Source organism: Microtus pennsylvanicus, chromosome 14, assembly GCF_037038515.1.
Source record: "Microtus pennsylvanicus isolate mMicPen1 chromosome 14, mMicPen1.hap1, whole genome shotgun sequence".
Lineage (NCBI taxonomy): Eukaryota > Metazoa > Chordata > Mammalia > Rodentia > Cricetidae > Microtus > Microtus pennsylvanicus.
The window spans coordinates 40,642,264-40,714,352 of NC_134592.1; the positions used below are offsets into that span (position 1 = coordinate 40,642,264).

General features: G+C 37.4%; 1 pseudogene; it reads left to right on the plus strand.

Annotated features, from left to right (window-relative positions):
• The first annotated feature begins 17,773 nt into the window (after nucleotides 1-17,773).
• Nucleotides 17,774-19,929, plus strand: LOC142834718 (uncharacterized; annotated as a pseudogene).
• Nucleotides 19,930-72,089: the final 52,160 nt, after the last annotated feature.

The window sequence follows — 72,089 nt, forward strand, 5'->3', positions numbered from 1 at the left end:
AGCCAAACATATACAAATTGTGCTTCTGAATAGCTTTGGAGAAGAAGGATAACTTCATTTCTTTGTGGTTCATTTCTTCCTCTTTACCAAAATTCCTATGTCAGACTCCACCCCTTAGTTGATACATTTTCATTGCCCGAGAGAGCTGAAGGATTTTAAGATGAGCAGAGTAGAAATAATTCAACCAGGGAAGGACATATATATTGACATAGATTATGTCATTTCATTTTCTACTTCCCTTCATAAATGTTAGAGTAAGGACAAATGGGCTCTCATGAAGTAAATAAGTAGCTTTCATTTAAAATAATAGTGGCATCCTAGCTGCAGGAGCTGTGTAGCTCCTAGCGGAATGTTTTGCATATGACATTAAGATGCTCTTCTTTTGAGAAATAATTCTCCCTAAAAACGTTCATCCTTATCCTCACTCTAATTGCTTACATGCAGACCTGAGATTTTCCTAAACTAAAATGTGCTTGACCAGTGTTATTTTTTCATCTGCCTACCAAGGGATGTTGGTTATTGCAATCTGAATCTCCAAAACATCATCAGATGATTACTGGTCGTTTTCTTTCTTGGACCTGTCTACTGTCCTGGGACCCATTACAGCTTATGCAAGAGCTCCAATCAGCTATGTAAACTATTCTGATGGAAGCTGCATTTTACCAAGGGCAAACAAACTGGATCTACCCAGTTTAGGGCTTGGTTTTTAAAACTTCGCATGTTAGCTGGTGTAAAATATAAACTTATCAAAATGTCTTTATTGAAATTCAATATGAACATTAATTTCAGGTGGACCTGGAAAACCAAGACAGTTGGGGCAAAGTCAGGTACTTGATACAGGCTATAAATTTTGAATACATATCATTTGCACTAGGAAGTAAGTTTTCTCCAAAGTCTTATATGAAAAAGGAAATTGGTATATTAACTGGGTAAATTTCATGTGGGTCATGTTATCCAGTCATGCAACTAGTCAACTAGTAAGTAGCTCTATACAATTTGTATTACAAGAACATGTAACAAAAATCTAGGTTGGGGAACATTCAACAATGTATCATATCTAACCAATTGTCTTCATTCATATGGCCAATATTTATTGTGATTCACTTAACAATTGGATTCCAGGGTGGAGACTGGACTCACATTCCTCTGCAATCTGTATTTTGAAGAGAGAAACAGGCATGTAGGGATGGGATGGCACATTTGCATAACTAGATAGAAACATTTATGGGGAGAAGCTTGATAATTGCATGTTCCCTTCCATCACATACTTCTCCCTGCTTAACACACCCACAACTATCAAGTCAACAACTTCAACTCTCAGTTGATAGAATGAAGGAGTTGAAAGATGTGCTGTAGTCATATATGGTTGAAAGGAGTAAGTAAAAGCCATTGGGTAGGGAAGGTTGTTTACTAATCAGGGCATGACTTGGCTGGATACTTTTGACTGCGTACCTCCTCTTTCCTGGTGCTTGGAATTAGACAAGATGGTCAGAGCAGGTAGCATCTTGTAATGGTTTGTTAACCATCAAATTGAGGTTCCAATGCTAAGGATTTCGTAACAGAATAAAAGAAGGAGCCTGATTTCTTCATAGATATAGTGCTATAATATACACTTCTGTCTGCTTACTTGGAGCTTCATTTATAAAAGGGAAGAATAAGCTTATGACATGAGTAGAGATCCAGTGGTTTTGTTGTTGTTGTTAATATTTGTTTTGTTTTCCTTAGATGTGGCCTAATATGAACTCGATATTGAAACAAGTGATCTTAGAATCTAACCTGAAGTTGAGGATGGCGCTAGAGCAGACACCCAGCATATTTTCTCTGGGGAGTTGAGACTTGAATTGAGCTCTCATTTAGATAGTGTTGGTGAGGGCAAAAAATGGGAAAAGGTGGAAAGGAAACGCATAAAATGGAAGAAACCTTTGGAGCAGGAAATAATCAGAACTCGGCTTGGTAGAAGGAAAAAACATTAGTGTGCCTGCAAACACAAAGTCGAACTGAGATTGACCCATGCTGCTATTTAAGATTTCAGCATGCTGTTGAACTTCCTTGGCAGTTACGCATCTTGAGAAACTAAATTTTACACTTCATGGACAGATGGTTTGAAATACAATACGGTGGACTTAAATTTTTATTAAGAAACTGTGGCATATGTTAAATACATCAACATTATGGAATAAATAAATAAGATTTAAACACAGGTGATGTATTTAAATTTCCAGATGTATGAGCTTTTGCAGTTATGCATAGTTAGAACTCTATATGTCTTGTGGGAAACACAATTGAAAAGTGTACGCATAAATAACAGGAAGCCAGTTAAAAGTCACAGCAACATACCAGGGAAGAGAGGTTGGGATACAGTGCCCTTACCTTTGATGTTCCCCCTAATGCTTATTATAATGGCAGTAAACAAAATTTAGAACTCTGCTTGAAGTTTGTGTGTGTGTGCATGTGTGTGTTATAATGTAAATATATTAGCTGTAAAGCAGGATGGATTTTCAACACTTAATGTAAGTATAAAGACAAAGTGTAAAACAGAATTTTCTTTTCTCTACTTCCAATCACCACAGTTTCCTGCCCAAAGTATCCATTATCCTGACCTACAACAACAGGTAAATTTGGCCATTTTTTTCTGATATGAATGGATGCAAGTAGTGTGAGTTCCTTTCATGCCTGGTTTATTTTCTTCTTCAGCATTATACTTAACACATATAAAAGATGTGTGTGTGTGTTGTTGTTGTTGTTGTTGTTACATAACATTGTTGATCAGGCATTCTTCATACTATATTCTGATCTATTGTAAAAATACACAGAGTAGAATTTTAAGAATAAAATATCTTAAGCATAGATTCACAAAGTTAAGAATTGAGAGAAAAATAAGGCAATGATTATTTAAAGCTGTAAAGTAAGTATAGGACTTATAACTGAATAGAAAGACTAAAAGGTTTTTGAACCTCAGTGTTTGTGAAAAAACAAAAAAAAATGTAAGGCATTTTATGCAACACAATTTCTTGGGATTGGGATTGTTCAATGTGGTAGTTACTTTCAATTGTCAACTTTGCATAATATAGAATGATCCAGAAAGAATCTCCATGAAGGATTATCATTATTAGCTTGGCCTATGGACCTTGTCACGGGATCTTGTCTTGGTTATGTTGAGGTGGGAAGTCCTGCACAGTGTGGTGACAATATTTCCTAGGTAGGGGACACTGGGCTGTACAAGTATGAAAAGCATTCAGGGCACAAGCAAGTATGCATGACCTTATTCCCTCTCTGCTCTCAAGTGTGGCTGTGACAGGACTAGATTTGTCAAGTACCTGCCACCTCTACTTCCCTGAAATGATGGGCTGTAAGCAAGAATTGTGATCTAAAATACATCCTTTCTACCCTAAGATATTTTTGGCAGGGTATTTCATCACAACCATAGGAAATGAAAGTAGGACACTCATATTTCTGAAATTCTGTGTGTTAAATAAGGAGCTAACCAGAAAGAACTTGTTGCTAGTCTGTGAGGGAAAAAAATACAGTTAAAAGCAGAGCACACTGCATAGAAGCATTGGCCAGGCATCGGTTCCTGTGCCTCGGTAAATGGGTAGAAATCCAATCAAATGACTGCCATGCGGAACCAGAGACTCTGGACTTAGGTATGAAAACTGCTGCTGTGATTTGGAACACTGAATTAGCATCCCTACAATACTCCTATGGTTACATCCTACTCTGAGAATATGGATGGATGACTCACTGATGGGAATGTCAGACAATGAGAAAGAAAGAAACAGCTTAGAGATATTGCCAGTTTGTTTCATCCTTCAGAGAAGTCAAGGAGAGAACAAGTCCTTAGCAATCAACACGTGAGTGTCAGCCATCTGCTCTTTAGAAAAATCGCTAGATATTTATAGAAAAGATTCTAATATGAGAAATAAAGGCAAAAAACAACATGCGAAAAAAAATTGGAGGTAAAAACCATGAGTAAAGTGTTTCAAACCACTAAAATCAGGACCCATGAAACAAGAACCAAAATCTATAAGTTCATTGAAGAATACCTAAAATTAATATTATGACTAACAATACACAGAAAATAAATTTAAAACTATTTTCAGAAAGAAGAAGTGAAAAACAAAAGGTTTGAACTTCAGCCTGATGTACCTAATATCCCAAATAAGAATTTGAGAAAACAAAAGAAATGCCAAGTCATGGAAAACTATCTTAGTAAATTTAGGAAAACTGTGATTTTTAAAAAAAAATGTAACAGAGAATGATGTCAACAAGATGGTTAACTAGGGATCCTGAAAGACTGTCTAAAGTCTGCCTCTCCCACAATGTTTTTGCTGGGTACAGCCAGGGAATGGTCAAAACACTTTGCGTCACAGAAACTTATGGAATGGGACACATAATTGGCTTCTGATAAAATAAGTTACTTGAGCGATGTTTTCACAACTCCCAGGCATTAAAGATCTAACTCAGCTGTGTGCTCCATGAACTATAATACCAACTGCCAGACAAGATGGGCCCATTGGTGTAATGATGGCATGACTGTTATGGGAGTAACCAATTTGTCCTTAATTGGATTTAGAGTGGTAAACCCAGTATTGGTAGACCGTGGGAAAACCTAAGATGACTATTTAGTTTAACTGTCATGGCATAAAGCCTCCTCTTAACTATCTGCATTTGTATCCACAGACAAAGGCTACTCAGAGCCTTAAACAGAGATGCCTTTCATGGCAGTGAACAGAGATAAAGGCAAAGATCCATGACTGCACAAGAGGTGAAGAATAAACGATGGTTGAAAACTCGGTCTTAGACAAAACATTTACCTCACCCCTTAATGCTCAGGGAAAATTACAGAAGAGAAAGTGAAAAGATGCAGAGGCTGTGAGAGAGAAGAAGGAAGGAAATACCGTCTTCTAAGCAGGACATAGCCATACAGACCACAACTGTGCATATTGGCTCTGAGTGATGGAAGTCAGACCCTTATAACTGCCAGCTGTTGAGGAGGAAGGGGACTTCAGGGCCCTACCACCTACTGATGCTCTGCCAACAACTACCAGGTTCCAGGAAAGGGGAAGATGTAGTATCAGGTTGTATGCCCACTGTTAATCTCGCCAGGCTCTGATAGTTAATATCAAACTCAGGGTCACACAGATGTCTCTGATTAAACCTCATGGGATCCTAAAAAGCAACCAAGCTAGTGAACAGGGGAAACTTTTATAGGGAAGGGATGGGGGATAGAAAGTGAGGGCCAAGTAAGATATGATGGAGGAACCAAAATGCATAGTGTACATTATGAAGTTGTGAAAGATCAATTTTGGCTAATAAAAATAAATAAATGTAGTTTCTATTAGATGTAACATTTTCACAGCACTGTAAAGACGAAAATTTTAAGCTGGGGCCTTTGAATTAACATAACAAAATAAAATTTTACTATAAAGCTACTAAGAGATTTTCTAAAAGGTCAGTTGATTAAAAGGATATGACATCTTTTACATATGCATGCGACACGTTTGGAGTGCCCTATGACCAAGCAAAAGACTAAAATGTTAGCAGCAAGGAACTTCATTACTCTGCTTTTAGCAATGCATTGAGCAATCAGATGGAAAATTATCAGCTTAACAGTTTCACCATGGAAGGAAAGATCCTCAGAAAATACAACTAGTTATGACCAACTGAATTCACAATTTCTTTACTCAGTAAGTGATCTTCACATATTTCCCCAGCCCTTGGGACTATCAACTTTGAGGCTCTGTTCAGAAGCCAGAAGATAGGATTGCCCAAACCTGGATTCTCAGCTTCTAAAAATGTAAGCCTATAAACTACCTTTCTAACTACACACCCTCGGGTATCTTGTTATAGCAATAGAAGATAGACTAATGTAATCAACATCGATTAAAATAACATACTTGAACATCACCTATATATCTTTTTAATCAAACTTTAGGAAATTAGAGAATAATACTCATACCTATGATTCCCTGCACATTCATGGAAGTTTTAAACTTATTTTTATGAAGAAGTGACTATTTTGATATTTCACATGATATCATTGTTTAATAGGTAAATTGAATATATGCACAAATATGGTGCTAAATTTGAGTTTACAGCTGATTTTCTACTTCGGATCTTAGAATTTCAATAGTGCCCAATAATTACCTATTGCTTAAGTAACATTTAAGCAATTTAAAAATCTATAAAACAATCACAAAATTCCATATAATGTCTAAACATGGAGAACTTGCATTAAAATAATAAAAATATAATTATTCTCTTCAAGAAAAGGTCTTAAGACAATGGTTCCAAAATCCCAATTTAGACTAACCACACATTATATGTGAACAAACCTCTCTTTATTCCTTAAATAAAACTTTAAAATAAACCAATGAAAAACAAATTTGATATTCAAAGACCTTTTTGTACTGTATCCTTTGCCTTCTATAAACCTGTCCCTTTCCTTTCTACAATCAAATATTGTCCAAAATATTAAGTAGTGATCCCTACAAAGTAGTAAATCATAAGTATTGACATGGAGTTTGAGTTGTGTGACAGAATACCAGATCATTCCATCCAGGATATAAGTTAATCATTTTGGGCACAGTCTCCATGTTGTATATGCTACCTTCCCTATTCATTTTATTGGCTCCCTCAGCCATCATTGCAAGTATCATACATAGTATTGTGTGGATTTGTTACCATCTATTGTTCCAACAACCACGAGGGATCTTGGAAAATCCCTGTTGATAAAGAGGAATTACCATGTTAATGTAAATTGTGTTTTAAAATTACAGATATTTCATTGAAGTCTCCAAGTACAAGACATTTTATTATTTTTATACATCTTATGCATTTCTTAGAAATATTTCATTGTGTTGTGTTATGATCTTAAATAACTTACTTCTACATAGAGGGATATTGCTGAGAAGATATTTTTAGTCTAATTTTTTCTTAAGAGAAAGAATGTCCAAAAGCTGCATTTGAACTCAATTTATTTCTCCTCTTCTATTGACAGTATAAACTTCAGTTCTCCTTTCTTCCCTTGTTCTGCTGTTTATGACAATGTTACACTATGATACTTCCAAAATGGGCAAAATACTTGTAAGGAATTGGGAACTGGTGTCATATGTTCCCCCCACTTTATGTCTGTATTATAAATTCTCTGTTTTACTTTACTTTATGTGATTTCATCTTTCATCCATTTAGAGTTTATTTTTGTACAGGATGAGAGAGAAGGATTTAGTTCCAGTTTTCTATGTGTAAACGTCTGGTTTTCCCAACTCTTGAGGAAGATGCTCACTTTCCTCCAGCATGTACTTCTGGCATCATTGCTAAAAATCAGGCTGCATTGATTGTGTATGTCTTCCATTCTGTAAATCTGCATATCCATTTCTGTGAGAGAATGACACTGTTTAGTATTCCTCTAACTCGTGGTATAAATTGAAATCAAGTATGGTAATACCTCAAAAATTGTTCTTTTATCCCAGGATCTGACTGCCTAGGATCTTTTGTGTTTCCTTGTTGCTGTGTTTCTAATTTTGTAAATACTGGCTTAGGGATTTTGATTGGAATTGTATTGAATCCATAAATTGCTTTTGGCAAGATAGCGATTCTCAGAATATTATTCCTTCTAACCCATTATTGTGTGAGAAACCTACTAAATAGGTTGCTCAGTTGCTCAGGAAATAAGAACAATTGACAAAGGGGACATCCTGAGACTAAGAAGCCTCTGTACAACAACGGAAATGGTCAAGTGAGTGAAGGGAGTCTTATAGAATGGAAGAAAATTGCTGTCAGCTGTGTATCTGACAATGCATTAATATCTAAGAGATCCAAAGAACTGAAAATCAAAACATCAAGAAAACCAATCAGTAAAAATGGGTTGTTGAACTACACAGAATTGTCAGAAGAATAAATACAAATAGCTGATAAACATTTTTAAGTGTTCAACATCATTAGCCATCAGGGAAAGGCAAATTTAAACTCTTAGTTTCCATCTCACCCTAGTCAAAATGTCTGTCATCAAGAATTTAACTGTCTCCAAATTCTAGTAAGAATAATGGCAAAAGAGGAACCCTTCTTCACTGTTGTTGGGGTTTTAAACTGGTGCATCCACTAAGATAATCAAAAAGCCAGAAATACAATGACCACCACTGGGTATATACCCCAAGGACTCTACATCCTAGTCCAGAGATATTGCTCATCAGTGTTTCTCACTTCTCTAGTCACCATACCTAGAAAATGAAGACAGCCTAGATGTCTATCAATCAACTGATAAATGGATAATGCAGATATGGCATTTATACACAATGGAATGTGTATAAATCCATAAAGAAAGGCTGCTGATAATAATAAAGGTATTAATAGATTTATTCTTCTGTGAATCCTATAAAATCAATGCCAACTTCCCAGGAAAGTTGTGCCTCCACTAGAAATAGTGGCACAACTCTTATTCAGGAAACAAACTGACCTCTGAAGTTTTGAGGCTTATTCTATGGGAGGAAATTCATACCTGATGCTATAAATCAAGTCCAAAACCCATAGCTTGAGATCTTTTAGGTCCTAAAAGGAAAATGAGTATTGTTTAGTTAAGCTGACATGGGATCAAACTATCTTCTAAACATTTGTTTACATCCATTGACAAATGTGACTCTCAGCCTTGGCCAGAGAACCTTCTCTCTGCAATTATTGCGGTTAATACAAAAGCCCATGGCTTCACGGGATGCTAAGAATAGGAACAATTAAGTGTCCAGTATTAAACTTTTATATCATTCCTGCTAAAGCTCAGGGAATACCATGAAGGAGTGGTGGGAAAAAAATGGAAAAGGGATTGTGAAACACTGTTTTTTGATGGACATGATATAGCTGCTGAGGTCACAAAAAATACAACAGCTGTGGTTGTCTGCTCTGGGCATGTAGAAATCAGACCTGTCAATTGCCAGTTGTGGATAGGGGTTCATAGGGCCCTACCACACTGAACTATTGGCCACTGATGGATTATTGAGGAGTCACTGTCTTCAGTTGTGTGACCACAGCTAATCCTACCAGGCTCCATGGAAAGTTGCAAATCCTTAGTCACACAGTCAACCCTGGTTAAACTTAGTGGGTCACAAGACACAATGAAGACATGAGGGTGGAAAAGGGACTTCAAAACAGATGTATGGTTGGCAGGAGTAGGAGGAAGATGGGAAGGGATGGGATATGACTAATTAGAATATATTATATACATGCATGCATAAAATTATGAAAGATCAAATTTAATTTTTTTAAAAAAAAGATCAAAACCTTCCAGAACCCAAAGGTTAAGATTTATTGAAGAAACATGTTCTAAACCTCAGTGAGGCCAACATCTCTGTAAATTCAGTGTCATTTTTTAGGCACAGCATCTCATTCTGTTCCCTTGTGGATATTTTCCACAACTTTCTTGAGTAGCTTTCTGTCATGTTGATGACATTCTATTTCTGATCTTGGGTTATTGGTACCTGTAAACACTATTAGAAAATAATAGCTGTTCTATCAACAGAGGAATTTACCTTTCTGTGTCTGGGTAATATTTCCTTGTGGGGGCATTTTGCCTATAATGACTATCTGGAAAGACTGGTTGTGAATAATGTCTTGGGTAGTCACAACAGATAACTTCTCCACCTTTTATCCACCTCTTTCCTTAGATAGGCAATGGATGTATGGTGGGTATATGAAAATCATTTTGTCTCTGACTGGATAGGCTTACTTTTAGTTAACATACTCTTATATTTTCAACCATTTTGTTTAGATGGAGACTGCTTATTCATTTCCCGGCCACCCATACTCAAACACATAGGCATCCTCATAAATATTAACCTTCATCAGGCGATGAAAGGAGACAGAGACAGAGGAGCACGGGACAGAAATCTCAAGGTCCAAATCAGGAGCAGAAGGAGACGGAGCACGAGCAAGGAACTCAGGACCGCGAGGGGTGCTCCCACACACTGAGACAATGGGGATGTTCTATCGGGAACTCACCAAGGCCAGCTGGCCTGGGTCTGAAAAAGCATGGGATAAATCCGGACTGGCTGAATATAGAGGACAATGAGGAATACTGAGAACTCAAGAACAATCGCAGAGGGTTTTTGATCCTACTGCACGTACTGGCTTTGGGGGAGCCTAGGCAGTTTGGATGCTCACCTTAGGAGACCTGGATAGAGGTGGGCAGTCCTTGGGCTTCCCACAGGTCAGGGAACCCTGATTGCTCTTCGAGCAGATTAGGGAGGGTGACTTGATCGGGGGAGGGGGAGGGAAATGGGAGGCGGTTGCAGGGAGGAGGCAGAAATCCTTAATAAATAAATAAATAAAAATAAAAATAAAAATAAATAATAATAATCACACAGAAACTGTATTATTACAATACTGCTTGGCTTATTAGCTCGTGCTTCTTATTTGGATAGCTCTTATATCTTAAAATAACCCATTTCTATTAATATGTATATTGCCATGTGTTTGTGGCTTACTGGTAAGGTTCCGTCCGGCATCCAGCATCTGTCTTTTCTGGTGGCTATATGGCTTCTCCCTGACTCTGTCTACTCTCTCGGTATATCTCTTCCAGTCTGATGATTTCTGCACTGCTATAGGCCAAAGCACATTCTTTTATCAACCAATAGATGTAAAACGTATTCACAGCATACAGAGGGGAATCATATATCAACTCTGGATGGTTCTGTGACTGATATTTAAGTCATTACCCAATAGATGTAAATCTACTAGATGTTGCTAGTAGGTTTATGATAGAAGATCTTCTGTCTACCTTTGAGCCAATTGATACAACTTCCCATTAAACATCACTATTATCTTTAATAGTTACACATGGATGGTCTCCCAGTAGGGCAGATGACACTCGATGGTAGCAAGCTTAGAGCTTTATCTCCTAAAAATTCCTATCTACAAAAGATTTCTAAATCTTTGAAGTCACAGTACTTGAAAATTTAACAAGAACAGGAAGTGGAGCACAAGGCTATAGATACTGTGGGACACTTCATTTCATAAGAGCTCCCGAGTTCTAACTTCCTTTTAATTACATCTCTCTACTGCAACATTTACGGAAATTCATGTGGCATTTAACACTACTGTGGCAGATTTGGGGCATATATTTTGAAAATTCTTGAAAATGATATTCCCCTCAGTCTGTTTTTACAGAAAACATGTAAATGTTGGTTGGTAGGGGGAGGCCTCAGCTGTTCCTGGGCTATTTGTATCACAGTTGCAAGAAACCTTTTATGGAAACAGGGGTGTTGCTTTACAGACTTCACTTCAGGATGGGTGGGAAATAATAAATGATGGGCACTTCATAGTCATGGGAGACTTGTTGTACCAGCTACACTGAACAGAGAATCACCCGTTGAGGATGGAGAACCAGAGATGCCCTTGTGGTGAGTGCATCAGCTTTCACACACCAACTTGAGAGAATAATGAACTATGTTTCAGGTCCTATTTCTGGGATCTTGTTACTCTTTTCAAAGTAGTTTAGAGGACCAACTGGTTTCAAAACAAACAAACAAACAAAAGCAGATAATTGAACTGAAACTTGGGAACGATCTTAAGATGCAAATTTGCAAGTATCTATAGCTAGATTTTTTTGTACTCCCTTTCAAAGTAACAGATTTAACTGATGACTAAACAGATTTCCAGAAGTATTAGAAATTGAAAGTAAGATTGAAGAGGTTTTTTTTTTTTATATCCCAAACTATTTTCATAGGAAGTCTAAAGCAATGCCAACTGTTTCTGAGTTTTCCTCTGTACATTTAAGGTAGTCCCTTGTGGATTACTGGGCATTTTATCACCCTAGAGGACATCTCAGTCAGGAAAGTGGACAACACAAACTGAGATTCTCAAAGGGTAGAGCCAGTGCAGAGAAATGCTAGAGCCTCACTGTATCAGCTTAGAGCATTTGATGTTGAGAAGAAGACAGCAGAGGCTCCTCCACTTCTTACTTATTAATCCTCAATATAGCCATTTGCCTACTCATGAATTGGTATATTTACTGGGAAATGTGTAATATTTTTAAAAGGAATTTGTTTTAAAAATATCTTTGTGTGCTTATGAGTTTTATAACAATATTCCACAGAGTACACACAGATGGCAGAATGGTTATTTTAATAAAGCAAGTGAATTCATCTATCATGTCAGTTACATTTGACACAGAGCAGGTGTAATATACATAAAAATCCCCAATATAAGGCAATGTTATTAGCTATTCCCTTCATGTTCTATGATCTAGACATGCCTATCTTATGCATGAGCCGCCTTTTGTCTCTTAACCTTATTCCACGCCCTGTTTAAGGTGATAAGTTCTGTTCCCCACCTCTGTGTATTTGATTGTTTTGTCACATATAAATGGGATCATGGATCATACACAGTTATTTTCTTGCAGTCTCTGCTATTTTCACGTGGAATAATGTCTTCTAGGTTTGTATTCTGGCAAAAGTCAGTATCTTCCTTTATAGAGCCTCGATAATATTTCATTATAAACACATACATGCACCTATCCCCCACATTTTTTTTGTCTAATCATCTATCCATTTACTTGGGGGTCTTTCTATGCCATGACTGTTGTGAGGAATGGTGCAGTTGACATGGAAGTGTACATACCTTCATGGGCTGATAGTTTCACTCCAGGAAACTTTGGGCATCAATCTACTGCTGAATTGTTTGGAAGTTCTATATTTTATTTATTTTAATTATTTCAATTGCTTTTTCACACATCTTTTTAAAATGGTTCCTCTAACTTCCCTCTTCACCAGTAGTATTATAAAACATTATTTTCCCCACACTTTAGCTGACAGTTAACATTTTGATAACAGGTATCCTAATGATGAGGCTTGCTATTGTATGGTGGTTTTAATTTGTACCTGTCATTTTGTTGAAAAATTTATGCCTTCTTTGGTAACAAAATGTTTGCTGCTTTTTAAAAATAATATTATGTTTTCATCTTTTTATCAAACTACCTTCAAGAGGGAAATGCATTTAATTACTCCATTCTTTTAAATTTGTTACTTTTAATTCATGTGTGTGTTTGTGTGTATCTCTTTGTGAGTGTATGCTATGCATGCCTGCCAGAGATTAGAAGAATAAACTGGACCACTTAGATTTGGACTTGTAGGAAGTTGTAAAACACCAAATGTGGGTGCTGGGAACTGAATGCAGCCCTCTTGAAGAGCAGGAAGCACCCTTAGCCACTGGACCATCTCTTTAACCCTACGAAGAGGAATTAAATAAACAAGAGTATTATACCACAATGAAAAGAAAGTCTAACTATTCTTCAAAATAGTAATGAGTGTAAAAAAAACCAATACATTAGATTTATAAAACTCTTTAAAAAGCATAGCGGTGGTTACATTTGGTGGTGATTTTTCAGAACAGGTGAAGTGGTCCTTGCATTACATTCTACAGCTGGAGCTGGGGAACCCACACAAGTATTACCTTGTGGTAATTGAACAAGCCATGTGCTTACATTTTGCTCAGTTCTCTTTCCATGAATGAGTGTGCAGAATTCTAATCTCCTACCCCTTTGGTGATGAACTGGAATGTGCACTACTGTGTAGAAAAGGAGGCGCAATTAGGTTGTAGCAGCAAACCAGAACATAAGATTACCTAAAATGTTGAAGGAAAAAAAGGGAGGATAGAGGAAAGAAATGCGAAAAAAAGCAACGGGAGGGCGAAGGGGGGTGGGGCTACAGAAAGAAGATAATAAAAATAAATGATAGAAAAACATGGAGAGCAGGAAAGCAGATACTGATAGAGGAAGAAGTGGGAGGGGAAAGCATAGCATTAGCTAATCTTCCTCTGGCCGTGCTCAATATGGTGTCCTTCTATTCCACAAGCCAGCAGCGTGAGGAGTAATGAGGCAAAATGCATCCCTCCTGAGATTCACTTAGGCTAGGTGATGAGGTGGATTAAAGAGAAAACTTTAAGTAGCATATGAGATTAAAGTGTAAATTTGCTGGGCCAACAAGTTAAGCAATCTTCTCAAGATGTCCTTTAAAGGTCCTGCCTTTTGAGAAAAGCTAATCAGCCACGTGAAATGCAGTGCCGCTGCAGCAGAAAAAGGTTCTATCTCCATGCATGCTTGCAACCAAGCTGCAGCTGCTCAGTGAGAGACATCTTCTGCCTCCTTCAGCTGCAGAGGTGTTAGCCTTCTGACAGTCAGCATGGCATTGTTTGCACACTGGCCACAAGGGCAAGGGTAGACAGATTAACAAAATTAAGTTATCAGCCTGATAGGAACTACCCAGGTGTTGGGTATGACATTCTGTTCCCTTCTGGAGTCCCCAAAGCAGCCATCATCTCTCTGCTTGTTCATGCCCTTCTGTGGAGGATGGGAGATTTCATTGCATATTCAGATCTTTTGAAAAAAGAGACTCAAAGGAACTCACCCAAGCCTTATCCTTCCTTCCTTCCTTCCTTCCTTCCTTCCTTCCTTCCTTCCTTCCTTCCTTCCTTTCTTTTCTGATTTTTATTGGGCTCTATATATTTCTCTGCTTTCCTCCCTGCCTCTCCTCTCTCCCCTTTATCCCTCCCCCAAGGTCCCCATGCTCCCAATTTACTCAGGAGATAGTGTCTTCTTATACTTCCCATGTAGATTAGATCTATGTAAGTCTCTCTTAGTGTCCTCATTCTTTTGAAGACTTCTCACAGGCTTTGGGCCATCCTTGCGCTAAGGTGGTGCAGACATTAGTGAGACTGATTCTTACTAGAGTCCAGTGAGTCTGGTGAGACACAGTTCTCTACCACTTAATGCAGCTCATCACCAGAACTGTGCCACACGTGTGAAAGCCACCATCCGTGGAAATGCTTGCCTCTTCTCCCAGCACTCCCTGGATGAAAAGTGCGCTGCTAGTCTCGATGAATCTTTGTTTAGAGTGAATTCATATATTTTATTACAGGTGTTTGAAGGATCTAATCCTGAAAGTCTCCCTCTCCTGTAAGACAAACAGAAAGGCCAGCCTTAGCCTTTATGGAGGAATAGCCAAGGTTAGACATGTAAAAACACACCTGTCACTTTGCTAAATTATTACACGTTAGAGATGAGAAATTTTTCAAACCTTTCTAGTTCATACAGGGTTTCCCTGGTATATAAGAAGCCATAACAAGGACCAAGATAATACAAGCAGATGAATTTACAGGCTACATGCAAAACATACCAAAATTTATAAATATTACACTCTTATATTGTATAAACTCCCAAATTCTCCTTTCTTGGAAAAGCTCTTGTTTAAATTTGAGCAAAAAGAGTTAAGTAAGAATATCTTTATGTCTAATGCATAATCAATAGTTTTTCAATGTAATTAAGAGAGCCATATTTTTAAAAAAGAAATAGCAATGAATTATCTTTCAGGAAATAATTCCTCCCTTATAAGCTGATCATGTTTGAATAAGACTTACAAACATACTAAAATAAATTCACAGGTCACCATCCCAATCTCTTAGCATTCAAACTGTATAGACTTAATAAAAAATTATGAGCCCTAAAGCTTTCCTCAAAATTCTATTGATTTAAAGTTACAAGCAAAGAAATTGTTGTTTCAAAGAAATATATGTGTGTATATGTAGGTAAAGTATTGGGCACATTCTACATCTCTCAAGTTTTCCCTTTTTTTTAGTGGAAAATGGCTGTTAAATTTAGCAACAATTTTATGTGAATGAAATATCCCATCTACAAAGTACGGACTTGAAATTCAGTTTTGATCCGATAGCATTGTATTGCTGGAATAAATCTCTTGTGCCCATGTGGCTTCTTGTAATGCTATTGTACTTGTGCTCACCATTCTCTTCTAGCGAAGTGATGGATGGCAATGCGACTTAACCCAATTCTACATCAGGTCCTTGCTAACCTCACACAAGCCTTTCATAAATCTGAATAATTTGCTGCTGCTTTGCAGCCATTGTGTGTGCTTGAGAGTGGTGTTGCTCTAACATTATGTATTATTGCAACCTCCTCTGGAAACAAAAGGGCTTTGATTATTTCCATAAGTGAATTAGGTTTTCATATATTTTACACCGTTGTAATGAGCATTGCTTAGCAACAAGTCTCTAAGAGTGAGGAAGTAGAGCATGTCTTCTTAGCGTACTATACTAATTCTCCACCCCATCTCACTACTGTCTGGAGAAAGTCACTGCAGGCCCTGACTTGTCTAGCCCAGAAGAATTATTTCTTCTCACTGTGTGTGCATTCGTGTGTGTGTGTTTATGTATGTGTGTTTCTCTGTGTGTATACATGTAGAATGAGTGTTTATGTGTATATATGTGTTCCAACATACATATATTGTTTTTGTGTGTGCATGCACATGTGTGTGAATGTGTGTGTGTATGTGTGTTCATGCAGAGGCTGGGCTAACCATTTTAGTCCTTTAATTATCTCCTGATTATTTTGAAAGATAAAGTTTCTCTTAACCCTGGAGCTCACCCATGTCTTGAGTAACTCGTGTAAAGAACCTCAAAACTCAATCTGACTCCACCTCCCTACCATCATACTGGCTTTACCTGATTTGGGGGTATCCAAACTCAGATCTTTGTGTGTTTATAGGAAGACCCTTAGTGGCAGAGCCAACTCCTCTTTTTCCTCTTCTCACTTCTTAAAATAAGTTTATTCTGTATAACTAACTGCATTAACTCTTTGATTACAGGCAAGATGGAATGTGAGATGACACCCATTACTCAACTGGCACCTAATGCACACAAAACATTTTCACATGGAAATAACTCACACTAATCTATATAAAAAAAATCATCAACGAGACAGACCCATATAACAGCTCTGCACTTTGCTGCCCTGATGGAGGAAGGTCATTGGTTAATGGAATAAAGAAACTGCTTGCCCTGATAGGTTAGAACATAGGTGGGTGGAGTAAACAGAACAGAATGCTGGGAGGAAGAGGAAGTGAGCTCAGAGACGGCATGCTCCCCTCTCCTGGGCAGATGCGATAGCTCTGCTCTCTGAAGCAGAGGCAATGGAGCAAGCCGCCAGGTCAGACATGCTGAATCTTTCCCGGTAAGACCGGTGCTACACAGTTTATTAGAGATGGGTTGATCGGGATATCAGAATTAGCCAGTAAGGGCTAGAGCTAATGGGCCAAGCAGTGTTTAAAAGAATACAGTGTCCGTGTAATTATTTCGGTGCATAAGCTAGCAGGCGGCCGGGGTGCTGGGGACGCAGCCCCGCTGCTCCTACTACTACACTGCCTCTTATTTAAGATTACAAAAAGCACAAGCATGTTTGTAGGTACCATTATAGATTTCACAAAGAAAAAGGCACACTTCTCATCCAGCCCTCTTTGTGTCAAGGGAATGGACTTTCAGAAGACTAGTGTCTCGCTTAAGCCTAGGGAAAAAGCAAATAACTTTCTTATCCCTCTATGTAGGTTGAATGTCTTTGGTTGGTTCAGACAGAAACTTTTCTAAAAATATCCAAGATCCATAGCTCCCTTTAAAATCAATTCTGAATCCAGCAGCAGTTGTATAAGATAAGCACAGAACATAGACCTTTCCCACTCAGGATTTAACTCACAAGCTGTGCACACATATTATGATAATGTGTTGGCATTGGCTGGAGCTATTTTTATCTTCCATTTGGCCCTGGCTTCCTGCGGGTTCCACGGGGAAGATGCTTCTTCCCTCAGTCTCCACAGTCGTTCTCTCAGGTGACATGGGTAGTGGAAGGGAACCAATTTTTTCTCACGGGTTAAAATTTAAAACTAGGCTAAGGTATTTTAAAGGCTGCCAAAGGAGAAGAGAGGGGCAGCAAGACCCTGTGAGAAGAATGGCCTTCTTGGTAATGTATAAGAAAGACTACGGAGATAGAGGCAAAGTCCCTCATCAGAACAATGGACTGAGCCCCCAAGGTCCAGCTGAAGAGCAGAAAGACAGAGGAGAAGATGAGCAAGGAAATCTGGACCGCGAGGGGTTGATCCACTCACTGAGACAGTGTGCCTGCTCTAATGGGAGCTCACCAAAGTCAGCTGGACAGGGACTGAATGAGCATGTAATCTAAACAGACTCTCTGAATGTGGCTGAAAATGGGAGCTGACTGAGAAGCCATTGATAAAGGCACTGGGACTTGTTTCTACTGCATATACTGACTTTTTGGGACCTTAGTCTATTTGGATGCAAAGCTTCCTAGGCCTGGATGTTGCGGAGGGGTGGGGGGACTTGGACTTCCCACAGGGCATGGTTCCCTGCCCTCTCTTAATGACGGAGGGAGAGGGAGGAGAGTGAATGGGGGGGGGGCGGAGGGGAATAGGAGGAGGGGAGGAGGTGTAAATTTTTGAATGGAAAATAAATAGAAAGAAAGAAAGAAAGAGAAAAGAAAAGAAAAGAAAAAGAAAGACTACATCAGGAGTTTGGAAGCACAACTCTTACAAGTCATCTCTGTCTCCCACACACAATAGTCACCATAGGTCAACACCCCATTTTTCTCTTTTAATCAGAGTACTGAACTTGAAATATGAAAGTGGGAAAGGTCCTTGCAGAAATCAATAAGGAAATAGTTGCCTGTCATAGACTTCACCCAGCACAACCACACAGTACATATATTTAAAAAACTATTAATTGCCCATAATCAATTAGACTTTGAAAGTTAACTTGAAAAGACTCTGAGCCTTGAGACAAGCAATGGTATAGAAGAAAAGCAAAGATTAGTTAAAACTGAGATGTGAGGTGTCATTGCACACAGCTGTGTTAGACAGCATAATTTCTGACATTCTAAATTTTTAATAGAATTCAAAAATATCCAACATTGCCTTCTTGTATTGAATTATAATACAAATATACTCTAGGGAAAATGTAATTGCTCATCTGTTCTTGAATCTTCCATCCATAATGAATATTATATTATGGCATGATTTTATAAAGTTAAATATTTCTTTTGACAAGGAACATTTATCACCTAAAAATACTCAAGGCTTTGGATTTTTCTTCTGCTTTGTCTTTTATGAAACGTTTCCTGGCCTTTTTTGCTAGTCTAGTTCCTGCTTGACTATTCTATGTGTAGTGACAGATGCTCTGCCACTGCATAGAACTCATCAAATTTCATTTTGGCTCTCAGTTGATGACAGATATACAGGTCTGTAGTAGTGGTGTGAAAAGTTCCACAAAAACAAGACTGAAAATCAAAAATGTCAAATATAGTCTCATCTCTTCTTTTGTTTCATACCAACTATCAAAGATTATGTATGCTTACCTATGTATCTCTCTGGAAAAGAACAACTACAAACAGGGTCATAATGTCATAACAAACATGCATTATTACTTAGATTTAAAATAGTCATGGGAATGAATGTGAGCCTTGACTGGAGCAGTGGGGGTTTGCTGAGCCCCTTACAGCCACTGGCCCAAGCTCCTGCAACCTGTACCCTCCCTTCCCCCAACTAACATGTCTCTTCGTCAGGAGCGTGCCAAAGGACACCAGATCTGAATATTTATGTCAGGAATTTAGCCGTAATGGTCCAATAGTAGATGTGTATGGTCTGCTTTATTTCTATACTGGATGGCCGAGATGGCATTTGTTCAGTTTGAGGATGTTCATGATGCTAAAGATGCTTTACATAATTTGGATATAAAACAAATTTGCGGGCATCACAAGGTTGTCAGAAAACACTGGACACATGAAAGTCAAGGAAGGGAGGAATGTGTATAGCCCTTCATGATATAATGATTATGGACGACATAGACATTGAGATGAGAATGCCAAGGAGTTGCTCTTTTGATGACAACCACAGGAGATCATATTGTGGTAGAAACAGTAGGCTAGCTGGAAGACCATGGTGAAGAAGAGGCTGCTCTGACAATGACAGACGAAACTGATGCTGGGATAGTCAATGCAGTTCTGCGTACTAAACTTCAAGAAAGATCAGAAAGCAGAAAAAGAACCAAAGAAGGCCGTTCAAGCAACTGAAGGGTAGATTAGAGTTATCATAGTAAGAAGACTATACAGATATTTTTGACTGTGATCTGTAATGATAAAAGATTATCAAAAAAACTACATGGAATAATTGAAGTCCCTTCAAGGACAAATAAAAGGAAATTCAACTTTGTATTTGTGGAAACTAATTTTTAAATATGAACAGGTTTATATTGACTCATAGGTTGCAGAGCTATGATAAGTTACTGTAAAGCAAGATGTCTAAATATCAAGAAACAGTCATAATCTTTAACAGGGCCTCTCTTGGTCCATCTCAAACTAAATTGGATGGTGAAAGTAAGGTCAAATATAAATATGTTCTTGGTTGTCTCTTTAAAGTCATTTCTGTTCATGCCAGTGTTCACAGATGGCTGCCTTTGTTTATTTCACTGCCAGGATTTTCTGCTTAACTCTTTGTTTTGTTGGCATCTGAGTTCATTACTTGGATAGCACATGCAGTTTAGATCTAACCACTCCTTTAAAACCTAGAAGGAACAAAGTCAGTATTTTCTAGTACTGGATTTTGTAGGTGTTTAGTCAACAGAGGCAGAACATGAAGTAACGCCAGCTAGAGTTCATTGACTCTGAAAGGCATTTTCTTGGGGCAGTCCTGGAGTACAGATTACATGGCATCAAGCATCATGACTTCTAAAGTGACAAGTAATAAACACCAAAAAAGCAATGGCCAGTGCTAGGTTAAGTGGAAATGCTGAAGTTGTCTTTTCATACTATGAATTAAAAGTAAGTTTCCAAGCATGTTGGCATAAATAAACTCTAATTCAAGACAAGACAATAGAGGTGCTATTTCACTGGAGAATCAGAAGACATATCACTCTGAAATGTCATTAAAACTTTAAATCAATCAGAACATTTCATATTGTCTGAGCAACTGTCCCTGGTATGTAAGTTTTGCTATAGAAATATTTGACCCTGAAGTATAAAGGATCATTTACCCTAGATGATAAAACATGACAGTCCATGTAGTATTTTTTCAAGAAATGAAAATGTACATAAGGGATCGAATCCATCCATTATATGAGGGAGCTATATGAACAGGTTCCCAGAAACCTTTATCACTTCATCCAGAGGCAAGAATGCCTCTTCCCAAGTCCAAAAATTTCTTTAAATTGGCTAAGAGTAAGGAACCCACATGAAAAGCTTAAGAAGGAAGAGGTAAATGGCCTAAACTTACTTTGTAATTGGTTGGCTTAGAAAATATGTGTGTGTGTGTGTGTGTGTGTGTGTGTGTGTGTGTGTGTGTGTGTTAAAAATTTGTAGTGACGTGTTCAAGTCAAATTGATTCACTGTCCTGAAAGGCCACACAGTAGGCAGAGCCATGAACTTCTGGTCATCTGTCCTGCATGAAAGTAACTGTAAAGACAAATGTCAAGACCTGTGACTGGCGGTCACTGACTTTCCTCGGTAAACAGAGATCTATAAAGGAAAGATCTAACTAAAGTTCATCATTGGAAGTATGTCAATAAACAAACATATGGAAGTGAGACAAAATCATTCACTTTATGCCAGAAAGATAGAGAAAAGATACAGCCTTCAAAGTCAAGCCTCCAGCACCCTACCTTTTCAGACAAGGCCCGATCTATTAGTAACCCATCAGCTATCAACTGATTAACCCATCAATGATGTTAATGATGTTATGATTCAATCACTACTCAATAGTGTCACCAGCTGGAGACCAAGCCAGCAACGCATCTAGACACCATCTAATCAGACCACCCATTTTACAGAAAAGATGAGGGAATATTCATATAAAGTGGTAATCAAAGGATTACCTCAATTACCCAGTTCATGTCTATATTACACCCACAGCACCTAGCAGCAATGACTCTCATAAGCAGCTGAAACTGAATAGCTCAGATGAGCTTCTGAAAACATAGCCAGCTTATAAAAAACACCTGAGAGCATCATCTCTTCTTTAGGATGCAGCAAAGGCATTAAGCTGGAGAACTCTTCATGTTCTTGACCTCTAGTAGAAATAATACTTGCATGTAAAAACAAAGCATGAATATTTCATCTTCAGAAGTTCTACTCTTTCCTCTTTCTCCAAGGTGTTTGTTTTTGCTCTACAATACTTGTGTGTGTGTGTGTGTGTGTGTGTGTGTGTGTGTGTGCATGATGTATGTGTGTCTACATATACATAAGCAAGCAGAAGCCAGGGCTTAATGTTGAGTGCCTTACTCAATCACTTCTCCCTTACTTTGTGAGACAGGGTCTCTTGATAAATATGAAGCGCACTGATAAGCTAGACTAGCTTTCCTGAGAGCTCCATGAGTCTGTCTATGGCCATCTCCTCAGCACTGAGATTTCAGAAATGTATCATTGCACCTAGTTTGGGTATAGGTCTTGGAGTTCCACATTCAGGTCTTCATGTTTGTATTGTGAGCATGTTCCTGACTGAGCCATCTTCCAGCCCTCTTCACAACCTTCTTGAGTGTGACATAAAAATTTCATGACACTTCCATTCTAAAAGACTAGATTATGCCAATAATCTCTAAAAAATAAAATAGTGCTTTAATGGAAAACATTTGAGAAATGTGCTCACTGACTTCAGTTTTAAATTTAAGGGTTATTATTGGGAAAAGTCTATAATTTTAAGAGTATTCAAAATTAGAATATATATAAAGGGCAAATTTTCATAAAATAACCTAAAATAAAACATGATAATCTGGGAACGTGTGCTTTAAAGAGCATTTCATGCCAGCACACTGGAAAGAACCCAGGAGTAATAGAATAAGCATTTACTGAGGATTCAAACATTGTGTTGAATTAATTGATCTCCAGGGTACCTAATGAGAGAGATTCCAAGATTAGTTAATTTCAAGAGGAAATACAGATGACCTCTGAGATACTTTTGTGATCTAGAAAACAATAAATTATTTTACAGGAAATAGCTTATCTTGGGCTCAGTCCTCAAGAAGATAACTTCTTTTCTTCTTGTACCAATCTCAGATAAAAGGATGTCAAAGGCATGGCTCTAGAAAGGAAATGTACTCTCTCTCTCTGCTCTGTGAACATTAATTTCCATGTACATTTGTTACAGTTCAAGACTTACAATAAAGCTCTGTAAACCAGGGCCAGCTATTAGCACATTAATTAAAATTTTCTTTGTAGTTCTATTGAGATAGATAATTATTTGGGGGATTAAATTTTGTTCCCTAAGAACTCCAATTTTCATGCTGGATCAGAAATCTTGTAATAAGCACAAAGTGAAACTCATGCGTGAACACATTTGCACACACTCTCTGCATTTATGTACTTTCTCCAGCACTTAAGAGGAATAAGTGGCTATAAAGCATGAAAGAATATGATTGGTAAAAGGAGCATAAATATAACCCAGCCTAGTAAATTTTCCATGGACTCGTGGGCATTGTGTAACCACTTGAAAGCAAATCATCTCTTTTCCTCTTTCAGTCTATACAAGTCACGGTTTACTATAGATTTTCTTGACTTTCCAAAATGCTGATACCAAAAATTTGGTAAATATACACTTATAATTTATGAATTAGATTGTACATGAGAAATAGTATGCTCTGCAATGAACAAGCAGAGTCATTCTTGGAGAATTCTGCTTTCTTCATGGAGTTTGAGCTTTTGTGGGTATGTGTGATAACTTTATGTTGTTCTATGTATTCAAGAAAATTGTTGAGAAGTGATTTCCTTTAGAAAGTTTTGCCTAGAGGCAAGGCCCAGGTTCTTGTGTAGCCTCCTAGAAAGGGTTGCACTTTATGGAGGTACAGGTGTCTTCGTTGTGCCTTTCTTGTAAATGAAGCAATTAAGCTTTAAAAAGCAAGGTACTGCTGAAGACACCATGCACTTTAAAAGTGAAAACCAGAGGCCTCTGAGGTGGAACCAAACTATATGATCCTGAGGATGAGTTTTCATGGTACTAGAAGGTGCCATGAGAGCTTCCAAAAGAGGGAAGCAACCAAAAGTGCTTTTCCAACTTTGATGATTATGAATCACATCAATAGCCAACATGGCACGATAACCCTAAGGGTGTAGTAGTGACACACATATTTTGGCAAGAACCAACAGCTCTCTACTGGGACTCAAGATATAGCAATCATGAGGAAAATCACGCCTAGCACTGGAAATAGAGCCAGCCATTCTGGGCTAGCAAAGTCATGGATCTGGGAAGAGAATCTACAATCACTAATTTAGTAAACAAACATATTCTCTAACAATACTCTATCAGCATTAGTCCTTATACTCATAGATAAGTATAGTCCTTACTCGTCATCAAGGAATCTTCTTTTTGAAACAGATGAGGCTACCGCAAAAAACCACAACCAATCAAAATGTAGAGCTGTGGAGCCCAGTCCCAATGAATCTATCTGCAAAGCATTCCTATATAAGGCTCAGGGAACCTTGTGGAGGATGGGTGGAAAGATTGGAAAAGCCAGAAGATCGGGGAGTTTGCTGTGAGATTATAAATATCTGAATCTATGCAATAAAGTATCCTACATGACTGTCTAAACATAAGCCAAACAAAGCTAACAGCAGTAAGCATGCCAAAGTAGACAGCAGAAAGCCCAAGAGGCCTCAAGCCTACACAAAGAACTATAGGGAACTAAGGAATGCTGGGTGCAGAAGAAATAGTCTTTCCTAATAGGTCCAGGACAGGCTCCAATACCACAGAGAAACCCTGTCTCAAAAAAAAAAAAAACAAAAAAAAAAGAAGAAAAGAAAGAGCATATAATTTGTTAGCCAACTCCAAATGGTTATCCCTGAAAATATGTGTGTGTATGCATGTGTATGTGCATGCATATGTGTGTGTGTGTGATTATACAGACTGAAAAGGTAACATTTGGGAAACATATAAATATTATATATACATATATACATATGCATGTAAAAACAATTACTGAAAACCCCACAATGGCTCTCTCTATCAAGATACATCTATCATTGGTCTCCTCGCCACTCTTCTCCCAACTCTAGCATCCCATTCCCCCATGATCTTACCCTCCTGACTTCTCACACCTGTCCCTAGTTTACACAGGAGATCTTATCTATTTCCCCTTCCTAGGCCAATCCTAGGGTCCTCCATGTCTCCTAGCTTCTCTAAGACTGTGAGTTGTAGCCTGGTTATCCCTTGCTTTACATCCCTGGGACTAGGGAAACACCCAGGAATTAACAATGATGACTCCAGCTAAGACTCCTAGCAATAGTGGAAAGAGTGCCTGAACTGACCTTCTCCTGCAATCAGATTGGTGACTACTCCAATTATCATCATAGAATCTTCAACCAGTAACTGATGGAAGCAGATGCAGAGATCCACGGTCAAGCACTGGGCCGAGTTCCTAGATTCCAGCAGAAGACAGGGAGAGGATTATATGAGCAAGCGGAGGGAGTCAAGATCATATTGGGAAACCTACAGAGACAGCTGACTCAAGCTAGTGGGAGCTCATGGACTCTGGACTGACAGTTGGAGAGCCTACATGGGACAAATCGAGGCCTTCTGAATGTGGGTGACAATTGTATAGGTTGGTCTTTTTGTGGGACTCCTGGTAGTGGACCAGGATCTATCTCTGGTACATAGAGTGGGTTTTTTGGAGCCCATTCCTATGGTGAAATTGTAAGCTCAGCCTCAATATAGTGGGGGAGGGACTTGGTCCTGACTCAACTTGATATGCCAGGCTTTGTTGACTCCCCATGGGAACCCTTACCCTCTCTGAGGAGTGGATAGGAGGGGGAGGAGGATAGGGGAAAGAGGAAGGAAGGGGAATGTGGTTGGTATGTAAAATAAATTAAAAAATTAGTGAAGCCCTGTAGTTAAAGTAAATAAAAATACCGGAAAAAACCCAATTACTGAAAATAAGAAGCCATGACATTGAAAGAGAGCAAGTAGGGTTATATGGGAGGACTTGGAGAGAGGAAATGAAGGAAGAAGTGATGTATTTATATTATAATTTCAAAAAGAATAACAGGTAATGGGTTGCTTTCTCTGCTTCTGTTGCTTTGTCCTATTCCCAGTCCTAATTTTTTTTTATCTCTCGCTCTATTTCTCTGGCCAGAGAGATGTCCCAGGAGCTATAGATGTAGCTTTGCTTGTGTACAGAAGGAATAAACCTTCTGCATGGCTGACTTCAACCTTGTAGCTAATCATACAAAGCCTAGAAGCTATTACAACAAACCATAGTTGTGGAGTGTTTGTGCACTGTGTGAAATGTATTGCTCTGACTGGTGTAATAACAGCTAACTGGCCAATAGCTATGAAAAGGTTAGGTGGAACTTCCAGAGACAGAGAGGACTCTGGGAAGAAGAAGATCAGAGTAACCAACCAGACAAAGAGGAAGCAGGAGGTACAAGATGAAAGAGAGGTAATGTCACATGATAGAATGTTGACTAATATAAATAGATTTAGTTATAAGAGCTAGTTAGAAATAAGTCTAAGCTACAAGCCAAACTTTCATAATTAATAAGAAGACACTGTGTCATTATTTGGTAGCTGACTGGTGGGATAAAACAGGACTCATTACACACAATGGAAATAAATGAGGGAGAAATGTGGAAAAGACCTCTAAATTCTGCTGACCCACTAATATACTTGTAGTTAATAACTCTCTAGGAAAGGAAGACACTAAAGAAATAGTAACATTTGGCCGGGCGATGGTGGCGCACGCCTTTAATCCCAGCACTCGGGAGGCAGAGGCAGGCGGATCTCTGTGAGTTCGAGACCAGCCTGGTCTACAGAGCTAGTTCCAGGACAGGCTCCAAAGCCACAGAGAAACCCTATCTCGAAAAACCAAAAAAACAAAAAAAAAAAAACAAAAAAAAAAACAAAGAAATAGTAACATTTGGAAATTACTTAATATTTGATTTTGTGTTAGAATCCTATGAGATAATTATATAAATGGTTTTATTAATGGGTCATTTAATCTGGGTGATATTGTTCTCATGTCACTGGAAAGAAATCAAAGTTCTGAAAGTTCTCTCTAAAATATCCCATTTCTTCCCCCATGTGATACTTTCTGTGCCGTTCAACAAAGACATAGAAAAGCTTTTGTGAGTAACCGACACCCAGTCACACCACAGACGTAACAGAAACCCCCACACTTACACACACACACACACACGAGAGAGAGAGAGAGAGAGAGAGAGAGAGAGAGAGAGAGAGAAGACGAGAGATAGAGGGAGGGCGATGGAGGACACAGATGCAGGAACAGATTCATAAGGCATCCTTCAGGCAGGCACAGATTCAGATTCATGCAGCAGACAGACAGGAGACAACAGGTGCAGGAACCATGAAATAGAGAATTCAAAAGTGCGCATCTCTCAGTCAAATGACTCTAGGGGGAGTGTTTTTATTTCTTTCCTTGATGCATTATTGTAGACTCGGAGTTAATCACTAATGTGTTTAATCCACACAATTAACCTTCTCAGACGAAAGAATCCTAATATATGAACTACCAACCTTTAGAGTATATAAAATTCTCACAATGAGTCTTAACTCCTAGCTTCATTACATCAATACTTCTTATAATAATTAATGTTCCAATTAAAAGTGTTAATCTATATGTGTCAGTAAATCTATGGAAGTTTTAGTGTGCTAAACTCTAGCAAAAGTCAAGAAGTTCAAAACTGAAGCAAGAGGTATAATTTTGGATACTCTGTGGGAAAAAGAGATCAATGTGTGACTGGTGCTAAAGGAGATACTATTGCTGTTGGCTTGAAATTTATCGATGTTTCACACTATATGGAAACCTGAGTGTGTCTACAATAAGTGTTCAATGGACTCAGTTCTGAAAGGTTGCTCCCATCATATGTATATTTATTGGAGAACAAAAGAGCATCATTATCATCAATGTCAACACCTTTCATTGAACATTTGTTAAGCAATTATTCCAAAATGCATTACATTTTTTGAGACCACAGTGCTTCATTCAGGAAGTAGTAATATTACCACACTTTTACAAATAAGGGAAGTGAAGTGTAGGGCAGTATAATTTTGCATATGTTATTCAGCTTATTAAGGAGAAAGCTGGGTTTGAGCCCATGGTAGTAACAATAGCAACATTCTTACTTTTCTGGACAGAAGAAAAGACAATGCAAAGATTTTTTTTTAGGACAGAATTGAACTTTCCCTGAGAAGTCAAGAGTAGGCAGAGTTCTGCCTGTCTTTCTATGTGTCTCCACACTGATCACAATGGTCCATACATATTCACCTGCCACATTCATTTACTTCCCCCTACCTACCTATTTTATCATTTTTGTTCTTATGATGCCAACTTTTCCAGGAAAAATAATGTATGTTCTTTAAGGCCTGTATCAAAGCTATCTACTTTTATTAAAGCGTTTTTTTCTCATAACTATAGGCTCCCAATTATAACCAATTTGTCAGGAGCATGCCTCACCTCTAATATTCGTGTGAAACTAAAGCACACAGTTCACGGTCATGTCTACCAACATATTTGTACATTTCGCTCTGTAAATTTTATTGCAAAATACCTTTGGATATAAGGAGGTTGAAAGGAAATATACAAACAGTCTAACACATCCTTCCTATAGATTTCTGTAAAATTAGCATCTTGTAAAATCACGATGGCATTCCAAAACCAGGTAGTTGGCAGAGAGAAGCAGTAATACCTATGAAAGATTCTGCAAGCTATTTGCTGGAGCATGAGCTCTTCTTAGCATGGGTTGTTCCTGAGCTGCCTCAGGAAAGAATATCTCAGAATATGATGGTCATTGCTGAGTCACAAATGGCTTTGGAAAATAGCCTACGTGTGTGAGTCTCGTTGTTATTAACGCTAACAAGCATGATTCACAGATGGAAAACTCACAAGACTTAGTCAACTGCGCTTGAAGCTGGAGTGCAGAGAATGAGATGTGCTTGCTAAGCAAACACTGTCTAGAGACTTCTCACAGGGGTATACACTATGACAGAGCTCTTTGGGGAGATATGAGGAAAGAAGACAAATTATGGAGTCAGATTGGAGTTTTAATTCTAACTCCATCATTGATTAGTAGGTGTGCAACACTGGCTAAGGTTCCCAACTTCTCCATTCTTCAGTTTTCTTGCCTGCATAGTGGAAAAATAGTAATATCCTTGTAGGGGTGTTTAAAACTTATAATCAAGAATACACAAAAGTACCCACTGTTTATTAAGATCTTGAGTATGGTTTGTAATTTTTCAGATCATGTAAAGCATTGGTAAAAGATGTAGACTCATCCTCAAAGCACCAGACTCTGTCTGGAGAGACATTAATTAGAGATTATAAAACTCATGAAAAAGATATATTGAATAGAATCACACACTCTTTAATATTTTTAATTATTGATTATATTTTAAAATGTTAGTTTAATATTGCTTTTTAATAATCTTTTTATTTCTTCATGATTAGTATACAAAATATTTAGCACATTTACTACCCTAGAGGCAGATTCTAAGACAAAGTTTAATTTGGCTAGTATTATGGAAGAGTTGGTCTCTTGTCAGTTGAATTACTTATGTTTACTATTTTATATTTTAAAAACACAGTTCTTTTGAATGTTGTATGCCTGTTGATTGGTGATTTCTCTCCCTGCAAGGTATGCTCTACATCCCCTTACAGTCTAACAAATTTGTTAGAACCTTGGGTCTCTCATATCATTTCATTATTCAGTGGATGAAATTGCTTATTTGCCTCATAAGATATAAAATAATCATCATATGCATGAATCTCATAGCTACTAAACTGTACTAAACACTTAATGAAGAGTAAAATGTGTATTCTTTAGTTTATTTTGCAGACATGATTTCTAAGTGATTACAGATTAACAGGAAGTTGCTTTGAGATATGAACAGAAATGGATCACCCTTCACTCAGTGTCCCTCAAGAAAGTTATTTGTAGAGATAGCAAAAGTAGGGTGTGGGTATTGGTAGAACCCACCAATCTTCTTCCCATCTTACAGTTTTACTGAATTTGCTTGCATCTGTGCATCAGTGCATGCACGTGTTGTAATCAAATGTTTAGCTATCTATAGCCACCACCACAATAAACAGAACTGTTAACAGCCTTATAGTACTCCCTCCTAGCATTTTTCTGTAACCCTAACCCACTGCCCTGTCTGTGTTCCTGAACCAAGCAACTGCTAACTTTCCTATTACCTTACTTCAAGTATTTATATGAATGGATATATATATATATATATATATATATATATATATATATATATATATGGAGAGAGACTGATTTTTTAAAAACATATACCATTTGTATATTTTAGTAGAAATCAGTGCTCATTTATTTATTTTATTTTTAAATATTATTATTTCTTCTACATTACAACTGTAGTTTCCCCTCCCTCCTCTCATCCCAGGCCCTCTACCCCATTTCCCCTCTAACCCCTCCCCTTTCACTTCTCCTCCATTTCTTTCCAGAAAAGGGCAGACCTTTCATGGATATCAACCGTACATGGCGTATAAGGTGAAGTAAGACTAGGTACCTTTCCTACCTAGTAGACTCGACAAGGCAACCCAGTATGAGGGAAAAAAGTCCCAGACATAGGCTAAAGAGTCAGAAACATTTCCTGCTGCTACTTTTAGGGATCCCACAAGAAGATGAAGCTACACAACTGTAACATACACAAAGAAGGCCTAGGTCAGTCCTATACAGCCTCCCTGGTTATTGGTCCATTCTCTATGAGCCACTATGAGCCCAGGTTAGTTGATTCTGTGGGATTTCTTGAGATTTCATTGGCTCCCTCTGGCTCTAAAATCCTCTCCTTTTCCACAGAACTCTTTGGAGCTCTACCTAATGTTTGGCTGTGGGTTTCTGCGTCTGTTTCTTTCAGTTGCTGGATTAAACCTCTCTGACGATGATTGGGCTAGGCATCAATCATATTTTTCTTTTGGGGTCTGGGCTATCTCACTGAGGGTGATTTTTCTAGTTCCATACATTTGTCTGCAAATTTCATGATTTTTTTAACACCTGAGTAATACTCTGTTATATAAAAGTATCACATTTTCTCTATTCATTCTTCAATTGAGGGACATCTAGGGTTCCCCCCCCCCCCAGTTTCTGGCTATTATAAATAAAGCTGCTATGAACATAGTTAAGCAAGTGTCCTTGTGGTAGGATGGAATATCTTTTGAGTATATGGCCAGGAATGGTATAACTGGGTCATGAGGTAGATTGATCCTCAATTTTCTGAGGACCCACTATATTGATTTCCATAGTGACTGTACAAGTCTACAGTTCCACCAGCCACAGGGGGTGTTCCCCTTGCTCCACATCTTCTCTAGAACACACTATTACTTGTATTTTGATCTTGGCCATCCTGACAGGTGTAAGATGGAATCTCAGAGCCATTTTGATTTTCATTACCCTGATGGCTAATGATTTTGAACAGTTCTTTAAGCTCTTCTCAGCCATTTGAGTTTCCTCTGTCGGAATTCTCTGATTAGATCTATAGCCCGTTTTTTAATTGGATTATTTGGTTTGTTAATGTTTAGTTTCTTGAGCTCTTTATATATTTTGTATTATTATTTATTTTTTTAGCCCTCTGTCAGATTGGGGCTGGTGGAGATCTTTTCCCATTCTGTAAGTTGCCGTTTTGTCCTGATGATGGTGTACTTGGCTTTATAGAAGCTTTTTAGTTTCATGAGTTTGTATTTATTAATTATCAGTCTTCGTGCCTGAGCTATTGGTGTTCTGTTCAGGAAATTGTCTGTTGTGCCAATGTGTTCAAGGCTATTCCCCACTTTCTCTTCTGTTAAATTCAGTATATCTGGTTTTATGTTGAGGCTTTGATCTGCTTGGGTTTGAGTTTTGTGCAGAGTGATAGATATGGATCTATTTGCATTCCTCTACATGCTGCCATCAAATTATGCCAGCACCATTTGTTGAAGATGTGTTCATTTTCCAATTTTATATTTCTGGTTTGTCAAAACTCAGGATCCAAATGTGTGGATTTATATATGGATCTGTATTTCGATTTCACTGATCAACCTGTCTGTTTTTATGCCAATACTATGAAGTAGTTATTACTATAGTTCTTTAGCATAGCTTGAAATAGGGGATGGTAATACTTCCAGAAGTTTTTTATTATACAGGATTGTTTTAACTATCATGGAATTTTTGTTTTTCCATATGAAATTGAGTATTTTTCTTTCAAGATCTATAAAGGATTATGTTAGAATTTTGATGGAGATTGCATTGTATCTGTAGATTGCTTTGGGAAAAATGGTCATTTTTACTATGGTAATCCTACCCATCTATGAGCATGGGAGATCTTTATATATTGTGCTATTTTCCCCAATTTCTTTCATCAAAGACCTAAAGTTTTTGTCACACAGGTCTTTCATTTCCTTGGTTAGAGTAACCCCATGACATTTTATATTATTGTCGCTACTGTGAAAAGCATTGTTTACCTGATTTCCTCCTCAAGGTACTTCCACCAAAGGTCAGTAGCCTCATTTTTTAAACTTCCATTTATGAATAGAACATTCCACCTTTGTCTTCCTGTGTCTGGCTTATTTCATTGAATATTATATTCTCCAGTTCTAACCATTTGCCTCAAATGCCAAGATTTTATGCTAGAATAATATTCTATTGTTAAACTCTCAACATTCAGGTATCTCTTTGGAATGCTGACCTCATACCTAGAACTGGGCTGAGTCATATATCTGTTCTATTTTCAATTTTTAAGAAGTTTTACTTGTTTCCCACAATGGTTGTCCTGATTTCCATCATCACAGTATGTGAGGTTCTGTCCCTCCACATTCTCAAGAACATTTAGTTACTCATTTTTCTTTGCTTTATAATCATCATACTACAATGGAATGAAAGGATATTTTGTACCTCTGATTTACTTTATATATTTGCACATTAATTATATTGGATATTTTAATATTTTATTGGCCATTTGTACTTCTTCTTTTGAAATGTGTCTTTTCAAATTGCTGCATAACCTGCAATTGAATAATGCATCTCCAGCCAACTCTTTCTCTGCAGTGTTTCTAAACCCATTGAAGAAAAGGCAGCTTTTTAAATAGATGGTAAAGGAGAACTGGATGTCAACTTTCAGAAGACGCTACCTCTCACCCTGTGTAACAACCAACTTCAAATTGATCAGACATACAAGACCCAAAACTGTGAAGAAACTACTAGGAGAAATTATCATGGAAACATCCCACAACAAAGGACTAGACATAGGTTTCTAGCGCATAAAGCACTGGTAGAAAATGCTAAGAAGTAATAAACAAATGAGATTCTATCAAACGGAATTCACAGGAAGATGGTAAAAATGGAGTTAAAAGACACACTACAAAATGGGGACAACAGAGGACTGTACATTTCTCAAATAAACAATATCCATAATGTTTAGAGGAGATGGCACATGCCTGTTATCTCAGTATTTGGGAAGCTGAGACAGGAGGATAATGGGTCTGCCAACTAGTCTGGGCTGTGTCACAAGAAACTGTATCAACAAAATTGAAATTTATAAGCAAAAGGGTAAGTAAAAGTCCACCAAATCTTAAGAAAGTCAAGATGCTGAGTTTCTTTACTCAAAAAGTATCCCAGAGAGTCCACCAGATAGTTGTGGGTTTTAATATTCTTTTCTTGTATTCAAATACAATGCTCCATGCTTGTCTCTTCTCCACAGTCGATGATATTTTTTTCATGAATGTATTCGCAGACTTTCTATTCTCTTCAGTGAAATGTCAGTTCCTGATTTTTCTTTTGATTTTATAGTGAACTATTTCTTAACTGTTGTGGTTCTGTGTTAAAAATACAAGTCTTTTGTCAACAAGTGACTTGCAAATACTTTCACTGAGTCCATACTTCATCTTATCCTCTTCATAAATTTCAAATATCAAAAATTTTATGGTGCATCCATATCTGATGAAAATGGCAAAAGTCATAAAGTCAGCACAATTGCTTGAATAAAAGCCAGCAAAGCTGACCCACATGATGGCCACCATGCCACTTTTGGTTTTGAGCTCCATGTGTTGCATGTTTGGGTATTTTTTACCTTTTAAAGATTTATTTATTTTTTTGTGTGTCTGTGTGTATATGTCTCTCTCCATCCCTCCCTTTTTCCATCTCTCTCTCTCTCTCTCTCTCTCTCTCTCTCTCTCTCTCTCTCTCTCTCGGTCTCTCTGTGTGTGTGTTTGTGTATTTGTGTGTCATATATGTATAGGTGTCTACAGAGGTGGGAATAGAGTCAGATGCTCAGGAGCTAGAGTTAGAGGTGGTCTCCATAGATAGAGAAAATAAGTTATCCCATGACAAAGTCAGATTCAAACAATAACTATCCTTAAAACTAGACCTATAGAAGGTACTAGGAGGAAAATTCCAACCCAAGGAAGTTAGGTGCACCCACAAAAACAAGCAATAGATAATCTTACACCTGAAAATCCCAAAGACAGAAAGTACACACACAATACCAACAACAATAAAACCAAAAAAACAACAGAATAAACATCACTGGTCATTAATATCTCTTAATATCAATAAAATCAATTTGCCCATTAAAAGACACAGGATAACAGAATGGATAAAAAAACATGATCTACCCTTATGCTAAATACAAGAAACACACCTCAACTACAAAGACTGATGTTACTTCAGAGTAAAGTATTGGGAAAAGATTTCCAATCAAATGGACCTAAGAAGCAAGCTGGTGCAGCTATATTAATATCTAACTCTATAGATTTCAAACTAAAATTAATCAAAAGAGATAAAGAAAAACATTTCACATTTTCAGAGGAAAAACCATCAAGATTAAGTCTCAGTTCTAAGCATTTTTGCCCCAAATACAGGGCACTCAGATTTGTAAAAGAAATACTACTAAAATTTAAATCACAAATCAAACTCCACACCCTAATAATGAAGGCTTTATCACCCCATTCTTACCAATGGACATGTCTACCAGACAGAAACTTAACAGAGAAATAAGAAAACTAAGAGATGTTATGAATCAAATGGACTTAACGGATATCTACAGAACATTTCACCCAAACACAATAAATACAACTTCTTTTCTGCTGCTAATGAAGCCATCTTTAAAATTGTTCACATACTCAGTCACAAAGCAAATTTCAACAACAATAAAAAATGAAATAAACTCCTGTGTCTTATTGGAATACCGTGACTTAAATTTCAAATTCAACAACAATGCAAATTAAAGAGAGCCTACAAACTCTTGGAAACTGTACAGTGCTCAACTTAATCACCACTGGGTCAACCTTCCTCATGAAAACTGATGCAAAAATCCTCAATAAAATACTGGCAAGCCAAATTCAAGAACACATCAAAACAAAAAAAATCATGCACTGTCATTATATAGGTTTCATCTCAGAGATGCAGGGGTGGTTCAAAATATGAAAATCTGTCAATGCAATTCACCATATAAACAAACTGAAAGAAACAAAAACATGATCTTCTCATTAGATACTAAAAAAGCCTTTGAGAGAATCCAATACCCTTTCATGATAAAGGTCTTGGAGAGATCAGGGAAACATGGAACATACCTAAACATAATAAAAGCAATATACCATTGTTCGATATCAAAGTAAATGGAAAGAAATTCAAAGTGAGTCCACTAAAATTAGGAACAAGACAAGGCTGTCCACATCTATTCAATATAGTACTTAAAGTCCTAGTTAGAGCAAAAGACAACAAATGGAAATCTATGGGACACAAATTGGAAAAGAAGGAGTAAAACTTTCCATATTTGCAGGTAACATGATAATATACATCAGTAACCCAGAAAATACTACCAGGGAACTCCTACAGCTAATAAACATCTTCAGTAATGTGTACAGATACAAGATTAACTGGAAAAAAATCAATAGCATTCCTATATATAAATGATAAATGTCCAAGAAAAAAATAAGAAAAACACCACCCTTTATAATATCCACAAATAATAAAAATTTCTTCAGATCACTCTAAAAAAACAAGTGATAGACCTGTATGACAAAAACTTTAAGTCTTTGAAGAAAGAAAATGAAGAAGACATCAGAAAATGGAAAGATCTCCCATTCTCTTGGAGAGGCAGGAACAACATAGGAAAAATGGCAATCATACCAAAAGCAATCTACAGATTCAATGCAATCCCCATCAAAATTCCAACTAAATTCTTCACAGACCTAGAAAGAACAAATTCAACTTCACATAGAGAGACAAAAATCCCAGAATAGCAAAAAACCAATCCTGTATAATAAAGGAACTTCTGGAGGTATCACCGTTCCTAACTTCAAGCTCTACTATAGAGCTATAGTAAGTAATAAAAACAACTTGGTATTGTTATTAAAACAGACACATGGATGTAGTAATAGGGGCGGCGGCGGGGCTACGTCCCCAAAACCCCAGCCGCCTGCCCGGCTAGCTTATGCCCCAAAATAATTACACGGACACTGTATTCATTTAAACACTGCTTTGGCCCATTCCTATCTAGCCTCTTCTAGGCTAATTCTCACATATTAATTTAGCCCATTTCTAATCATCTGTGTAGCGCCCCTAGGTGTGCTTACCGGGAAGATTCTAGCCTAAGTCCATCCTGGGTCGGAGCTTCATCACGTGCATCTGCCTGGGAGCTGGGCATGGCGTCTCTCTGAAGCGTCTGCTCCGGAGAGCAGAGCTGTCGAGTCTGACCTCACTTCCTCTTCCTCCCGGCATTCTGTTCTGTTTACTCCTCCCACCTATCTCCTAACCAATGAGAGCCAAGCAGCTTCTTTTATTTTAACCAATGACCTTCCTCCATCACATGGATCGATAGAATAAAATTGAAGACCCTCAAACAAATTCACACACCTATGATTTTTGACAAAAAAGCCAAAAATATACAATGGAAAAATAAATGAATCTTCAACAAATGGTGCTAGCATTGTTGGATGGTAGCATGAAGACGAACGCAAATAGATCCATATCTGTCTCCTGCACAAAACTCAGGTCCAAGTGGAACAAAGACCTCAACACAAATCCATTTACATTGACCCTGACAGAAGAGAAAGTGGGAAGCAGCATTGAATGCATTAGCACAGGAGACTACTTCCTGAATATAACACCAGTACCACAAATACTGAGATCGCCACTTAATAAATGGGACCTCCAAAAACTGAAAAAAACTTCTGTAAGGCAAAGGACACTGTCAATAAGACAAAACAACAGCCTACAGAATGGGAAAAGATCTTCACTAACCCCCCATCTGACAGAGGGCTGATCTTTAAAATATATAAAGAACTCGAGAAGATTGACATTAAAATACCAAATACTCCAATTAAAAACTGGGGTATAATATTACACCTGTAAGAATGGCCAAGATCAAAAATACTGATGAAAACTTATGCTGGAGAGGTTGTGGGAAAAAGGGAACAATCCTGCATTGCTGGTGGGAATGCAAGCTGGTGAAGACTCTTTGGATGTCAGTGTGGCGATTTCTCAGAAAATTAGGAAACAACCTTCCTCAAGACCCAGTAATACCACTTTTGGGTATATATCCAAAGGATGCTCAATCGTGCCACAAGGACATGTGCTCAACTATGTTCATAGCAGCTTTGTTTGTCATAGCCAGAACCTGGAAACAACCTAAATGCCCCTCGACCAAAGAATGGATAAGGAAAATGTGGTACATTTACACAAAGGAGTACTACACAGCAGAAAAAAATAACGACATCTTGTATTTTGCAGGAAAATGGATGAAGCTAGTAAACATTATTTTGAGCAAGGTAACCCAGATGCAGAAAGACAATTACCATATGTCCTCACTCATAAGTGGTTTTTAAACATAAAGCAAAGAAAGCCAGCCTACAAACTACAATTCCAGAGAACTTAAACAACAATGAGGACACTAAGAGATACTTACATAGGCCCAATCTATATGAGAATTAGAAAGTAGAAAAAGACAAGATCTCCTGAGTAAATTGGGAGCATGGGGACCTTGGGGGAGGGCAGAAGGGGGAGGGGAAGAGGAGGGAGGGGAGTATAGAAAAATGTAGCACTCAATAAAAAGTGGGGTAGAGAGTTAAACAGAGAATTCTTAGCAAAAGAATCTTGAATGACAGAAATACACTTCAAGAATTGTTCAACCAGCCGGGCAGTGGTGGCGCACGCCTTTAATCCCAGCACTTGGGAGTCAGAGGCAGGCAGATCTTTGTGAGTTCGAGGCCAGCCTGGTCTAGAAGAGCTAGTTCCAGGACAGGAAACAAAAGCTACAGAGAAACCCTGTCTCGAAAATAAAAAAAAAAAAATTGTTCAACCTTATCTATCAGGGAAATGCAGATCAAATGATCATCTTACACCTGTCAGAATGGTTAACATCAAAAATGCTAATGGCAGCCTATGTTGGAGAGGATACAGAGAAAGAGGAACACTCCCCTACTGTTAATGGGAGCACAAACTTATACAGTCACTTTGGAAATCAGTATGGCAGTTTCTCAGGAAACTGGAAATCAATCTCCTTCAAGACCAGGCATTACCACTCTTGGGCATATACCCAAAGGATTCTCAAACATACCACAAGGACACTGGCTTGACTATATTCATAGCACCATTATTTACAATAGCCAAAACCTAGAAACAACTTAGATGTCCCTCAACTGAAGAATTGGTGAAGAAAATGTGGTACATTCACACAGTGGAGTATTACTCAGTGGAAAAAATATTGATATGAAATTTGTAGGCAAATGGATGAAACTAAAAAAACAATCATCCTGAGTGAGGTAACTCAGACCCAGAAAGACAAACAAGAATGTACTCACTCATAAGTGAATATTAGGTGTAAAGGGAATAACCAGGCTATAATCCATAGCCCCAGAGAAGCTAAGTAACAAGGAGGCTCCTAAGAGGGATACATGCATCTCCCTGGGAAGAGAAAGGAGAAGAGATCTCCTGGTTAAAATGAAGAGGAAAAGGAGGGGATGGGGGATGAGATTTTTAGGGATTGGGAGGGTTGTTGGGGAGGTACTGAGAAGAGCAATGAAAGAGGTATCTTGATAGAGGGGCCATTATGGGGCTAGCAAGAAATGTGGTGTCAGGGAAAGTGCTAAGAATCCACAGAGTGACCTTAGCTAAGACTCCCAGCAATAGATGAGAGGGTGCCTGAACTGGCTTTCTCCTGTAATCAGATTGGTAAATACCCTGTCATCATAGAACCTATGTCCAGTAACTGGAAGCAGATGCAGAGATCCACTGCTAAGCAAGCACTGGGCTGACCTCTAGGAGTTTAGTTGACGAGAAGGAGGAGGGATCATATAGGCAATATTATGATAGGGAAACCCAAAGAAACAGCTGACCTGAGCTCATGGGAACTCATGAACTCTAGACCAACAGCTAGAGAGCATGCATGGGACTGACCTATGCCCTCTGCATGTGGGCAACAGTTGTGTAGCTTGGTCTGTTTGGGGGGTCTTCCCTAGCATTGGGACCAGGACTTTTCCTTGGTACATAAGCTAGCTTCTTAGAACCCATTCCCTATGGTGGGATGCCTTGCTAAGCCTTGATGCAGGGACGGAGGAGAGCTTGGTATGACATGCTTTTTTGACTCCCATGGGAGGCCTTACCCTTTCTGAGTGGAGATACAGGAGTGGATGGGAGTTAAAAGAGAGGTAGGGGGATGTAACAGGAGGAGATGAGGGAGGGGAAACTGAGGTTGATATGTAAAATAAATTTAAAATTTTAATAAAAAAAGAAAAAATGGGTTATGGGGTTGTCAAGAAAAATGATTGTAAAAGACAACTATGTTCATCAATTTTGCCTACAATATATGTAAGAGGCAAGGAAACGTGTCTGAAAACTAAAGTGATATGATCTATGCTTTGGAACAATGTGAATGTATCCCTGCTTACTGAATTATAGATAAAGCGGCACCCTGCTGAGAGTCAGTCAGGCTGCAAGATTCTCTTGACCATCATGCCCGGCTCATCCTCCATTCACCAACTCATTAGCTCTTCTCTGGGAACTGGCCATCACTGGGGATCCAGTTTTTAAAAATTTTTCTGTACTAGTTATTTTTTTCTGTTATAAATTTATCTCTCCTGTTACAGATTAGATCTAGAATGTCCCTCTTTAGTCCATATGTGGAAAATTGGGTACCTAACCCTTGGTCCTGTGGAGAAGTGTGGAACCCCTAGAAGTGAAAGCTGGCAAAGGAACTTAGGATACTAAAAACAACCCTCAAAGAAAGGAGGTAGCTTATCCTCCCCTTCAGTCTTTACTTCCTGACCATCATGAGATGAGCAGGCTCTTCTGACACACGATCCTGCCATGGTTTACATGAATAAAGAGCTAGCAAATAGTTCGATATCTTGAATTTTTCCGTATCTTTTATTTTACACTTAAATCCATGATTCACTGTGGAATAGTTTTTAAGAAAAAGACTTGAAAGAAAGTTCATTTTAAATTGCTTTACTTCTGTCTTAGTTACTTTTCTATTGCTGTGATAAAGCACCATGACTAAGACAACTTATTTTTTAAAAAATGTTTGATTGGATTGTGCTTTCAGAGGGCTAGAGTTCATGGTGGTAGGGCAGTTACAGAGCAGCTGCTGGGAGCTCACATCTTGATCCACAAGTAGAAGACTGAGAGAAATGGTAGTTTTGTGAAACCACGAAGCCCACACCCTTGTGACACACCTCCTCTAACATCATACTTCCGTAAACTGGGAATAAAATAACCCTATAGAGACCATTCTCATTCAAATCACCAGAGATTTATTACAGATTTTTGTTTGCCTGCTTTTATTTTTGTTTATGGTATCCAATTGTTTCAACATCATTTGCTAAAATAACTACTCTCTCTTTATTGAATTGTTTTTGTGTTATTAAAGAATATCAGTTGGCTATAATCATAATCATGAGCATTTATTTCTGGACTCTCTAGTCTGCTTCATTGAATATGTCCATCTCTCTCTATCCTTATGTCTTATGCAGCATTTTGGTGTTTCAAAGCACTTGCTCTAGTTCTACAAATCAACCTAAGGGAAATTGGCGTAGTTACGTCTTCCAGCCTATGAAGAGATAAAGATCTTTCAATTTGTCCTCTTTGATTCTTTCATTATTTTCTAAAATATATAGCTCTTGCAAGTACATTTTAGATTTATACCTGAGTTAATCTGTTTCATTAATTTCAGAGAAATTATAAATAATATTTAAGTTTTATTTTCCTTTCCATTTAGTAATATGTAGAAATAAATGCTTACTATACAGAAAGAAACTGTTATATGTTTTACGTGTTAATTTTTTTCTCAAGGTAATCATATCCTAATTTCTAGTTCTCTGAGTTCCTTGGAGAATCTTTAGAATATTCTGCCCAGTCATGGGACTGCAAATAGAAGTGATTTTATACCTTTTTTCCAAAATGTGTTATTTTTATGAGTTTTTCTCGCATTATCACATCATCTTGAAATACCAGAATTCCAATAAAAATCATGAGGAATGGCACAATTCATTCTCAGTCTTTAAGGGACAACATTTATTTTCCACTCTTGGCTGCTGTGCTCAGTGTAGTTTTGTTATGTGTTTGATATGAGGACTTTTCCCTCTATATCCAATAAGAAAATGCCTATCTTTAATCAATGAAACAGTATAGGAGTTATATCATGTTCTTTTTCTCAACTAATTTTCATAGATAATACATATATTCACTTCTAAAGTTGGGCATTTTTTTTAAAGATTGATTGTATTTTTATATTGTCTTTATATGCATGTGTGTGTGTATGGGTATGTGTGTGTATGAGTACAGATGCCCACAAGAGTCCACAGAGGGCACTAACCCCTTGGAGCTGGCATGACACTTGTAAGCCACCTAATATGAGTGCTGGGAAGCAAACTCAGTTCCCCTGCAAGAGTGGAATGTGCCCTTAGTCACTGAGTCATAACTCAGTCCCAAAGCTGAGTATTTCTTAAAGAATGCCATATTCAATAATCTATTTGATATAGTAAATATATTTTTCTGGTATTATTGTGCTCATTAAAACTTTAGAAAATAAAAATCAAATATTAGGAAAAAAAGAAAAAGAAAGAAGAAAATGCCTATCACAGATAACGTGCAGCCTTCTGTGAAATCGTATCTGTGTCATTGTGTGTGCGTCTGTGAAATTTTATCCCTGGTCTGTTGACATGGAGATCTACAGTAATTAAATTTCTAAAACAGAACCAGCACTGCACTTTGGAGTAAATCTCCTTGTTCTGATACATTAATCTTTCACACTTCATTGGATTTGTTAATATCTTCTTAAAGACATTTAATGTAAGTTCAAAAAGAGATCATTTAGCTCTGTCATTATCTTTTTTTTTTTGTACTGTGTTCGTGTGGTGGGCATTAAGGCAATACTGGCCTTATAAAATGTGTTTTCTTCCCATGAGAAGTTGATAGTAACTATTCTTTAAATCTTCACTGAAAGTCCTCAGTGAAACCATCTTGGCTGGAGTTCCTTTTGAGGGAGACTTCAAGCATGAATTTTGTTTCTTTAATGTTGATATGACGATTCATTTTATACTGCTCATCTTAGCGTAATGAAGTCTGGCCATTTTGGTTTCCAAGTAATTGGAATATTTTTTTTTCAAAGCTAACCTGGGAACAATTACATGCTAGTTCATTTTAATCTTGATTTTAATGCAAATCTCCTTAGCAATTACTTACCTGTCGTTATGATGAAGAAGGCTCTCTGAACCATATGTAAAATGCTTCTTAGTCATTTTACTTCACTGGTCTCTTTGAAAGTATGTTTGTGACTTTTTACATATATTTATTATTTGAAAAATTCAGACAAGCATACATGTGTCTGACCTTATCCATCCCAATCGCCAACCCCACCTCTAATTTTCTAACTTTTTTCTCCAAATTTCCTAGGTCACTGAGTCCATCTAGTGCTGCCTGTATTTCATGGGTGTTATGTCAACCACAGGAGCATGGTCAACGCACCAGTAGCCATTTTTAAAGAAAAGTGCTTTTTCTCCACCAGCACCCACCAATGTCAATAGCCCCTCAGCTAGGGAGGAGATTTGGGCTCTCTTCCTCCCTCCATGCTAGACCTTTCAACTGCCTTGATCTTGTGGTGCTCTTGTGTTGAAAATCATAGCTGTTGTGAGTTTGCTGTTTTTGTGACCTCAACACTTGTTGTCCCCATCCCACAACAGCTTGTTTTTTTCTATCCTTTCTCCTTTCTTAAGATGCCAGCTTCTAGAAATGACACCGTTCTCTACCCCTAGATCCCATCTGTCACCTCTATTCATCAACAGTAATTTTAAAATTTAAATTCACTTAAAATATGAAACTATATTCATTAAGGATTTAGAGACTTTGGTCTAAGAGATAAAATGTTCTTGATAATACAGTGAGTGTATTTATTTTTAAGAGACAATTATTGACTTCTTATATTTAGCTGCAGATTTCCCACTGGTATTTGTCCATCCTCATGTAGCGATGTATTTCAGAAGACACAGAGACTTTTGCTTTAGAGTCACATGTATATGGTTCACATTCTAATGTTTCTCTCTTTAATATTATACCCATGGGAATTTTATTTAACCCTGCCCCGAGACTGTGATTACTGTACTGGTTTATTGATTTAGAGACATAGTCTTACTAAGCAACACCGGCTGATCTTGAATTCGTGATCCCTCTGCCTCAGCTTCCCACTGCTGGTATTATATGCATGCACCATGCTTCGATCTGTGTTTCCTTTAGTTACATCAAAAATCATTTGTCTCAGATGTTATGAAAAATTGAGGATATGATATACAGAAAGAATTGTTCTTTTAAGAATATGCAAAATGCTCAGACCCCTCAATAGAACTAAGCTTTTAAAAGATGGGATATATAAATATTACTACTTTTGGTCATGTATTTTCTGGTTACCATGCCTAGACTGGGTCTATCAATGCCAATTCTTATCGATGATAGAAGGATTTTTAAGAATTATAAAATTTCGCCGGGCGGTGGTGGCGCACGCCTTATTCCCAGCACTTGGGAGGCAGAGGCAGGAGAATCTCTGGGAGTTCGAGACCAGCCTGGTCTACAAGAGCTAGTGCCAGAACAGGCTCCAAAACCACAGAGAAACCCCGTCTCGAAAAACCAAAAAAAAAGAAAAGAATTTTAAAATTTCTCTCCAAACTATGGTTAAATCTCTGCTTCTTGGAAGTGTGTGTGTGTGTCACAATTTTAGCATATACAGTGACATTTTTACATAAGCTCAGTATTCTCCAGGTTTCTGGAAAGTACTCAACAGAAACACCTCCCATCCCAATATTTTCCCCTCTGCTTTCAGTGGTATCATTTTATTTCCCAGCAAAGATTAAATGTATTGCTAGTTGTCAAAACTCAAGTAAGCATGTCACTTTTTCATTACCAAAAAGGAAAAGAAAATAGTAAAAAATATGTATCTTTGGCTTATTTGTATTGTATAAATGATTTCATATAGTCACATGTTTGAACGCCATCTTTGATTAGTTAACACTGTAATGATGGATGCAGAAGTCTCAAGAGCAACCACCTAGCAGGTGTGATAAAAGCTCAGCTCCCCCTTGAGAGGAAACACAGACACCATGGTGGTTCCTATATGACAAAGTAGCATATTTTCAATGGCTGAATTGTACAGGTTTAAAGTAGTTTGTTACTATCGCAAGAATTTCCAGCAACCCTTATTTTAAAAAAAAAAAAAACGAATCTTGACTATTTATTATTTATTTATTTATATTTATTCTGTTTTGTAAACGTGGTTTTATTTTAATGAGAGCCTTTGGGTCCAATCCCAACGTGCTCTCAGGGTTCAGAAGAGAAGCAACAGCCAGTCAAGGACTCGGGATGTCTGAGAGCGAATGAATCACTATTTGATTTTTCTAATCAGTTTCTTTATTTTTCTGCTGTTCTGCAAAGTTTCCAATTAACACACAGACACACACACAGAGAGAGAGAGAGAGAGAGAGAGAGAGAGAGAGAGAGAGAGAGAGAGAGAGAGCAATTCTCTGGCAATAGTGAGGTTACAAAGCTTGAATTTCTCAGGGTCATAGATAAAAGCTGCACAAAAGGATACTGTCAGCTTACTTTATGGCTCAAGGGAGGTGTGGCTTGCAAAATGCCCAGGCTACTCTAGGAGGCGGAAAGGTTGATTTAAAGAGCATTAAATTCTAAGTAGGGGAAACAAGGAAGTTTCGTATGCTACATTCCTAAGTGTGATTAATTAGACTAGAGATTGTGATTGATAGATATCTGCAAAAGAGGGAAGGAATGTAGCAATTGGCACTCTCCCATCTAACAGAGCTGTGACACCAGAGAACAGCATCAGGGTAGCCATGGCAACCAGTGTAAACTGCAGAAGAAGATGCAAAGAGCCTGGTCCGAGTTAGCATTTTCGCCAATGTTAGCTGGCTAAAGGGGACTTCTCAGATCTAAGAATTGCATCTATCACCCTAAGCAGTTAGAACAAAGGGAAATCTATGCTTATATAGTACAAAATCCGGGGCCTGATAATTTCCAGGTGTCCAGGCTGAATGGTGGCATTTGTTCCCATGATGCCTGTGTGAAAAAGATTAGCTTTCTCTGGAGCCGGTTAAATGATCAATGGCTTTTTCCTACTATTTCTCAGGGTTAAGACACAGTTAGTATCCTAGACTAAAATGCTGTATCAATCAAAGGTGATATATATATATATATGTGTGTGTGTGTGTGTGTGTGTGTGTGTGTGTGTGTGTGTGTGTAGTAATAATAACCTGTTAAAGTTAGTGCGGCGTTAATTGAGCTTGCACTTCACCATATTGGCTGCAGGTGAATTCAGGGCTCCCAGTCAGCCTTCTCTGTGAGGACTAGGAATCCACAAGCTCAGATATGCCATACCTTCCTCTAAGTGCCTTTCTGTGATCTAATTGCAAGACTCTTCTGGCCAAATATCCTGCCATAAAAGATAATTGAGGGGAGCTGGCTTTTAAGTTTATCTCAGGAAATGGAGCAGAGATTTGACTGGGACAACAAAGGTTTTTGAATGTGTGACTAGTTTTCTCACCAGAGTCCCACAATGTGGAAAAAGTCACCCAATATACCAGTACAAGAGAAAAATTGTACCCAATAATTGATTAATACACTGCAGAAGCTTTTGGGACGAGTCCCACTGTAGAGAGAGAGTGCTATATCAAGGGATTTACAGTAAGAACAACTGCTTTCAAAAGGCAGTGTTCCATGTGTCTTGTATCTGGGCTTGTCTCCATCAGAATGCATATTTCTGGTGGGTTGACCTTCTGATTTGTCAACTGAAATCTCGCTGCATAATCCTGCGGACTGACGCATTAATTGAAACAGAATTACATCACCTTCTCTCTCTCCCTTTCTTCCTTCTATGCCCTCCCTGGTACTCTCCCTACAACCTCTCCCATATCCTCCTTACACATTTGAGTTTATGACCTCTTTTTCTTTTATTATTATTGTTATACACACATAGAGTGCAAAGAATGTGTAATAATACAGATCATCTGTAAAATAAGGGTAATTTGACTTATTTTCCTATTTTTATTCTTTTAATTTCCTTTTTATGACTTCTTGCTCCAGCTAGTGCTCCTAGTACTGAATTGTAAAGGAGTGGGGATAATGGGTGGGCTGCAGCAGTTACTAGCACTACCTGCTCTTCTAAAGGTCCTGAGTTCAATTCCCAGCAACCTCATGTTGGTTCACTAGAGACCTGGTCAGTCGTCCTCATCAACTTAGACAATGAAACCCAATATGGACAAGTTCAACAGAATCACCATATATGGGCTGCCCATGTATGCTTCAGCATTGTCAGGGCACAAATTTCAAAAATTTTGGGGATAGTGGGCATCCGTGTCTTATTCCTGATTTAAATGAGATTTTTTTCTTTTGAGTTTTTCTCTATTTAGGATGATGTTGGCTGTGGATTTGTCTTCTATAACCTTTACTGTGCTGATGTATATTCCATACAGTGCTACCCTTTCTAGGACTTTCCTTATAAAAGAACATTGGGTTTTGTCAAAGGTGTTCTCTGTATCTATTGAAATTATCACATGGTTTTTATTAGGCCCACTCATGTGATTTCTTACATTAATTACATACGTTGAGCCAACTCTGTATTACTGGGATAAACTTTATCCCATATAAAGTTCATCATATTGGATGGACTTCTTGATATGTGCCTCAACATTTTATTGAGGTTTTTTTGTATCTATATTCAAAAGGGGTGTACGTCTGTAGTTTTCTTTTATTGCTAATGTTTTGTCTTTGCCCGGTTTAGATATTAGAGTAATGCTGGTTTCATAAAATCAATTTGTGATGATCCTCCTGTTTAGATTTTTGAAGAGTTTATAAAGACCTTTCTTTGGTCTTCCTTGAAGGTCTGGTAGAATTCTGCTATGACTCTATCTGGACCTGGACTATTTTTAGTTGGAAAGTTTTAGTACTGTTTCAATCTCCTCCTTTACTGTGCCCTTTTAGATTCTCCCTCTCTTCTTGGTTTAACTTTGATATTTTGGATAAATAAAAAAATGCATATATTTCTTTTAATTTTCCAACTTAATAGAGTACAGGTTTTTAAACTGACAGTGAAATATAATGTATATTATTTGTATGTTATATAATTATTTTACACATATATATAATATACAGTATACATATCTAAAATATTATAATGTATAGTGATCAGACATGACACATAGGATTATTTTAATTTTTCTGTATTTGTCAAAGTTTATTTTGTATGTTTTATAGAAGCTTCCATGTGCTGCTATGTACAATAAATACTCTTTGGAGTTTGGGTAGAACATTCTGCAGTTATGTGGTAAGTCCCTTTGATGTAAGGTTCCATGTAAATATGAGGTTTCCCTATTTTGGGGTTCCAGTGACCTATCTACTGGATAAAGTGGGGTGTTAAAATCATCTATGATTATTGGGTTTGTGATAATCTTTGTCATTAAATTCTTTAGTATACATTTTATGAAATTGTATGCACAAGAGTTGGTGTATACATACTAAGTATTGTGATTGGTTCTTGATTAATGGATTAGATTAATCAATTTATTGATTTGAATTTTATGCCCTTCCTTGTCACTTCTCACTAGTTTTAGCTTAGAGTCTGTTTTTCAGATATAAGGGTGCCTATACCTGCTTGCTTCTTGATCCCATTTACTTGGAATACATTTTTCTGTCCTTACACTTTAAGATGGTGTTTATCTTTCAAGTTAAGACAATTTCTGGTAGACAACACAGAGGTGGATTTGGTCTCTTAATCCATTCAGCTAGCCTGTGTCATTTAATTGGAGAGTTGAGGCCATTAATAGAGCTATTAATGAAAAGAAAAAGAAATCCCATACTTCAAAAAAAGAAAGATATGGTAAGATTGCTCTCATTTTCATTTTTTTCTGCTGTCTTATTCTCTTAGTTGTATTTTGATTTTCATTAAATATGGCCTCTTTTTTCTTTCTAAAGTCTATTGGCTGTACTTATTCCTCTATTTGCTTCAAAGTATTGCTTCCGGTATTATATTTAGCGTTTTATTTCTAGATATAAAAGTTTTAGGCTTTTAAATATGAAATACAAACAAATTTGATCTTTATTTTATTTTACTTATAGAGGCTGTGGAGATGGCTAGTAGGTAAAGCACTTCCACACTAGCAGGAGGACCTGATTTTACATGATGTCCTCCCCAGATGTGATGCAAATAGACGTAGGAGACTCTTCAGATGTCTGCAGGCTAGCTCAGCTGCTGTATGCAGTAGAAAGAAACCCTGTCTCACACAGGGCGAAAGATGAGGAGCAACATCTCATCTTGCCATTTGTTCTGCACACATGTTCTTTGATACACATGTTCTATCTATCTATCTATCTATCTATCTATCTATCTATCTATCTATCTATCTATCTATCAATCTATCTATCTATCTTCTATCACACATACATATATGCTTATAGACAATAGATATACACATAACACACATGTGTACATGCATACATACAATATTACACATCACACACATATTCATATACAAGCACACACACAAATTATATTTATTATTTAGTATTCAGGGGCAAATACATTACATTGAATAAAAAAATTGTATTTCCCCAACTTCTATCATTAATCTTCAATTTTATATTACTTAATCATTTTCAATAACTAAAAAATGACAAAATGAATATGTTTAACTGAAAGACACGTTTTAAGTTTTTCGTTCCATTTTATAGTTTTTAATTTGGCTACAAATATGCATTAATATACCCCATCTAGATACTTCCATGTGGTCTTCTGCTCTCCTTTATTCTTTTGTGTTATTTTGGACTTTGCAATAAAAACTAGGAGAAATCTCAGAGGATTCCTGCTCCCACGGGGCTCTGGCATGTGCCTTGACATCAGCTCATGCATAATTCCCTTTCCCCCTTTGCTGCTCTTCCTTCTTCATAAGGAAAGGGGAATTCTAACTCCTGAACTACTCACACAATGATCTCTTGTTGATCTGAAGTGTGCTGATAAAAATCACATTTGCTATCTGGCAGTGTGGTCCTTATTATTTCTTGTTTTGTGAGTCTAGCAGTATGTAGTCTGTCTCGATTAATTTTCAAGTCTGTAGGAAAAAAAATCAAACTGCACTCAGTGCATTCCACAATGTCCCTCTCCCTGCCTATGTTATGGTCAGTTGGATAATGGACACACATAGGCTTGCTGCTACTCTAAATACAATCTGAACATGGTGTCAGAAGCTTATGAATAAAATTGAATATGTTCTAATCACTACTTCTTGTTTGCTTTCTGAGTTTTATAACTTCAGTCGGCTGATATAAAGGTTCAGTTTTGTTTTTTTTTTTAGGTAAATACAGATTATTCAGGGATGGTGGCCATTACCCTTGTTCCACCCTATCCTGTGCCTTCAGTTTCTACTAAGAGCTTCCGTATATACTGCATCCTCTCTCGCCCACAATGCTTTCTCTTCTTTCCATGTAACGGTCTTGTGTTTCCTCCTCTGTGCCTTTTCTAAATATGGAAGCCCCTGATTACTTGAGATTTTCATTGGGCTGCAACACTAGAAAGAGTTAACATGGAGGAAAGAGAACCTGCATCTGAGATGTGGAGTCTCACTTCTTTGGTATGCATCTTCTCCTGGAAAATAATCAAGTCTGTTGTACAGAAGAGAACAATGAACTAATTGATGGGTTCAGTGTACTATATCAGGCATGACTTTGTGTTCTGCAGAGACATCTTAAAACAATTATCCTGTACTTAACATGCCAAAAACTGTAATGTGAAATTCTACATTTTTTTTATTCTTTTACCCAGTATGTGTTTGGATGCTCATTTTTGTGTTTGTAACTCTTTTTTCCCACAAAGAACTTACAAAAAGAATAACTGTTTCATCTGCAGAATTTATCAGTATCTTTCTAAGGGAAAAACTTTTTAGCAAACTCTACTAGGTTTGATGTCACCAAAAAAATAAAAAATAAAAATGGCTGTGGATGCTCAGTTTTCTCCATAAAATTTAAACTAGAATACTTTGGTTCAGGTTCTTGTTCTATATTTAGATAGGGTTAGAATTCCAGTTGGCATGAGAACAGGAAATAGAGAGGAAAGAAGATACAGCAAGTGGATTTTAAAGTGTTCTTATTACTAAATCATCTAAATATTTTGAGATTGACATGTCAAGTATAAAATTTTAAGATCAAATGTGGAAAAAGAGTGCTAGTAAAAATGAGCCAATTTTATTGCTTTTCCAAGGTCAAGAGCATGAGGGTATGGATTAAAATGGTAACTTTCATCGGTTCAGTTGTACTCAATGCATACATGATTAGCTAGATTTCCTAAAACATCAAAGATAAAAGCTACCTTAGCATGGAATAACATTCATTCTGTTGGCACTCCTTTGACTAGAAGGTAGAGGAGCAAGCTTGAGTTTCCTTGCAGAAAGAGGGGAAAATAGTTTATATCACCTAAAAGGGATGAATATGTATAATAGGGAAAGGTAAGACCTCGTTCTGTTTCTCATGTCTTCTTTCTCTTTCTGTAGGACATTCACTCTAACTGTAGGACAACTTCAGCAGTGAAAAAAAAAATCATAAATGAAAAAGAAAAATCTGCTTCTACAGAATCGAATGGGACTTGTAGGACAATGAATTCGTGTATACTCGAAGGTAAACAAAATTTCAAATTAACAAAAAGCTGTCCTAATGAGTTTAAATTAAAGTCATGGAATAATGTCATGAACAAATACCATGAGGTTAATTTTATATGCCAACTTGAATGGGTCACCGGATTGAAACACTTGACCAGACATTTTTCTAATTGTGACATATTTCTGATCTGAACTAAAAATTACAACCATGGTTCTCCTAGTTCTCAGATATTTGGATGCAAACTGGAACTATGCCATTAAGTCTTGAGTCTCAGATTACAAATTGAAAATAATGACAATACTTAACTTCCTTATTTGTCTGTTTTCTATCTATCTATCTATCTATCCATCCATCTATCTTCATCATCATCACCATTTTCATCTATCTATAACCTATTAAATACCTATTGATCTACATACCCACTCACGTATTTACTTCTTACTGGTTTTCCTTAGAGAATTTTAAAACATATATAATAGAATATATAAGTATATATGTGGCTTTGGAGACTAAGACATTTCACAGTCCCCAAGCAGAATAGCTTATTCAGAATCTGAATGCCTGGGAACCAAAAGCACCAAGGTTAGAGAAAAATTAATGTTTTACACAAACAGAAAGAAGACTGTGGTCTTCCCATAGCAGATTTTTCTCTTTCATTCCTCGGCACATTGGATGGCACTGGCTCACATCTGTGAGAACAGTCTTTACTGAGAATTCATTGTCAATTTCCTCCAGAAATCTATTCACAGACACCTGGAAATATTACTTTAACATCTATACAGGCATTATAGATTGAACATTTTATGTAAGTTTGTTTGTGTATATACATGTCTATACTCACAATTTTTACTGCTTCAGTTGAATCAAGATTAATACAATTGCATCAGTATCAACTTTCTGCCAATTTTCTATGTCAATATACTTTTAAAAAACAATAGGAAAAATTTAGGACACAAAGCAAAAGCTAACTTGCAAAGATCACTTACTTTTTGTGTTATTTTACTATCTCATTGAACATAATAATCATATAGTGGAAATTACTATTTCCATCTTACAAATGGAAAATATCACAAAGAAATGTCCAGTATGTCATAAAAAACTTAAAATACTAATAAGAGGTAAAACGAGTTAAGAGATTGACAATTAATCGATATTTCACATAGAAAATGATATATGTAAATATTATTATATGAAGGGGCCAACCAGACAAAAACTTAGCAGAGAAATAAGAGAACTAACCGATGTTATGACTCAAATATACTTAACAAACATCTATAGAACATTCCCCCCAAACACAAAAGAATATACCTTCTTCTCAGCACCTCAAGGGATGTTCTCTAAAATTGACCACCTTCTCGGTAACAAAGCAAACCTCAACAGATACAAAAAAATTGGAATAACCTCCTGTATTTTATCGAATCTCCATGGCTTAAAGTTAGAATTAACAACAACACTAATTACGGAAAACCTCTAAACTCTTGGAAATTGAACAGTGCTCAACTAGATCACTCCTGGGTCAAGAAAGAAATAAAGAAAGAAATTAAAGACTTCCTAGAATTCAGTGAAAATGGAGGCACAATGTACCCAAACCTATGAAAGCAGTGCTAAGAGGAAAGCTCACCGCACTAAGTGCCCACATAAAGAAAGTGTGTGTGTGGGGGGGGGGGGTCATTTTAATGCCAGTGAGCAAGAAAGGTTTTTTTTTTTTTCTGAAACCCCTAGTACTTAGCATATGAAATGCCAAAGCATTTAGTTAATTTGTTTTTTAACAGTTAAATGGCATAAAGTTCCCCTAACATTCTGCATTTGTGTCCAGCCTCACTGTACCGAGGTCACTGATAGAGGCAGACGTCCCTACAGTGAAAGTCCTCACAGTGACCTGACTACTGTAACCTCCAGCAGGACAAAATATCTTGTCATGCTAAAGATTGCCTTTTGGGAACCAGAATGATTTTCTTTTTCATGTCTTTGCTTGTCTCAGAATCGATTTCAGTTAATTAAACAGCAGCCTTGCATTTTCAGTGAAGAAATTCAAGCTGATGCCACCAGCAGAGAGGGCCTGCTGTGAGATCACATGCCACCTGATTTAAGAGAGTGCTGTAAATAGACGTGTATCCTTCAGGAAGCAATGAGAATATCCCACCTTTGTTGTCAGCAGTATGAAAGAAAACTTTACACATGTTTAATAACTCATACGTGCTCATACAGAGTACATTATTCAATCCTCATGAAAATGAATCATGACCCATCATCCACAGTGTTTACTTTTGTGGTGATTAATGCACTTCTAAGTGTTTCTATGTATGCTTGAATGAAGGCTAAAACATCGGTGTTTATGCAGTATGTGTGTTTACCTACTGTATTAGGATTCTCTGGTGTAACACAATTTATGGAATGAATATCTCTCTCCATATACATGTGTGTCATGTGTGTGCCAATATATATATATATATATATATATATATATATATATATATATATATACACATTATCCTTAGGAATGACTTACAGGCTGCAGTCCACTTAATCCAACAATGGCTAGCTGTGAATGGAAAATCTAAGGTTCTAACAGTTGGTCAGTCCCACAAGGCTGAGTGTACCTGCTGGAATCCTGGAGAAGTAGGCTCCAACACCAGTGAAGGAAAGGACGTGATAGCAAGGTGAAGACAAGCAGGCAGAGAGCAAGAGTTTCCTTCTTTCATGTCCTTTATAGGCTTCGAGGAGAAGGCGTGTTCCAAATTAAAGGTGTGTCTTCCTACCTCAAAGTTCTGAACTAGAGGCGGATTCACCCACTACGAACCAAGCAGAAAATCTCTCACGGGTGTGCCCTCCATATCTGGATGATAGTTCACTCCAGACAGAGTCACACTGACAACTAAGAATACTCACCACAGCTACCTTGACCTCATTTTTGTGAAATTTCCAATTCATCTTGTCATCGCTTTAAATCAAGCCTGTTTTAATTATCTCTTGACCCATCAGCTTCGACAACTGCATTTCGTAAAATTCAAAGCCAAAGGAAAAATGATGCAAAAAGTATATAGCTTGAGTTTCTGTCTTATTACAATCAGGATATGTTAGCCTTGTGAAATAAATGTAGCAAGCAGCTAATGAAGCAAGGCTGCTGGTAGTCTAGAACTGATGCAGTGTCTGTTCAAAGGTGAGTTGGTGGTTGTTTCATTTTGAAAAATTTAAAACATACCACAAATCTGTAGCTGAGGCTGACCTCGAAACTGCTGTGTTGCTGAGGATGATCTTGAACTCCTGATCCTCCTACCCAAGTGCTGGAATTAGAAGTTGAACCATAATGAAAGTCTTGAATATTGCTTGATAAGGTCATCTAAATCTCCTAAAAATTGGTGTGCTCAACACTTTTGTCAGCATTCTTTGTAAGATATACGTTAGATTAAAAAGTTGTTTCAAGGCCATTCCCAGTCATTTCCAGTAACACAGATAATTTCTTTAAAAAAAAAATGCTTCTGCGAATAAAAAAAAAAACAGTGAAAATCAGTAATGGAAATCCCCAAATCTGGATATCTTTGAATCATTACTTAAAAAGCTATTTTTGAAATATAATTTTTAGATCCCTCAACAGATGCCACTGTTATGGAATCTTCAAACTGTGCTAATTTTAATTCCATAAATTTTCTAAAATAGGAAAAAAGTTTAACAGAGAATGAATGTGCTTCTTTATTTCTTGCTTTTAATTAACAACCATAGGTTCCCACAGAAGCAGAAACCCCTTCCCAGGAGGACTCTCAGGCATTGGCATTAGCTCTCATGAGTTATGATTTAAATGAAGGCACGGTCAAACACAAAGTAGTGTATTTTTAAGGGTTTTTTTTTGAAGTAGAAATATACTATGTTCATAAGGACTGAATAACTACTATTAGAAAATTTTAATTAAAACCACAGTTGTCATTAGTAAGACAATCAGAAAAACACTGAAAATTGACCAAGTTTTCCTACACTAAAATCTTCATGCCAATATTTTATTGGCATTAAAAAATCAAATAATCAAGATGAATTTTTTTATTATAAAAAATTATTGTTTTAACCAAGTATTTACCAAAAATCATTCTCTCTGTATAAATGAATCTGTGTTTTAAAGTACTTAGACATTAAAGTCTAGAAACCACTATAGATTGAAAACACAGAGCATAAAGTATCTTATCATAGAAGTCAATGAAGCAAAATAATTACCTAAGCATCAAGACCTTCATTCCCTTAGCTGAATAAAAAAGAAGCAAATGGAGTTCCTGGGGGATGACGCAGTTTTACCAAAAGTCTTTGAAATGTTTTTATCCTATATCCTGACAATATCTTTGGGCGGATTTATGCTTTAAAAAATTTAAAAAATAAGAAGAGTACACAAAAATAAAATTTCAATAACCTTCATCACATGCTTGTTTGGAAACATCTCAAATTTCCCAGAACAGGGAACCAACTGAATTACAATTCAACCACTAAATGCAAGTCTAGAAAAGCCTTAAAGGCAGTAATGTAGACAGTGACTAAATACATATTTTTTTACATGAAGATTTATTATCATTTTAACAAGTGTGTAATAAGTGAAGAAACAGACTGCATTATCAGATTAAAATACAACATAGCCAGAATATGTGTCTATCTACCAAACTTGTACCCTTTTAGCAATAAAATTGGAAGATTGTATTGAAAGCATATTCTGTTGATTTAAATTTACTTTGTGCATTTTTATCCTAATTTTCTGTATGTGCTTAGAATAACAAGAATTTTTTAAAACAGTTCTTTTAAACATAGAGCAGTATGGTCTTCTTAGAATGGAAACTGCTGTGGTTTGAATAAGAAATGTTCCCTATAGATTCAACTATTTGACCTCGGGTCTCTAATTGGTGTCACTATTCAGGAAGGTTATGGAACCTTTAGGAGATAGAACTTTGCTGGTGGAAGTATATCACTGAGGGCAGATTTTGAGGTTTTAGAGCCTGGCTCTATCTCCTGTTAATTCTCTGTTTCCTGGGTTCAGTTAAAATGTCGTCATCCAGCTTTCTGTTTGTGCTATCATCCGTTCCCTGTCTGCCACTATGCCTGCCCCCACCCTGCCCCGTGATGGAGCCTGTCCCTTTGGATCCGTAAGGCAGTACAAACCTTTTCTTCCCTTAGTAACTTTTTGTCTGTGTTTATCACAAGAGAAGAAAAGCAACTAATCCAGTGAAGTAGAAACATTGACACATGCTATAAAACTATATGTCCACTAAGGGGGGGGGGGAGAGAAGGAAGGAAGGAAGGAAGGAAGGAAGGAAGGAAGGAAGGAAGGAAGGAAGGAAGGAAGGAAGGAAGGAAGGAAGGGGAAGGGAAGGGAAGGAAAAGAGGCCAAGAAATCAGAAGATGCCCTAACTTGAGTATTTTCTTTTGATAACTAAACTTTTGTCATTTCTCTATGGGTAATATACTGTAAATATTCTCTTTACTAAGGAATGTTGGTATACGCCTTAAATTCCAGCACTCAGGAGGCAGAAGCGATAGATCTAAGTACATTCAAGTACATTTTGGTCTACATAGTAAGTTCGAGGCAAACCATGGCTACATAATAAGACTCTGTCTCAAAATTAAAATCTTCTTTCATTATTTTGAGATAACAATATATTGTTATTAACCATAATCACCCTATTGTGCCATAAAACAGTAGAATTTATTCCTCACAAGTACAATATTACTTTCAGGCCATTGTACCTGATAATCAGCCACGACTGTAACACTAAATGAAGCAGACCTTAAATTTTAAAACCAGTACCACAGTGCTGTGTTTCAAGCTTCTTTCTTTTCTTTTCTTTTTTTTGCCCAATTAAGATTTTTTTCTTCTTTAATATTGTTTTTCCCTCACACAATGTATACTCATTACGCACTCATAGTAGAGTGAGTTTCCCATACTTGACTTCTGTTAGTTCCTGTCCTTCCCAATTTCCCTTCCATGCATATCCACCTCTTTCTATCTCTGATCAGAAAATAGAAAAGGCTTCTAATGAATAATATTAAGATAAAATATAATACAAATATAATCAAAATTGGATAAAATATACAAACAAAAGGAAAAGACCCCAAGAAAAAGCACAAGAAACAAACCCTCTTGTTTTCCCACTCAGGAATCCCTTGAAAACCCAAAACAGAAAGCTTATGTTTATGTAAGAACCTGTAGGTTCTTTATCATTATCATCATCAGGCATTATCATCAAGGTGGGGAGCATGGCAGCATGAAGGCAGACATGGTACAGGAGAGGTAGCCGAGAATTCCACATCTTGTAGGCAAGTAGAAGTCGACTGAGACACTGGGCATTATCTTGTGTGTAGGAAACCTCAAAGCCCACGCCCACAGAGACACATTTCCTCTAACAAGGCCATACTTACTCCAACAAAGCCACACCTCCTAATAGTGTTACTTCCTATGAGATTATGGGGGTCAATTACATTTAAATTACCACATTCTATTCCCTGGCTCCCATTAGCTTGTAACAATATCATAATGCAAATTGCATTTAGTCCAATTGCAAAAGTCGCCATAGTCTATCATAACCTCAACCATGTTTAAAGTTCAAAGTCTCATCTGAGATTCATGCAATCTCTTAACTGTAATCCTACAAAATCATGATAAAAACATCACATACTTCTAACATATAGTGGCACAGGATGTACTTTACCAATCCAAAAAGCAAGGAAGGAAACATAGTGAAGCAATACTGAACCAAGGCAAGACAGAAAACAGCTGGGCAAACTCCAATCTCGCATCTTCATGTCTGATATCAAAACACTCTTCAGATGTCCAACTCTGTTCAGCTTTGTTGACTGAAACATACTTGTTCCCCTTGGGCTGGTTCCATTCCCTGTTAGCAGGCATTCCATTACTCTGGAATCTCTAACATCTTGGGTTCTCCAAGACAATCCAAGTTTTAATTTAACAGCTTCACACAATGACCTCTCTAAGGCTCCATTCGGGACACCCATGACACATACCTAGTCTCAGCAGCTTTCCTCAATCATGGGGACAAATTCTATAACCCAATTCTTCCATCCTTAACTCTAAAACCAGAATCACATGTCCAAAACTGCCAAGTTCTGCTACTTACTAGGTCAGGAACATGGCCCTCTTGTCAATTATGTCTTCAACAGCTTTCTGTTTTTGATGGTTCCCTTCATTGCCAAACTTGGCTGTTTCTGGAACTTGCTTTGTAGACCATGTTGGCCTCAAACTCAGAGATCTGCAAGTCTGCCTTCCCAGTGATGGGATGAAAGACATGAGCCACCACACCCAGCTCTTATCTTTTCTTTAGTTCCTTTTCACAAGTTAGAAACATAGCTGAGTGGGATCTTGCTCTGAGTGGTCCCTTTACTCAATTTCTTAATCCATTTATCTCCTCGAACATAGGACTTAGTTTCATTCCACTTCCTAGTGTTCCTTTTCTTCTCAAAATTTACATTTCATAATTTAGTCTGCTCAACTTGTTTCTTTTCATTATAAATCTTCATTAGAGTCACCATTAATAATCACATAACTGAGTCTATACTAGGCTGTTTCGAGATTTCCTTTATCAGTGGAATTAATCCAAAACTCTTCACTTTAGCTTCAGGCAGAGTCTTTGGACAACGCAAAAGGCAGTCACTTTCTTCACCAAAATATAGCAAGAATGAGCTTTAGGCAACACGCTAAAATTCTCTTCTGAAACCTCTTGGTTCCCACAGTTCACCAAATCACATTCAGCACTACCATCTTTGTGCTCCTACTAGAATGGCCTATTAAGCAGTGCTTAAAGAATTCCACTGCCTTCCTAACCCAAACTCCCATAGTACAAGTACATATCAAAAACAAGGTCAGGCTTATCACAGCAATATCCCAGTCCCTGGTAACAACTGCTGTCTTATTTTGTCATGGAGAGACACCATGACCATGGCAATTCTTATAAAGAAAACATTTAATTGGGTGGCTTGCTTACAGTTTCAGAAGTACAGTCCATGATTATCATAGTGGGGAGCATGGCAACATGTAGGTTGACATGGTACTGGAGAGGTAGTTGAGAGTCCTACCTCTTGTACGCACGCAATAAGCAGTCAATAACTGGACAAGTATCATCATAATAAGAAACTTCAAAGCTCACCCCCACAGTGACACACTTCCTTTAACAAGTCCATAACCATTCCAACAAAGCCATACCTCCTAATAGTACCATTACTTATAAAATTATGGTGGCCAATTACATTCAAACTATCATACAACACACACACACAATAGAATTCATGTTCTCTTTTTAACCCTACAAGTTAAATAAGTACAATAAAATAAAGATAAACTATAGAAATTACAAGGTAAAAATGTTTAAAAAGGAACAGGCATGACGTTGTATTATGAGATAATAAATTTCCAAATATGTCTTTGAGTTTGTTTTCTGCTGGCCACCCTCTGCTGGACATGCAGTGTGCCCTTTAGAGTAGTTCTTTACCCACAGTGAGATCCCTTTGGAAGAAAACGAATTTTCATTTACAAGTGGTTATCAATTGGTGATTGTTTATATGTTAGGGATGGGGACATGTGCTCACTTCCCCTTTCAACACCAGGGCCCCATCTGGTACACAGGCCCTAGGGGTGCTGCCTCAGTCTCTGTGTATTGATTGTGCTGATTTAGAGGATCTTGATTTATTTTAAGGGGTGCCCTTCATCCCTTATGTCTGTTATACTTTTTGTGTTCTCTCTCACTGAGTTCCTTGAACACTGAAAAGAGAGATTTGATGGATACAACGTATTTAAGGCTGAGCGTGCCAAGGTCTCTCATTCTTTGCATAATGTCTGTCTGTATTTGTTCCTATCTGCTGCAGGAGAAAGCTTCCCTGATGATGACTGAGCAAAGAATTGATCTGCAAGTGTAGCAGAATTTCATTAAGAGTTAATTTACTTCTATGACCCCTCTCTCTCTCTTGCATGGCAAGAGATATGATTGCTAATCTGCATGTCCTACCTCTTACCATAGGTGTGGCCTGTGGGATCCCAGAGAATGCCTGATGAGACTGGAGACTGGGATAAAGCAATGACATGGGAAAGGGAAATTAGGAAGGGGAGGCTCTGTGTGATCCACTGGAGATGGGAGAGAAAGAGGAAGGGAAGCCACAGCAGGAGGCCTGCTGCAGAGCTGAGAGTGAATATCTGTAGTTATTCTACCTGCTTCCCTGGCCAAATGCAGGCCTCATTTCTAAATCTGATTAGCTAAAATACGTGAACTTCTACATGTAAGAAATCTATACTGATTAAATTTTAGTGTAAAATTTTAATTTGAGTAATCTTTTAGCCTGATGACTTATGAGCATAGGTCTTATTGCATAATATGGCCCCCTGAAACCTTTTTTCATGTGTCTGAGATTTGTCCAGTGGGTCACATGAAAGCTGTGTTCTGTGTGGGAAGGTGTAGAAGGAGCTAGGCAGCACGGAATGCAGGGATACCAAAACATGGAAGCTCTCTGGGACTCAAAAAGCATTCAGTAGGGCAATACTTTAAGAGAGTGCTTATTTAAGTTGATTTAAAAAGAAATCTCTAGATAAATATTTTAGTATCTTTCTTCTAAATTACCAGAAATTTCATGCCCTCATCCTGGCATTAAGACACATTAAAAATAGATGCCGGGCAGTGGTGGCACACACCTTTAACCCTAGCACTTGGGAGGCAGAGGCAGGCAAATCTCTGTGAGTTTGAGGCCAGCCTGATCTACAGAGCTAGTTCCAGGACAGCTAGGGCTTCACAGAGAATGCTGTCTTGAAAATCAAAACAAGCAAACAAAGCTCAACTAGAAAACTCAAAAAACATCCCAGGTATTCATTGAATTTTCCTTGAAGGAAGACCATGCTGCAGCACTTACAGGGTCCTGCTCCACACCTTTTCTAAAAGCTTCAGTGCGCATCTATCTGCTCTCCGCTTCCACTCTGATAATAATAGGGATTTCTTCTTGCGCCTTCATTCAGAATTATTGCAAATCTCCATTGTTTACCTGTTTCTCTACTAACTTCAAAAACAGATATAAATATAATGACTACTGAAAATACGGAAGATGTAATGTAAAAGTTTTAAAATATAAGCTGAAAAATAAAATTTTAACTCTCACAATTTTTAAATTGTGAAAACTATGCCAGTTGCCTAATCTTCTGTAAACCTACAGACAGTATTGCTCTTTAGGCTGACGAGGGAGGGGGAATTGATTGGGGGAGGGGAAGGGAAATGGGAGGCGGTAGCTGGGAAGAGACAGAAATCTTTAATAAATAAATTAATCAATTAAAAAAAGAATTCTAACGTGCTTCAATTTCTTCTATTCCCCCATCACTCTGCAATATTTCTGAAATTGTCTTGGATCTTCTATAGGGTTTTCTTGTATGAGCATGAGTGAGACAGGCCTGGTGTTGTGTTTCTTTATACATTTTATGATAATAGCAAAAATGATTTTGATTATACAGCTATTTTATGTAACATAAATTCTTAATTCATTGATAAACTTTGACCTTTTGTTGAGCTTCTTAGAGTCCTTACATACAGTAGCAACTGAGCAATTGAAACATACAGCGAGTCCTTACATATTTTAAATGCCTTTGCAAACAAGTCAGATGAAGCACAGATCTTTTTACTCAAAATTACCCTGCTAAATGTTTACAGATGCTTAGGATTGGCTCGTTTTTACCTTTTTCATTGTAGATAATACATTTTGAGTATGTTCTCAGAAAAATTTCTTCTTGTTTCCCCTTAGGTTCCGAGAGTTGAACACAAGGGCCATGATTTCTTGCTTTCTAATTGTTCTCTCCACATTCAATTCTTTCACCCATAGAGCATATTTGACATTATCAGGCACTAACCCTGCTGCTCTGTTGTGTCAACTTAACTATGCAATTTACAAGTTAGGAAATTACTGTTTCTTTCCTGAACATTCAGTTTATTTCCTATTGTATTCTGTCCGTTTTCTCCTTTGCAATGTCTTCTTCTTTTGCCCTCCTCCTTTTACTTCCCATTTTCCAACATTTGTATACTTTGGGCATTCCAAAATTTCTCCCTGCCTAGCATAGTTTTCTTTGTGTGTTTGTTGGTTTCCTTTTGAGACTATAATATAATTACATCATTAATCTTGCACAAAGAACTACAAGAAATTAAGGAATGCTGAGAGCAGGAGAAATAGTCTTCACCAGGGAATAGCACATAAAATGGTATGCAATATGAAATGGTTAGCCCTCAAAGTGTTTCTGTACAGGTAACATTATACAGACTGAGCAAGGGGGATTAGTGTATTTATCGATGGTTTATAAGGAACTGCTTGGCCTTACAGTTCCCTTTTACAGAAGTATGCCGTCTCAAACACCAAATCTCTACAATAGCTTCTTATTGTTGATGTTTCTCTTGGGAGATTTCTTTTTCTCTACTAGAAAGTAGACATAGAATAGCCTTTTATAGCCTTTCTGCGGGTCCTTTCACTCCTTCTGTTTCATTGGTGGTGTCTCCATTTGTGAGTTTCAGTTAGCAGCAGCCTAAGGCCTTGCATCTAGTCCATTGCTTTTTTTTTTGTAGATGTTCGAATCCATACACCCTACATCCAGGCTGTCTTCAAAGTGAGCTTATGTGTGTCTTTAATCTGTCTCCATTTTTCGGCCTTTTATTTTCAATTTCTTAAATTAAAATATACTTAAATCATTCTCCCCCTTCCCTTTCCTTCCTCCAACTCTTCCCATGTTCTTTTATTGTATATAATAATATAGTAATCCCCTTCTGGAAAAAAAATCACCACAAATTTAGTGCTAGTGAATTTTTCTCTCATTATTTCTTTGCTTATACCAAACCCAGACTGGTTTTCATCAGAAATTATCATCCTGAGCATATATTTTTGGAAGTTTCCCTTCATGCTTCTTACATTTTGATCTGAGGTAAGAAAATTAAATGTATTTTTAAAGTTAAAATTGTAATCAGGTTTTTAATTTAATGAGTCAGAGCTCTGAAATTTCCATCTTAAAAACTCAGAATTTCTTAAGACAGAAATTTCACATTTTAAGGCTAGAAACTGTATACAATGGGCAACATGTGATATTTGCATTTCTGAATCTGACTTACCTGATTTGTTATAATATTTCTACTTCTAATCATTTTCATGCAAATTTAATAATGTCACTTTCTTTCCAGCTGGAAAGAATCCCGTGTGTATATTACCACATTTTTAATATTCATGCCTCAGTTTATGGACATCTAGACTGCTTCCATTTCTGAGCTATTGTGACTAGAGCAGCAATGAGCATGTGCGGTTATCTCTGCCATAAATTATAGAGACTATGCCCAGAGGTAATACAGATGGATCACATTGTGGCTATTTATTTTTTAGGTTTTTGAAATGCTTCCACCTGGCTTCCTTAGTGATAACTTCAGTCTATGCTCTTAGCAGCATTGAATAAGTATGCGCCTTTCCCCAGCTGTAGAAACCGAGACAGGAGCCATGAAATGGGGAGAAAAAAAGGCCTATGGGATGAGGAAAGCATGAGCTATAAAAGTATACTGGTGGAATATAAGGTATGGGAACGCTTAAACAATGATGGCGTCGGGGTACGGCCAGAAGACGAGGTGTAAGTTCGGAGCAAGAAAAAACATGGATGCAAAGAAAAGCCATACAAAAACCTACCACTTTATAAGCTGAATAAAAATAGAGTTTAGAAAGAAAGGATTCTGCATTGAGTCACCCTCCGTGGATAGGGCTGTACCTAGAAACTGTCAGTTATTAAACAAAAATCCCAATGTCGGATGCCTAACCATTGTTAGACAAGGGAACCCCAGAGGCTCCCAAAACAAAGTATGCTATTGCTCTTGATCCTGGTTGTGCAACAAAGCTATACAGTAAGATCCTAATGAAGAAACCACACATTTTGGATGCAAGACATAGAGACTAAAGCTAGAACTGAGCTATAAGCTTCCTTCTAACTGACTAGCATTCATAGTGACAGATCATGATATGTAGACTTATAAATGGACTTATTTAGCTCTGGACTCTGTTATGTTATAATAAAATGTGTCAGGCAGGATACATCCACTGGTGCACTATGAGTACAGCTGATTAGGGGACAACCAATGACTTTCTGATGGGATTTGAGGTCTGTTCCATGGGACAGAAAACATACCTGGCGCTGGTCAAAAGCTTTTGGATGTGGAAGTCATGGTCCCTAAGGTAAAAGAAATCTACCACTGATACTTTAATAAATGGACTGCATTCTAAATATTTATGTTTATACCCATATACCAGTGCTGCCCTCGACTTGGTTATAAATTTTTTGTGTGTGTATTTTTTTGCAGCAGGCAGTAGTTAGTGCAGAGATTCATAACTGGTCAAAGGTCTGAAAATATATGACTATTAAATGCTCAGGCAAAAATTGTACATCCATGCTACCCTCTTCCAAAGCCCAGGAAACATCACAGAAGAGGAGGTTGAAGGACTGTAAAAGTCAGAGGTACTCTGAAATGCTGCCTTATGAATTTCACACGGCACTAAATTATGAGTGAACAAATGGTGTGATATCTGTTAAATGTGCACAACAAAACCAAGAAAGTAGGAGGGAGACTAGCTAGGCAGAATAAGTGCATCGGCAAGAGTGGGCGGGAGAACAAGAAGGAGGAATGGGAGGTGAATATCATCACAATACATTGTACGCATGTGTGAAACCTTCAGAAATAAAGAAAAAAATCTAGAACTTCTACTGGAGAGAAAGGAGTCAGAAAAAAATGACATGTGGTTGGCCTTTTTCAACATTACTGAGAGGAATTTCTTTTGCTAAAGAAGACAGAGGAGCTGGCCTGACAGGTTTCCTGGGGTTGGAGAGGGAAAAAAAGGTGACAGTCTAACGTTGATAAGTAGATAGGTTAATCATTTCTTCCAGAAATGACATGTTTATGTATGAAACATACTCGTGGAGTTGTTCTGACTTAAGACTGCTTCGGATAGAAACATTTGAGATCTGTGAATTGATGAGACTTGACATCACAGAGAATGTTATAGGAGCAACATGAGTCTCTAAGGTCTAAAGATGTTGATGCTGCAAGGCATTCTGTATGTGATGTCTGAATCTTAGAGACCTCATCAGCTATGCAGGTAAGAGAATATCTTCAACTGCAATAAGGAGAGGTCTAGTGACTAAGATATCCCAGACATCTTCTTCACCTCTATCCCTCTATTATTCAATTATTTCAATATTTGAAATTAATAATAAATCTCAACATTAGACGACATCTCTGATTTGTGTCTCATTGTGCTACTTCACCAAATGTGAATTTAAAAAAAAAACTGAGATATAATTTATCACAGAATGAAATGTATTGATTTACAGTTTACATAAAGTAAAATGCAATACTATATAGCAATGTCAGCATTCCTTTTTCTGATGGGTAGTGACTTATGCAATAACAAAACTCTACCTTTAGAGCATGAAGGCAACCTGAGACAGGCATGTAAACAAGTAAGCAATATTTTTAAATGGACAACAGGCTAGGTCTGATCTGAGAACAGCATCTTACTATTGTTGACACAAAGAGTGAAAAATAAATGATCAACAATTACATCAAGAATGTAAGTAGATATCACATAGTTGAGTTACAAAAATCATTTAAAATATCTCACCATGTTTTAAGAAGAGTTATGATTCTGTTTGGCCACATTCATAGCTATCTCCATGCAACTGTCCTCAAGTAGGACATGCCTGATGGAGCTCTGACAAAGCTGGATTTGAAAATAAAATTGACATTGGAATAAAACGGATGAGATAAAAATCAGATGACTTCATAGCTTATGCAATAAATCAGATTGAATGGTCATTGAATTGAGTGGTCAATGAATCAAATCACTGATTTGACCAAAGTTTGCCGTTTTGAACTTTGTGCAAACCATCCAAATTCAGTTACAACAAACACCTACTATTCTTTTTCTCTCCAATTCTAGAAAAATTTGGGCAGAGTATAATTCCCATGATCATTCTTTGCTTTATAATGTTAGGAACCTTAGGTGTAAGAATTGAATGTCTGGGAATTATGGAAACATCAGGGAACAGAAGCCACCTGGAGAAGCCATCTGAGACATGGCAGTGGCATTTCAAAGGTTTTGACCTTATAAAACTTTCAACTGTACAATCTCCCACTGGTCCCTTAAAGTGCCTCAGATTTCTCATAAAATTGAGAGGGTCTTACAAGAGAATGTTTGGAGTGGGGAGAAGGCAAGCATCCCATGATACATGGTCAGAAGCTGCGATACTTCTTTTGATGGCTCCTTGGATATGACAGAACGTCACTTTCACTGCATCAAATCACTAACAGGCTTGTCATTGAGTGCAGCTCAGCCTCAGACAGAGGTTACTAAGCATGGTCATGAGGTTATTAAGAATCCACTTCCTTTGTCTGGATGATTCTCTGGCTGGAACTCAAGTTCATGCTCTGAATTTACTCATGCTAAAAAAGAATGTACTTCTGTCGACTACTTCTATTTTAGCAGAGGGCCACCAAGGTTTGTCGCAAAGGGATCAGCCAGACTGTGAGATGTCCTGTGGAAACTAAACGTGGGATGTTGTGGAGGCTTTGCTTTGTGCTTGAAGTGCTTAATTCTCAGAGGATCACGTTTCTTCTTGCAACAAAATGATATTATTCACCCCTGCACTAGAAAAGAAAGTATCAAGGCAAAACTCTGTTACACTAAATTAGCAGATCTTAAGAAATCAAGCATTGTAAACTGAAGTCTGGTGTAGGAGGGTCTTCTGTCTATGTATTACTTTCATTGGTTAAATAAAGAAACTGCCTTGGCCTAGTTGATCAGGTGAACTCAGGTATATGGGCAGACAGAACAGAATTCTGAGAGGAAGAAAGCAGAGTCAGAGAGAGCTGCCCGCATATTGTAGCTTTTGCATATTGAAGTTGGAGGAGGAGGAAGTGGAAAGGAACAGGAAGAAAGCATTCCAAGGTTTTAACCAAACTAAGTAAAAGTATCATGACTCTAATGACACGGAAGAGAAAGAAAAGACTTCGTGTGACAATAGACTTATTCACATGGAAGTATGGCAATGTCTACTTTTCAAAGTTTTTCATTATATTACTCAGCATTAAGTTTTATTGTGGTATTTTTAAACAAAGTTTGTTTTATAGATTTTCCTCCCCTACTTCTCCCTCATCTCCTGGTCCACTCCTGCACTCTTCCATGTACTCCTCGCCCCATAGCCTCTTTTCCACTTTCACATATTTTGTTTTTGCCCATGTACACATAACTTAAAGCCATTTCCTTATCATTTAGAAGAAGTTTAATCTCTCAGCCAGCTACACATAACCCTGATACTCCATCTGTTACAGCAAAACATCCAGCCTTAATGTACATCATGTTCACATGAGGACGAATGGTTAGATAGCAGCAACGATCCTGAGGCTCTCTGTCATTACTGCAGACTGTGCATTAACCTGCTCACTTAGGAGGGAGCACAGTTCCATTCTTTAGGAAGGTCCATGTGGCAGAGCATTATGATACTTATAAAGCCATCCCACTCTTTAAAGGTCCTAAGAAGTGCTGAACTCTGCAGTTTAATCATTAGAAGAGACGGTAATGACCAGGTGTGATTCTGCTATGCCAATGCTGCTTATTGTCGTCAATGTGATTAGCAATACATTTTGCCTCCCTGGCCAAAGGACTCCCCATTACATCCTGTTCTATCTAATGAGTAAATGGTTGAGACATGTCTCTAATGTCACTTGACTACCACTCCAAACCCTTAAATAATAGCAGAAAGCTTTTGCACAAATTATACCCCTGGTTTGTTTGAGGCCAGAAGAGGGGAAAAGTGTGTCCTTTGTGTTCACTGCGAATTAATTCCTTATAAACATTATTTGTTAGATATGAGTATTTTAGGCAGCTATTAAGTCTGTCACAGAATAATAGGTCTGACCTAGATTCAAACTGTGGGTCCACCTACTTCCCATGCACCCATTGGCAAGTTACTCCACACTTCTGAGTCATGAATATTATACTATGTATACTGTACTGGGCATCCTGTCTCACAGGTTTTTGGGTGTACTGGATGAGCTGCGTACTCCATGTACTCACAGAATACTCTTTGTTATCATTGGTAATAGGTTCGTTGTTCATAAAGTATATTATTTAATGAGCACTAATTTAAGAAAATGCAGAGATGATATTTCTACACCAAGTGGGAAAAGCTAAAGAACACCACACTCACTACACACTGGCTAAAACAAAAACCCAGAGCTTTTACTGAACTTGAAATCAATGAATTAAAAGACTAAATTAAATTGAAGCTGGGAATGTGGCTCATTCCTAGAATATTAGTAATAGGGAGGTTGAAGCAGGAGGATGCCACAAATTTGAGATTAGCCTGGAAATAGAGTAAGATTCTGTATAACACCTGATTTTTGTCAAAGAAGCAGAAAAATAAAATGGAAAAAGAAATCATATTCAACAAATGCTGCTTGCATAACTGGATACTAACATGTAGAAGAATGAAAATTGATCCATATCTATGACCATGCACAAAACTCAAGTCCAAATGAATCAAACACCTCAACATAAAAATCAACCACACTGAACCCCAAAGAGAAAGTGGGAAGTACACTTTAACACATTGGCACAAAAGACCATTTCCTAAATATAACTCCAGTACCACAGACACTGAGAGAAACAATTAATAAAAGGGACCTCCTGAAACTGAGAAGCTTCTGTAAATAAAAGGACACTATCAATAAGCCAAAATGGCAGCCTACAGAATAGGAAAATATCCTTAACAACCCCACATCGGACAGAAGGCTGGTCTTCAAAATATACAAAGAACTCAAGAAATAAATTGGTCATCAAAAAAAAAACCCCAAATAATTCAATACAAAATGGGGTACATACCTAAACAGAGAACTTTCTTTTTTTTAATTAATTTATTTATTTATTAAGGATTTCTGCCTCCTCCCCGCAACCGCCTCCCATTTCCCTCCCCCTCCCCCGATCAAGTCCCCCTCCCTCATCTGCTCGAAGAGCAATCAGGGTTCCCTGACCTGTGGGAAGCCCAAGGACCGTCCACCAACAGAGAACTTTCAACAGAGAAATCTAAAATGGCTGAAAGACTCTTAAGGAAATGCTCAGTATCCTTAGCCATCAGGGAAATGCAAACCAAAACAACTCTGATATTTCAACTTACACATGTAAGAATGGCCAAGAGCAAAAACACTGATGACAATTTAGTCTGGAGAGGATGTGGGCTAAAGGGAACACTCCTTAATTGCTGGTGGGAGTGCAAACTGGCATAGCTGCTTTGGAGATCAGTATGATGATTTCTCAGAAAATTAGGAAACAACCTACCTCAAGACCCAGCAATACCACTTTTGGGTATATACCCAAAGGATCTTCAATCTCATCTATGTACATAGCAGCATTATTTGTCAAGGCCAGACCTGAAAACAACCTAAATGTCCTTCGACTAAAGAATGGATAAGAAAAAATGTGGTACATTCACACAATGGAATACTACACAGTGGAAAAAATAATGACATTTTGAAATTTGCAGGCAAATGGATGGATCTAGAAAACATATTGAGTGAGGTAACCCAGGTCCAGAAAGACAAATATATATACTCAGAAGTGGCTTTTAGACAAAAAGCAAAGAAAAACTCACCTACTATTCACAATTCCAGAGAACTTAGACAACAATGAAAACACTAAGAGAGACATACATAAATCTAATCTACATGGGAAGTAGAAAAAGACAAGATATCCTGAGTAAATTGGGAGCATGGGGATCATGAGAGAGGGTAACAGGGAGGGGATATAAAAGAAGGGGATCAGAGAAAAAAATATAACTCAATAAAAATTAAAAATAAAACAAAAAGCAAACAAAACAATAAAAAAGTTAAATAGGCAAAACAAAGCAACAACAAAAACCAAACCAGACTCTAGATTAAACCAGATTCATTCAAGAAAAGATGTGGTGTGAGCACAGATTCACCTGTGGCAAACACTGGCTACTTAGAGCACCATGCATGCATGTAAGTAGAACTAGTTAAAGATGTTGATGAACCTCAAAAATCAGTGTATGCTCCTGGAAAGGGCTCAGTGTGTTGAGGGTGTGAAGACGGACACTTAAAAGAAATCCCACACTCGCTCAGAATTGAGTATAATAGAGGGTTATTTAGGGGTAGACTCACAGATTACAGTCCTTTGCTCAAATGGGGAACAGCAACGGAATCCCACAGCGGATTAGAGGCCAGACTCGTGATTTACATCAGCATGTATAGTATAAGAGGCTACACCCAAGTGGGCGGGTAACTTAAAGGCTACTGGCTGTAGGAATTCCTACAGCAAGGGTGTAAAAGAGGCAGGTGTAAGACTTCAGGGTTTTACTTCGTATGTATCCACTAGGCACTGGAGTAGGGCTCCCTATATCATAAAAATCTCTGTCGAGAAATAGGAAGACACCAGGAGAAAGGCATAATGCACTGGGGCTAATTTTCTTCTCAGTACATCTTCAGAGAAAGAGCTTGTAGCTGAGAGGAGAATGTTAACACTGAGAAAACCTTGCTCCTCCCGAGCCTACCCATAGCACACAGTCATGTGAACAGAATCCAAAGACAGTTAAGCACTAAAGGAAACAACATCACCGACACACTTTAGACACAGTTCCTCTGAAAAGGGAGATGGCATGGTGGTAAAGTGCTTAGGATACAAGCACCTGAATTCAGATTCCCCAGAACGACTGTAAAAGCTCACCAACCTGGCATTTGTCTGTAACTGTAGTGTATGTTTGTGGAGGGGTTGGGGCAGACAGATCCAGGGGACTTGCAGATTTGCAGATACAGCCAAACCAGTGTAAGCACTCCAGGTTTAAGAGACCCTGTTATAAACTAAGGTTGAAAGTGTCAGAAGACACTGTTCATCCGTCTCCAGCTTGCACACCATGCATACACAGTAGAGTGTGTCCAAACACATGTATATATCACACATATGCATGCATGTATGCATGAGTACACATGTATTCATGCAGATGCACACACATATACATAAAAACATTTGGGAAAAAAGTCAATTAAACCAACAGTTGAATATTTGAAATGTTGAATGAAATTGTTAATTCTCTAGCCAGGCTAACCAAAAAAAAAAAAAATCAGTATATCAGAAACAAAAGGAAGCATGTTGTGATTGTTTCCAAATAAAAGGATAATCAGAGAATATGATAGATAACTTTACATCCAAAAATTTAATAATTTGGATAATATAAATCATTTTTATTTTGTTAGAATTTACTGGAGAAAAAAGGATTTACTGGAGAAAAAATAACATATAATCATATATAGATTAAATAAATGAAATTTGTAGTTATGAATTTCCCACAAAGAAACACAGATACAATTGTTATACTGACAAATTCTTTCGATAACCAAGAAGGAAATAATATCAGTTTTATGAATATTTTGCAGAAAGCAAAAGAGAAGGAACACATATTTTCTTTATTAGATATGCAGTGTAAGAATACAAAACCTCAGGCAAATAAATTATCAACCAGTGTTTCTTATGAGCACTGATAATATTTTCAAAATTAACAAATAAAATATAGCAATATATAAAAAGGATAATGTGTGATGATCAAGTGATGTGCCTCTTGGGAATGCAAGGCTGGATTAACAATCCAAATCAACTTTTATTAATTGTATAGCATACTAACTATAAAGAGCACAAACAATCATATATTTGGTAAAAGCATATCTCAAAATTTAATAACCTTTGTTGATAAAAATAGAAATCCTACTATAAGAAAATACTAGCACTGAGAAGTTTGTGGCTGTGATCACATCGCCATTCCTTCTTCTGAGACTGGTCAAAGGACAGAATGGATATGTATACCATTGTTGTTAAATGAGTAATTGCAGCCTAAGCAACGAGACAGGAGAAATAAAACTGTACACATTAGAAACAAACAAATAAATACTCTTACCTATACACAATGCAATTTTCACCATAAAAAACTTGAATCCATGAGGTTTCTATAACCAATAATTAAATTTTATAAGAATACAGGATGTAAGATCCATATACAAGAGTCCATTACATTTTTCTATAGCTATAATGGAATAATTGAATT